Below are 57,602 nucleotides of genomic sequence, written 5' to 3'. Positions count from 1 at the left end.
CTGCTTCCTGCAGACCAAGATGAAGAACTCTCAGCTCCTTCTCCATCACCATGTCTGCCTGCACGCTGCCACGCTTCTCATCATGATGATAATGGACTAAACCTCTGAACTGTAAGCCAGCCCCAATTAACTGTTTTCCTTTATAAGGCAACCATAGTCATGGCTGTCTCTTCACAGCAACAGAAACCCTAAGACACCTTCCAAGCCAGTGATGGGATAGTAGGATATACTTACTTGACATAAAAAACATACAAACAAGGCATTCTCCATACTGAATTAGAAGTTTATTGGGCTCCTAATTCCCATGTCTGGAACATGAACATGGATTTACATGCATTGTCTCATGTTGTAGCTCTCACATGCATGTCATCTTCGGTCAGCTGGACTTCTGCTCTATCGTCAGTAATTGATAGTGAGCTCAATGTGAGTGAATATGACAAATACAGAATGATGCATAAGCCGTAACAATAAATCCTTCCCAGTATCATTTACTTTGTTCCCCCAAAAACCCATATTACAACTCTCTCTTGTAAAAAATAAATTTCAGAACAAGGCATTTAATTTTAACCTCACTGAGAAAAATAAAGATAATTCTATCATCTCGAAATTCAGCAATGAATGTCCAACTATGGCTAAAAGGTACACCCTGAGAATTAAATGATTTATTTGAACAAACCCATTCAGGTTTATAAAGCTGTGTTAACCTAATGTCAGGAAGGGACACAAGAGACCGGTGCAAATGCCCCTACTCATTTTGTGGTACAGTTCTCCAGGGATGCAGTATTGTAAACATCCTCATTGTCTTCAATGCTAGAAGCATCGGTGGAATCAGGATCACTGACCACGATACCAATGGAAGACAGACTGGTAATGAAGGCATGGACTTGCTGTGCATAGACATCCCTAATGTTAAAGTAAGGTAGCTCAGGGCACTTCTCCGGTGGGTCCTCACTGCACGGGTCCACATCCATGTCCTTCTGCTTCTGGTAGTACTTGGAAAACTTGTTGAATATGATGGTGATGGGAAGGGCTACCACCAAGATGCCACAGATAATACATGTGCTTGCAATGATCTTCCCGGCTAAGGTGACCGGATGGGTGTCTCCATAGCCCACGGTGGTCATACTGATAGTGGCCCACCACCAGCAGATGGGGATGCTGGTGAGACTGGATGTAAGTTCATCTTTCTCCACAGAGTAAATAAGCACGGAGAAGATCGAGATACCCACTGAAAGGAAGAGAAGCAGTAACCCCACTTCATGGTAACTGTGCCTCAGCGTGGCCCCCAGAGACCGAAGCCCTACAGAGTGCCGGGCAAGCTTCAGAATTCGGAATATCCTCATGAGCCGAAGGATTTGGACCACCTTGCCCATATTCTCAATGTCCTCGCTCTCTTCTTCCTTGGTGTCCACAGCCAGCGTGGCATAGAAGGGAATGATGGAGACGAAGTCGATGATGTTCAGAGGGTTTTTCCAGAACTTCTTTTGAGAAGGGGCAGCCACCAGCCGGATGGCCAGCTCGCCAGTGAACCATGCAATGCACGCGATCTCCACTCCTTCCAGCACAGGGTCATCCACTTCTCCGTCCTCGTTCTGGAATTCCGACATGCTGTGCACACACATGGCCACGATGGAGGCCAGCACCACGCTCAGGGAGGAGATGGCAATGAGCTTGGCCGACAGGCAGTAAGCTGGGTTTTCCATCCGAATCCAGATTTTCTTTCGCAGCTGACCAAACCTCAGATCGTCAAACTTCTCCAGCTCTTTCTCAAACAGAGAGGATTCTTCAAAGGAGGAGTCCGTGCTGACATCATTGCTCTTCTGGTCCCAGTCCCTCTCGTGACTCTCCTCCTTGCGCTCCTGGTATCGGCTGCTGCAGCAGGAGTCGATGAAGAGCTCGTTGATACCCCAGTACTCGATCTCCTGGCAGAAGGAGAACACACACAGCTCCTCCATGACGTGCAGCTTCCCCGTGTAGTAAAAGTTCAAAACGTATCTGAACAGGGAGGGGTTCCGGTCGAAATAGTACTCTTTATCCGCCACGCTATAGTCATCACACAGCTCTAGAATGGCCTCTTCAGAATGGCAGGTCAGCAGCTTCCCCAGTCTGGTGTGAGGGAACCGTAGGAGCGTGCTCTGGTCCACAGACTGCTTAAAGCCCCCTACGTTCAAGTTGACAAGTTCCTCGTCTTGTCCAGGGCGATGGAAAAACTCACCAAACACCATGATGGATAGAGGAGGCAGAGTGCTGGCCGGGAAGGGAGATGCCCAAGATCACATTGCACCTAGAAGGAGCACAAGACAATATTAGCCTGTGCCCAGTCCTGCCTCATCAGGACTTATTTTTAATCTGCCCTTTCCAGAACGATGGGCTGCACCGAAGGCAAAACAGGAAATGCATTGACAAGAAGACAAGCACATTTCAGGGGTGTCTGGAGGGGGTTCAAAAGCTTGAGCTTAAAAATCTAGTTTTGCAAAAGAAAACCTACAATATCATTTGATGAAACCTAATTCCTATTTCTCTATTAAGCACTCAAATTTCATCTTCTGCCTCTCTCTCTCTCTCTCTCTCTCTCTCTCTCTCTCTCTCTCTCTCTCTCTCTCTCTCTCACACACACACACACACACACACACACACACACACACACACACACACACACACACACACAGAGAGAGAGAGAGGGGGGGGGGGCTAAAAAGCAATGCAATTCTGACCACTTACTTGCACAATATAAACACATCTACAGTCTCAACCACGATGCTCTCGACAAGTCAGCTGCTGTAGGGCTTGTAGCCTACATCTGTCCATCCCAAATTCAGCCACCCACCCAGGGAGAAAGTGCTCTCCTCTTCTCCACATTTGATCCATGAGAGACAGAGAACAGCTTTTATGGCGACCGTGGGTTTCACTTTATGCTCCAGGGATGTGCTCTTTTAGAAGAGCCCATTATTTATGTTTGGGGACCGACACTCAAGAGGATATAATTATCTCCCCGTAATTAAGCACCTTATATCTTGCAGATATCATTACACTTCCCAGGATGGGGTTTCAGGACTATCCACATGGAAAGAAACTGGATGGGGAAGACCCTTTCAAGTTAAACATGCTGGTTCTTGACACGAATAGTCTTCTCTCACAGTCTCCAACACAGAATCATCGAGAATTATTGTTCCATCAATGATCTACATTGTTTGGGTGCATGATCTGCTTTTAGTTCTAACACTAACCAGGGTATATTAGATCTATTCATCAGAGAGAAAATATGGCGGGGGGGCTGAGGGAGTAAAGTTCTGTTTTTAACTTTATGAATATGTATATGTGCCACATGTGTACAGGTGCCCTTGGAAGCCAGAATAAGGCATGGATGCCCTGGAGCTAGAATGAATACTGTGAACTGAACCCAGATCCTCAGCAAGAGCAGCACAGCTGACTGAACAGAATGGCAGAGGGAGCTCTCAGCAGAGGGTTTCAGAGGTGGGCAGCAGGAGGGCTGTGAAGGGGCCAGTACACCAGTCTGAAGAAACTGGATTGTATTCTGTCAGCAAGACTATAATGAACTGGGCTCCCATTTCAACAGGACACTGTCATCTACAAAGCTCATGCTCAAGAACCATGCAACTGAGTTAAAAGGGAAAAAAATCTATCTCAGTGTTGGTATTGGACCCATTCACAGCTGATTTGAGCTGCGTGCAGCCAGCAGACGGCAGGTTGGACATGCGTACAAGTAAAGAGCCTTTGTAAGTGTATTTGTGACCATGACTTAGACCCAGTCAGACTCAGCCTTCCATGCTTCGTCCATGACACTCTACAAGGCCTTTACCATGCTCCTTGGCCACGAGAACCATAAGTAAAAACAGTTTTCTTTAAAACTTGAAAAGCAATAATAAAGTATCAATTCCACTGAGGGAAGACTGGAAGACCTCTCCAGGGGAAGATGGAACACAAGAGAAAGGGGCACACAGCACTGGGGTGAAGCAGGGACTCAAAATGGATGTGTTGGGAAGGGAACCCTCATAGAGAGAAAGTGTCAAGTTCAGGACTTTACAAAGAACAATTGACAGGACATGGCACTTGGTTCAAGAGAAGAGAGAAATACATAGACAGGGTAAAGGAGAATATAATTTCTAACCTGCTTACAGTTGTGAACAGGAACACCATGAAAGGATACAAAGTCAGGAAGGGAATCTCTCTTAGGGCCAGCAAAAGCTACCAGCAAGAGAAAAGATTACTGCTCTGAGAGACAGAGATACACCACAGGTCATGTCACAACCTTAAAACAGAGCCTCTGCCATCCACTCCAGGAGAAAGTCTACAGTCATAAAAAAAAAAAAAAAATACTCGGGTGTTTGCCTCCAAGACATCAACGCTTCATCGAGCCAAAGACCAGAGCTTGGCTAATGTATCTTCAGTAAATTTGCTGACCTCTTCCAAAAATTCAATTTGCCTCCCTCTGCTTTCTGTTTTTAATTAGGCCTCTTCTTTGAAAGGCCTAAGTCCGAGCTGTTGCCTTGGTCCAAATATTTATGCAACATCAGGTCTCTGATGGCCAGCGCAGGCTAATGGCACATAGGGTTGGAAAAATGCTCCTAGGAGCTAGTTCAGCTAAGCTGCCACTAAGACTTTAATGGAAGCTGTGTCTTCTGGGGGATTGTTTTTCATCTTGGCTGTCCTGGAACCCCACAGTGACAGAACGGTTCTTGACACTACAGGCATATAAGGGTCTCATAATCAGGGCCTGTAATCCACCTCCCCAATCTCTCCCTAGTGACCTTTCTAAAGTACACGATTCACCCACCGTGTCCACATTCCCACCACGTCCTTCTGCTTCGTCCTTCCTGCATTTTCTCTAGTCCACACTGGTGAAGGAAAGGTCCATCATAAAGTCCATCCGTCTGCTCCACAGAGTCTCATCATAAAAGCAACACACATCATAAAACCAAAGATCTCATTAGGGGGCTTTCGGGGGGGGGGGGGAAGAGATGGAAGAAAGCATTGCTGGATGAGACCCAACACTGCAGCCCTAAAGGCAAGTTTGCATGTGCAGAGTTGGGACTGCATTCCTTGACGGCAATCGGACCCACAGCAGCCCACTTGGAGCAGGGGAGACGAGGTTTCTACCTCTACAAAATGCATTAAGAGTCCCTCTATGCAGACCATCTTTTTTCCAATTATGGTATATCCTTATATGTTTGTTTGTTTGTTTTCTCATCGTGGGAATTGACAGATATAGAAACAAACAATCTGAGACAAGGAACGGAGGCAGAGGTCTAAACTGGGAGCTTGGTACTCTGCATGCTTCAGCATTCCAGCTCACACGCTCAAGATCACATGGATAAAGCATGCTACTGTACATCATCACTTCCAAGGATGCTGTATTCAGGCCAGCATTTTTTTTTCCTTTTTTTTTTTTTAATTAACTTTTTTCCTTTATTTTACATACCAACCACAGTTTCCCCTCCCCCCCACCTCCCATTCCTTCCCACGACTGCCTTCGACCCACCTCTCCATCCACCCACTCCTCCTCCATCTCCATTCAGAAAGGGGGCAGGCCTCCCATGGGCTTGAACATAGCATGGCACGTCAAGTTCAGGTATGACCGAGCTCCTCCCCCTGTATTAAGGCTGGGCAAGATAATCCAGCATGGGGAACAGGTTCCCAACAGTCAGCCAAGTGCCAGGGACAGGTCCTGGTCTCACTGCTAGGAGCCTTCCAAACAGACCAAGCTACACATCTGTCACACACATGCAGAGGGCCTAGGTTGGTCTCATGTAGGCTCCCTAATTGTTAGTCCAGAGTCCATGCACTTCTGAGCTCAGGTTCTGTGGGTTCCGCAGTCATGACCTTGACCCCCCCCCCCCCCCCCCCCCCCCCCCCCCGGCTCATACAATCCCTCTTCCCTTTCTTCAGGAGGACTCCCAGAGCTTGGCCCAGTGCTTGACTGTGGATCTCTGCATCTGCTTCCATCAGTTACTGGATAAATGTTCCGTGATGACAATTAGGATAGTCACCAATCTGATTATAATGGAAGGCCAGTTCAGGCACCCTCTCCACCACTGCTAGGGGTCTTAGCTGGGGTCATCCTTGTGGATTCCTGGGAGTTTCCCTGGCATCAGTTTTCTCCCTAGCCCTCCATCTACCCCCAAACCATCTCCTTCACCCAGCCCACCGAACCCTCAAGTTCCCATCCCTGCACTCCACCCCCACCCCCAGTTTACCTAGGAGATCTCTTCTATTTCCCCTTCCCAGGGAAATCCATGCATCCCTCTTGGGCCATCTTTGTTATCTCAGGCTAGCCTGTATTAAAATCCATTCATTTGTTCCTTTCAGGAACATTTAGTGAGTCAAAGGTACACATCTGTACTACGTGATATAGCCGTGTTTATATACACAGGCAGTTACATACACTTGGCTCTCCATGTCTATGCAGGTCCACACTGGAGGATTCTAGCAACTACAAACCAGTGGATGCAAATACTTACTGCTGTGACTGACAATGTAATTTAATCCTTGGGTCCCACATGATGGAGAGAATCAGCTCCCACAAAGTTGTCTTCTGACCTCCACCCACAAACGATGGCATGTTTGTGTACATACACTAAATAAATAAGCCTCTGTAATTCAGGGAAAAAAATGCATGTATTGCAACGATATACACAACGAAAGATGATTTAACTTTAAGATCAATATAAATTACATGAATACAAAAATGAATTCAAATCTATCGACTTGAACACATTTGCATTTTCTTTAATATTGGCACAGTAAAATGTCAAGAAACACGTTCGATCATGTGAGAGTTGTACTTCATGCCCCACTAGCAACATCTGTTTTCTTAACAGATGACATGACCATGTCATTGAGAGGCTGGATTTCAAGACTGAGGAGACGGTAATGCACCTGGCTCAAAGGCATGAGTCCTCAAGTTCAGATCCCAGCACCCACACAAAAGCCACGTGGGTGTGGCAGCCCATCTGTAACCCCAGCTGCATGGAAAGTAGACATGGGGGATTCCCCAGAGCAAGCTGCCTAGCCGGACTGTGTGAAACCGTGGTCTGAGGGGTCAGCAGGAGATCCTGACTCAACATACAAAGGTGAAACTCCACAGTGGAAGACACTTGGCATCATCCTTGGGCTTCCATGCACACACAAGTACACATGCACCTGCCTATATGTACCACACACGTGAACATGTATACACACATGCATACACACCCACACACACATAAAAAATACGTATGAAAGAAAGAAAAGAGGGAGGGAGGGAAAGACGGAAGAAGGAACAAAGGAATGAAGGAATACAGGAAGGAAGGAAGCAAGCAGGCAGCTGGCTTTTTGGTTTGGTTTGGTTTGGTTTTTGAGACAAGGTCTCACTATGTGGCCTTGGCTGACTTGAACTTGCTCTGTAGACCAAGCTGGCCTTGAACTCATAGAGATTCACCTGCCTCTACCTCTTGAGTGCTCAGATTAAAGGCCTGGCCCAGAAGGTAAATTTTATCGTTGCAGAGTAGTCATATCTTATAACTAAGAAAGCGTGAATGTTGACGTATGGTTGGGGAAAAAAACATAGACTAAGGAACTTGAAAAATGCATGGACTGAACATGTGCACAGCTTTCTCTTGTCATTGTTCTCTGAACAATAGGGCATAACAACTACTGGCACAGCAACTGCACTGTACGAGGTGCCACCCAGGTGCCACCCATTACCTCAAGACCATCCAAAGCCTGCAGGAGAGCATGCCTGGGCTTTATGTGAATGTTACACCATTGTTGAGCACCTGAGGGTTTGGGTATCTGTAGGGGTCCTAGAAACCAAGGGATGACTGTCATTATACAGCACGTATGTGCACGTGTAGCTTTATAGTGAATCATACATCTACTAAATCCAAATGCAGATCAACTAACCTATGAGTCATAAATGGGTAAGTTTTTCTGACTCAAAAAAATCCTGGTTATGAGAAAATAATTTTGTATGGGGAAACCATAGCAACATAAAAATGAATTATAGAGAAGACTGCCACATATATCACACGGAAGAGATTTAGTGCACTTAGTACATGAAGAGGGTTAATTTTAAGAAGAAAATGAACTAGGGCATTGTGGGAAATGGACAAGAGATGGGAACAGACAGCTCATAAGAGAAAACCACAAAGGGGAACAAAGTCAGGGGAAAAAAGGTTCAACCTTCCTCAAAAGCACGTGTGAAAACCACACTGTCGTGTTACGTCTAATGCACCAAATTGGAGCAAGAGCCAGAAGAACGTCTCCATGGAGTGCTGGCCAGTCTGTGGAGAAGCAGGCCTCTCCACGTGGTGCTGGGAATACAAAATGAAGGGAAGCCCTCAGGGAGGGGAACTTGGCAATGTTTGATGGACTGGCGTGGGCTTTTACCCTCTGACCTAGTCATCTCTCTTCTAGAACTCTTTTCCCAAAGTTAGACAAGCAAAGCACTCTTGTGTGTAGCTGGAAACATTCCAAATGTCCATCAATAGAGGAGTGAATGGAAATAAATTATGGTCTACTTGTACGCGCGCGCACACACACACACACACACACACACACACACACACACACACAGAGTAATGGAATGGTTTCCAGAATGTTTGTCTTAGGTGAGAGGGGAAAAAGCAAAGCATAAAAAAGTATCAGTAATATGCAGGAGTTTTTCTAAGAAAGAAAGTGAAACTGGGCCTAAGAGATGGCTCAGCCAGGGAAGCCACCTGTCACCACCTGTCACCAAGTCTTACAACCTGACTTTGATCCCTGGGACACACATTGTAGAAACAAAGATACGGCTCCCTCAAGTTGTCCTCTGACCACACACACACACATTGTGCACATACAATTAAACAAATAAATGGCCAGACAGTCGACAGACAAACGATAGATATTTTAATAAAGAAATCAAGGGAAATTATGAATGTAATTATATACATACATGCATGTGTATATTTACATATGTGTGCCTATAAAAAGGAAACAGTAGTAATATAAGCAAAAGAAAACCATAAAATATCCATAGGGCACAATATCAGAAAGTGAACTCAGGACCATGTTAATGTTTGCCTAATTATGGGACAAAATTAAATTAAAACAGACATTTCTTAAAAACCATTACTCTATATCAAGTTGGTAGCTCAACCTCACATGGATGAATTATGTCAACAAACTGACTATACATCCTACCAGTGTATAGCCTAGGACCAAAATTAAATATTAAATATTAAAATATTTTTAGTAATCACAGTTATGTACTTATTCTTTTTTAAAATATTTTATGTTATATATATATATGTGTGTGTATGTGTGTGTGTGTGTGTGTGTGTGTGTGTGTGTGTGTGTTGCTTCCATGTACATCTGTGTGCCCAGTGCATGCCTGGTGCTTCCAGAAACCAGAAGGTTCTTGGAACTGGAGTTTTGTGGGTGCTGGGAATTGAACCCAGGTCCTCTGGAAGAGTAGCTAAAGCTCTTAACCACTGAACCATCTCTCCAGCCCTATATACTTATTCTTAAATGTTTGTATACACATAGGATCAAGCACAGGGAGTATTATGTTAATGTCCCTAAGCACCCCAAGATTTTAGGTACAAAATAAAAATAAACATGAATATAAGAATCAAAGAAATTCAATAAAAGCTCTCTGATGCTGAGTTTGAATTGGAAATGACAGCATAAACATACAATTTACTTTTTGCACATTTATTGCACATTTCCTATCTCTGTCTACCAAAAAACAAACAAACAAACAAAACAAGAAAACATCCTGAAACAGATGATCATATTACAGATGCTACTTGGCCACTCATCTCTCTCTTTAAAAGTGAGGTACTGGCCGGGCGGTGGTGGCGCACGCCTTTAATCCCAGCACTCGGGAGGCAGAGCCAGGCGGATCTCTGTGAGTTCGAGGCCAGCCTGGGCTACCAAGTGAGTTCCAGGAAAGGCGCAAAGCTACACAGAGAAACCCTGTCTCAAAAAACCAAAAAAAAAACCAAACAAACAAAAGTGAGGTACTGGTTCCCACCTCTGCTAGGAGTCCTAAAAGCTAGGAGTTCTCAGCTAAGTCAGTCTCCACTTGGGAATCACCGTCATCCAAAAGAGAGCTGCTTCCCAAGGTCAGAAACACAGCCAGTGACTTGTCTGTAAGAGGCTTATAATAACCCAGCATCTTATTATATAAAGGTGGTCCACGCAGCTCCAGAGCTCTGTGACAGCCAAGTGTGGTCTGTGTTTAAATCCCATCAAAGCTCAACACTTCGCTTTACTGAAACCTCCTCTCCTCGCTCTTCACAGGCACCGACCCCAAGGACACCCAGCACGTTCTTGTACATATCTGCCTCTGTCTATTTTAGAGAGCCCATCTAGAAAACAACTTAGAAGTATCCTAATTTAGTGAGACAGAAACAAGTAAATACAATTTCTCCCTAAACGAGCAAGGGTTCCTTGGATGAACAGCCAATTCCCAGTCTGGGAACAGAAATGCACAAGAGGAGCCTGGAATTTCCTTCTCTACCAGAACCCAAGGGAGAGTCAAAAACATTCAAAGAAAACTAAGAAGACTTCCACCTGCTGAAGAGAATAAGCATGTGTCTCACGGGAAAAACGCAGAGATCTGCAACAGATTGTAACATATCAAATGCGATTAAAAAAATTCTTAAGGTCGTGGCAATAATTTCCCTGCCAATGCATGTGTGCATGTTCCGTATGTACACAGTTGCATGGGTACACAAGAGTGTGAAAGCCAGAAGGCGACCTTACTGTCATTACTCAGTACCATCCACCTTGTCTTCTGAGACAGGGTCTGGCACTTGTGCCTAGAACTCGCAGACACAGTCAGGCTGGCTGGCCAGAGCCCCAAGGATCTGTCTGTGTCTATGTTCCCAATTCTGGGATTACAAACACACACCACCACGTCTGACCTTTTAAAACAGGTTCTCGAGATTGAAGTTGGCTCCTCCTACTTGTACAATATGCCCATCATTGATCACCTCCTCAGCCCCCACAGTAATCATTTTTCAAAAGGAAAGCAGGTCTTAGGTCACTTTTGGAGACTACTCAAGCACCAACTCATAATCCTGTGAAAGCAAAGAGGAAAAATCTAATACTTTATCCTGCTTTCCTGTGAGAATTATACTTTAGAAAAAAATAATACAAGAGTTAATGAGGAAAATTTTTCTTTATAAAAATATCCCAATAATTTGAAAACGCAGCAGTGGAAAGAATCAAACGGCCTAATAGAAAGTAATTATTTACATTTAAAAACAAGTTGAGATGTTAAAAGTTGAAAATAATAACTGAAAAGGTTTTGGTGTGACTATACTGAATGTCACAAAAAATAAAATGTAAGATAGAAATTGTTACCAGAGTCAAAGAACATTTCCAGTAATAAAAAAAAAAATTCCAATCTATTGAAAAAAGACACAAGCACTACAAACATACTTAGCGATAGAGCCAAAAAATTTACATGTTTCAAAAATAATGACAGAACTAGAGGGGGAAATCATTGGAATTTCTATATCCCACTTTCGATAACATATGGAACAATTACACAAATATCCACAGGGAAATAAAGAAGATTCAAACATCATGATAAACCACAAGATCTAGCAGAGACAGAGCACTCCAGCTAGCAAGAGCTCTCTCGAATGGACATAGAACACTCTCTAGTACAGACAAAAGCTAAGTCGTCGAACAGCCTGGATAGATGCTGAAGTGCGCTAGCCATCTCTTGTCACTTTGACAAATGACTTGAAGTAATCAACTTAAAAAGAGAACAGGTTTGCCTGGCTCACTGTTCCAGACATTTCAGTCCATCATCACCCGGCCCTAATGTCTTGGGCCTATGGAGAGATAGAGAGCACAGCATTGTGGGATTACATGGGTCAACCTCAAGCAACCAGGAAGCAAAGCCAGTAAAAATGGAGGGCAGGTAATATCATATCCTCATCAATGACACATCCCCAGTGAACTAAATTCCTACTACTATATCACTTCTTAACAATTACATCACCTCTCAGTGGTGCCATAACCAAGGACCCAGCCTCTGTCGAACATACCCCGTCCTTTGGAGACATTGGAGATTTAAATTACAGCCAAAAAAAAAAAAGCAAACAAACAACACAACAAAATAAAAATGATTTAAGTTGTAAAGTACACCAACCACAATGGAATAAAATATACATCAACAACAAAAGAAAATCTGGGAGTAATTTTTCAGTGTGGAAACTAAACAACCCTTCTCAAGGACCCAGAGTCAAAGGGGAAATTTTTTTAATGCAATAAACAAAGACAAAAATTCAACAAACTTTACAGGGTTCTATAAAACAGTAACTAGGAAAAACATATAGATTTATACACCTATTTTTAAAGAAAGAAGGTCTTAAATTAAGAATTCTCTCCCTTAAAACCAGGAAAAGAGGAAGGTCAGGACCAAATTTAACTTAAGTAAGAAAAAGATGATCACACTTAAAATGAATGAAACAGAAAATAAGAATATGAACACAGAAAATTCAGAAGGCCGAAAACTGGACATTTTTTTAAAAAAATCAATAAAACTGATCAATCTTTAGCCACATTAACCAAGAAGGAATGGAAGAAAATCCCAATTAGCAAAATCAGCAGCGGAAGAGGGTATGTCAGTACTGACCTCACAGAAGTGGGAAGAACTGTAAGAGCATTCTGTGAACAAATTTGTACGCCCACATTAGATAACCTATAACCTAGATAAAGCAGTTAAATTGCTAGAAATACACAACTTACAGAATATAACTCAAGATGAGAAAGAGAATCTAAATGAACTTGCAAGATACTTAATTTGCAGGGAAAAGTCAAGCATCCACAGCTAGTCCCATCACTCCTTAGCACAGATCCTTCACAGATCACAAATCTTTCCAAAACCATGAAGAGGAAGATGCCCCTCCCAATTCTATGAAACCAGCATTCCTTTCATACCAAACCTACAAATAGACACAAGAAGGAAAGTCAAGACCATTGTCCCTACGAATACAGATGCACCCATAATGAGCAAATCACTATCAAACCAACTCCACTAACATGTCTTAGTTAGGGTTATACTGTTGTGATGAAACACTATGACCCAAAGCAACTTGCAGCAGAAAGGGTTAATTTCACTCACAGGTCTTATAACAGTTCATGTCAAATGCAGTATGAGGGCAGGAACTTGGAGGCAGGAACTGATGATGCAGAGGCCATGAAGGGATGCTGCTTACTGCCTTGCTCGTTGTGGCTTGCTCAGCCTGCTTTCTTATAGAACCCAGGATCACCAGCCCGGGATGGCACCACCCACAATAGGCTGAGCCCTCCCATGTCAATCACTAATGCCTTACAGGCTTGCTTACAGCCCAATCTTATGGAGGTATTTTCTCCACTGAGGCTCCTTTCTCTCTGATGACTCTAGCTTATGTCAAGTTAACATAAAACTAGCCAACACAACATATAAAAAGGATTCTATACTTTGACTATTCAGGCTTACCTCAAGAACGGAGGACTGGTTTATATACATAAATCAGTCAGGACAGTAAATCATACTGCCATGTATATAGGCCACTGTCCATAGACATGCCATGATACATTGCATCACCATACATGAAATATCCCCCACCAAATAAACATATACAAACAGAAAGTGCATTGGTGGTCACTTGGGGCTGAAAGGAGGGAAGAGAACTGGCATTGCTAATGGGTATAGATTTCTTTTAGGAGTGATAAGAATATTTTAGAATAAGAGAGCTATACAACCTTTTGAATATAGTAAAAACAGAACTATACTTTTTAAAGAGCAAATTTTGTTATATGAAATATATTTCAGTAAAACTGCTTTTAATAAGTTTCACCTAATGAATGAAGAATTGATAGGTCTTATTGGTCAGTACCTTATAATGAAAGACCTAGGAATTCTGTTGGTCCAATAATCTTATCTTTATCCTTAGACCCAAAGGTAAGTGTGGCTGCTACCCCTCATCAAGGGAGCCTCTCTTTACAGCAACTGGAGACCATCACAGGAAACCACTGCTAGAGACAATGAAAAGATGCACATCATGGGGATCCCAGTCCTAATACACCACACTCCTACATCTATGGCTGGGGGAACGTTGTGGAAGATGGGGTGGAAAGACTGTAAGAGCCAGAACACCAGGAGGGCTGCTGTGGAAAAGCCTCTCCTAGAAATGGCTGCATAAGAAGGACTGGAACAATGGCAATATCAGTGGACTTGTTAACATGGACAAGGGGAATTTTATGGGATCCTTTCCCTAGACAAAGAACTACAGGCAACTAATGTCTGCTGGGAAGAGGAGAATTAACTTCTCCCAGGGATGAGCCCTTTGTTGGTTGTCCAATGCAGAGTGGTCAGCCTTGAAACTGTATACACACCAACAATAAAAATGGACTCAGCAGGTTGTGTGTGTGTGTGCATCTGAGCTTATACACACACGCGCGTGCACGCGCGCGCACACACACACATATGTATATGTATATAATAATAATCAAAGAGAAAGAAGTTATCAACTCAAGGGTGGCAGGGGGAACATGGGAGGGATACAAGGGAGGATAGTTGGGAAGGGCTAGAGGGTGGAAAAGAAGGCGCAAAATGATTTAATGATATAACTCTATTTCTATTGAAACTTTTTAAAGACCCAGACAGTGATCATTAACGACTGCCAGATAATAAATCAAAGAGATATTTCCTAACATAGATCAGAGTTACATCGTCTGTCCCCTTAGCAATGCCCAATGTAACAAGAGACACAAGGTAAAACATCTCCTGATGGATGTCTATAAACAGTCCCACAGACCTAAATTTCATTGAACCTGGTCTAGATTTAACTCCCAATTAAAATAAAATAAGAGATTTCAGAATAACACATTCAGTGACATGCTAGTAGCAAAATTGAGACTCTAGGAACCCACACACACACAAAAATATGACATAGATCATTAAGAGAAGCAAAAAACAGAATCAGTCTACACATTTTGTATGGATCTTGGTTCTAACAAATCAAATGCATATATGCATATTGTTGCATTATAGATTTATCTGCATTGTATTTGCATATGTATTATATCTGCAGTACACATGTATGTAAACAGGCACGTCAAGTAGCAATTAGATGTGTGATATTATAAAAGACAGCTAACTCTCCAATGCCCTAATGGTATTCCAAATATACACTACCATACTTATAGATAATCTCATACAGCATTTGGGATTGATTTCTAAAAACGGATATGGAAGACAATAACGTTATAACCATCCCCACCACCAGAAAACAAAAACTCCACAATGGAATCAGACCTAGAAAAACAATTAGCTTACCATACTCTTTCATAACTTGTACCCATTACCGTAATATTCAGCCTTTCTTGTTTTCTTTCCTTCATGTTTCCTCGTACCCACTTGTGTACTTGTTTACGTATATACATACACTAGTACCTAGAGTCTGCACATGAAAATCACTTCTCCACCTGAGCCGTCTTGCATGGACCGACACTCATACAGACGTCTGTAACAGTAGAGTTCTGACACGTCAGGGAAGGAGTTCTAGAGAATTTGAATGTACTGGGTCAAGCTCATAGTTCCCTCCTCCCGGACTCTTGCTCTGTTCCACTTCAACAGCCCTTTGTGTCCACTTTATATCAGCATTTGTCACACGGTAGTGTCGAGCTTTCTGTACTTGATCCTTACTCTGCACAAATAAGGAATGTCTAGCCCATCTGTAGCATTCATCTGTCCTCTCTACACTATAGCTCTTTTGTTAATGACCTGTCCTTGTCTGGTAAAAGACACTCATTTTTATTTGAAAGAATTAGCAAATGCTATTGCTGTTCTCGGAAAAAGAAAAAAAAAGTGATAGCAGATCTAGACCAGGCATGGCAAAATTCAGTGCCTCCGATGGCCAAATGGTGAAGTCAGGCAAGTAAAGGGGCAGGGTTGGAGAGATGGCTCAGCTGTTTAGAGCACTGACTGTTCTTCCAGAGGTCCTGAGTTCAATTCCCAGCAACCACATGGTGGCTCACAACCATCTGTAATGAGATACGGTGCCCTCTTCTGGCCTGCAGGAATATATGCAGACAGAACACTGTATATATAATAAATCTTTAAAAAAATAATAATAAAGGGACAGTTGGGGGACTGAAAGGACTTCTCCACAGTTAAACAGGGAGAGACTCCACAGCACTTCAGTACTTTGGGGGATAAAGGATAGACTTATCAGTGTTCGCGGAGAAACAACACTCTGATTTATATGTAGGAGATCTGAGCTGAAGCACTGGGCTTTAAACATTATACGGCTCCAGAGAAATGCGCTTCTGGGCACACTGTGCCCTGAGCCAGACAGCTGACAATTCCAGTTCTGTGGCATCCATGTTAAGCTGGACATAAAAGGACTCCTACTGCAAGAGCAGCGGTGAACTTTCTTCAAGTCTGAACTGCAAATGTTTAAAAAAAAAAAAAAGAAAGAAAGAAAGAAAAGAAAAAAGAAAAGCGGAGAGAAGGGGGAAGGAATGTGTATAACCCACTAACTTGCACTTTTTTTTTTTTTTTCTGATGTAAGACACTGAGGCAGGGCCTCATCCAGGCCACACTGACGTCTGACTCACTAAACACCCAGGGATAACTGAACTTCTCACCTTCTTGCCTCTGTTCTCAAGTGCTGGGAGCACAGGAGTGTGCCGCCATGCCCGATTTTTATGCTGTGCTGGGGATCAAACCCAGGGCTTCCATGAATGCTAGGCAAGCACCTTAAGCTACCTCCAAAACTTTTTAAAGCTGGCTTGTGGTATGACCACAAGCTGATCTAACCTTCCCAGGCCTATACCCTGCTTGTTTCAACTGCCCATCAGATTTTACCCTGAGAAGAACGCCCCCATCTGTTGATGTCCTCTTTTTCACTATAATGTAAAATACTTTCCTCTTCCTCTGATGACAACAACTGTCAAAGAGACTGATACAGAAAGACAACTCACCCTCGTGGTGGCGATGTCACACACTCTGCCCTCATCCTGCACAGTGGAACGTCCATCATCATCCAAGAAGCTTCTCCCGTCTTCCCTGGCTGGAGTATGGGGTGCACACAGGCATTTAGCGACTCAAAGGAGAAGAATGTGGTCCTCTGGTCACACAAGCCAAAGCAGATGCTGGGAAGTCAAGCCCACCTGCAGAGGAAAGCACCAGGAAGCTGTCACTCCAAGGTGGAAACAAAACCAAGACATTTCATCACCAACTCAGTGCTCCCGGCACGTTTTCCTGATGAGACACAAACCTTCAAGCCCCATGGAACTTTGGTGGAGGAACTGGCCTTTTCCCACGATGGAACCATCGCTCCCCCTGAACTCATAGATAAAACTAAGGACTCCTAGAACTTGACTACAGCGGAACATCTGGAGCATCACATCTGTCACAGGCCGTGAAACATCCTAGATAAACTGGGCACTGGAGTTTGGGTCTCACTCACTTCCCACACAGCTGCTTATAAGAGAGTTATTCTCCTAGCCGATCCATTGAGGATATGCTATAAAGTTCGAAATGAATATACTTCAATCCATTTCGGAGGCAAATTTATAGGGGTTACTGCTCTAATAGAATTAATTCCACGGCTACAGTTTGAAATCAATAGATTTCAAGGGCTGGCCAAATTCAATTCCTCTTTATTTGTACATTGCTATATGTCACAGATCAGAGATGATTTTGGATCCTAATGCAGAGTTCCCCACAAACATGAGAATGTTCCTGCATGGACTAGGGGGTTAGGTTTATGTCAAAACAAACAAAAGATAACACTGTGCGCTCTCTCTCTCTCTCTCTCTCTCTCTCTCTCTCTCTCTCTCTCTCTCTCTCTCTCAAGTTAAAAAAAGCAAAAAAAAAAAAAATCCCAACCAAGTAAGTCTTGCCTCATGTTGACATATTCCTATAGGTCCATGCTGGCATTCAAACATCTATCCCTCTATTTTTACTTATTTTTTCATGTTTTCCAATCAACACCAGCCAAAAGGAGGAGGGGGTAGTGATGGAGAAGAAGAAAATATTGATGTTGAACAGAAGACAGGCAGGAAGTGTCTGTGGCTACACCAGTCATTAAGCGAACACTCAGTGTGGTTGAAGATCTTCTAAGGCCCTGGGACCTCACATAGCACACAGCAGCTACTCCAACACCCCAAGAGCTCACAAGCCCTAACCCAAGCAAACATGTGAAAACAAACATGTCTGAACAATGTCCTGGGGTCAGTGCAGGCAGAGCCAGGGAGGAACATGGTGTACAAGTTGGCCCCAACAGGGACAGAGCACATCCTGACACTCTGTGGGGGTAAATTTCCACTCCTAACAGACGGTCATGAGAATGATCCAGAAGGGACATGAGGTTCCATGCAAGCTCAACATCTCAGGTGAGTGGAACTCTTGATAGAAAAGCAGAGAAGTCTCTTTATAAGGATGAAGAACAGGATTTCAGACATTAAAGGCTCCTGTGTCCTCCTCCGGCCCCTCAGTCTCCGATTCTTCCTCTCCCTCCTCCTCTTCAGTGCCTCCCAGCAGTACCTTAGACATTCGCCTCCCGAGCACAGGCAGAAATGCTACAGTGCCTCTAATCTTTCCTCTCAGATACCTTTCAAACTGCAACATCCTTTAAGAGAAAGTTAACCGGGAGATAATTAAGCCCGAACAGCTTTGGTATCGCTATGCTCATTACTGAAGGAAGAAAATAAAGAGTACTGAGTACTGAAGTTCATTGCTTTGGCTCAGCACAGAAGGGTCAGGGCTGACCCAGGGACATAGACATGGTGAGGATACACGCAAGTGTGTCCTCTAAACACAAAACTGTACTCAGGGAGGCCTGCAGTCGCTGTGTCATGAATAAATGACAACCCAAACAGCCACTTCCTCCCTGCCACCTAAACTCAAAATTCCTGAGCCTTACTAGATTTTTCCATCACCTTGACCACTGTCGAATGGTGGGAACTAGGAAGATGGCCCAGTGGGTAAAGTCGCTTCCGTCAAAAGCCTGAGGACCTGAGTTTGATCTCTAGAGACCACATAAAAATGCAGGATGTGGCATCACATCTTTGTAGTCCCAGCAGGCTGAGATGGGAAGATCCCTGGGGACCAATGGCCCGCCAGCCAATAAGAGACTCTGCCTCAAAAGAAGTAGACTGCATTGGTCAGATGATACCCCAAGTGGTCTTCCTGCCTACACACACATACACACACACACACACACACACACACACACACACACACACACACACACACGTGTGCACGCATTAACCCTTTGATTTCCAAAACAAGTATAATACCAGTCAATAGTAGTTACGAATTTATACCAATCCATACCACTGCAAGATCATTTGTGTTCTAAATAAACCCAACAAAAAAATGATAACTAGCATTTTCTGGATCCCCCACACCATGCTAGGTACATTTGTATGACTTTTACAAACATCTCCGCAACCTTCAACCACGGAGTATGCCAGGTATTATTCTCAATTCAGAGGTGGGATACCCAGACCCAAAGATGCTATCTGCCCACAGTTCCACACCCAAGAAGTTGCAGGACCAAGGCTCATCTCACTTACTGCGAAAATGAAAGTTATCTAGTTTTATCATCAGGGAAGGTTGAGGAAGGACTGGGGGACGTGAGACAAACATCACCCAAAGCATCAGACTTAGGAGAAGGAAGTGTGGACATCCAAAGTGTTCTCCTCTTCCTGTTTCACAGCCCCATCCGATGTTCGTTTCTACATGTGCCTACCAAGGTCGTCAGGGTTGATCGGTTCAAACAGAGGGATCGTCAGTAGTAGTGTAGCACCGAACAGGTTTCTGACTTTGTGATTCAGCTTAATCCTGGCAGAAACTCACCACACTCCCTCAAGGCCTTCGTCTCTCTGCAGAATTCCTCTTTTTGCAATAACTGAATTATCTTCGCCAGTTCCTCCAGCCTGGCTATCTTTCCTGGTGAGTTCACCATGGCGTTCAAAAAACGTACACAATGACAGCCTCCATCATTGAGGGAAAAGGTGAAGAGTAAGTGAGGTAGCAGATGCTTCCATCATCCAGACACCTGACGTTCAATCTTGGAACCGAGGCCGGGGGAAAGGAAATGGATTGCTAACAGTGCACAGGAATGGCTACGGCTTCCCTGACCCTTGCAATCAATATGGGGTGATCTTTAAAACTGTAAAATTGTACCGGGTAAATCAAAGAAGCTCCTCCTAATGGCATTACAGTCCTGGCCTGTGTCCTCTGTACCCGCACACAATTCTGTATGTCCCCATCACTGTCACACCACGTTCTTCTGAAGTGTTATCTAGACGGAGGACACTGCCACTTAGGTACAGGGTCCCACTAGCCATCTTCGTATTAATTATCGCTGTCATACAGTGGTGCTTCACAAGTTTTTGTTCAAACCGATTTCCCTCTCCCAAGCCAACAAAATTAAAGAGTAAATGAGAGGGGGGAAAAATCGATATAGGTAATGAAGGGCAGCTGGTCAGGGGCAGAGGAGGAAACTGGGAAGGACCAAGCGGCTGCCAAGACCTATCCCAGCACAGGAAACGCAAATGAAATCATCTTATCCCGGGCAGTCAGCCCATCTTAAGTCAGCATCTTAAGGCCAGATCAAAGGTCAAAGGTCAAGCCCTCAGAGGTTTTTTTTTTTTTTTTTTTTGGTTTTTCGAGACAGGGTTTCTCTGTGTAGCTTTGCGCCTTTCCTGGAACTCGCTTTGGAGACCAGGCTGGCCTCGAACTCACAGAGATCCACCTGGCTCTGCCTCCCGAGTGCTGGGATTAAAGGCTTGCGCCACCACCGCCCGGCATGGTTCCGTATTCTTAAACACTCCCAAAACCTCCCTTGCACTGACTCCAGGCTCCAAGGAGGCACTTCCTCGTAACTAGAGAGCCAGGCACCTTGCCAACAAGTAACACATCTCTACCCTTGTGATTTATCAATGCATAGAACTTAGTAAAGTGGAAAGAGGCTTATTTACAGATTCCTGCGAGTTTTGATGTAAGTCTGTGTCTTAGGGTTTCTGTTGCTGTGATTAAATATCATGACTGTGAGCAATTCAGAGAGGAGAGGGTTTATTTGGCTTACACTTCCACATCATAATCTATCACTACAGGAAGTCAGGACAGGAACTCAAACAGAGCAGGAACCTGGAGACAGGAGCTGATGCAGAGGCCATGGAGGGGTGCTGCTTACTGGCTTGCTCCTCATGGCTTGTTCAGACTGCTTTCTTTCTTTTTTTTTGTTTTGTTTTTTTGTTTGTTTGTTTGTTTTGTTTTGTTTTTTGAGACAGGGTTTCTCTGTAGTTTTGGTGCTTGTCCTGGATCTCGCTCTGTAGACTAGGCTGGCCTTGAACTCACATCCGCCTGACTCTGCCTCCCGAGTGCTGGGATTAAAGGTATGCACCACCACCGTCTGGCTTTCAGCCTGCTTTCTTAAAGAACCCAGGACCACCTGCTCAGAGATGGCACCACCCACAGAGGACTGGGCCCTCCCCCATCAATCACTAATTAAGAAAATGCCCCGCAGCTGGATCTTATGGAGGCATTTTCATTTTTCCTCGTTTCAGAGGACTCTAGCTTATGCCAAGTTAATATAAAACTAGCCAGCAAAGTTTGATCCGTTTTTTGATACCAGGAAATGAGTTTCTGAAGTTACACAGCTGACCTCAATCTGTGATGAGAACCTGGGAAATGGTACCTACTCCTGGTCCCGACAACTTCCCTGGAGATATCTTGATCTTACAAACTTCCACAGTAGACGTCTCCACCTTGGAACTGCTGCGCTACAGGGCAGGGTGATTGCTTCTTTGGGAGTGCCCCACAGATTTTGGGGTATTTAGTGGTATCAATAGGCCCCAGCAACTATGTACCAAGGTTATGACAATCAGAGATCTCTCCAGAGCTGGCAAGATATTTATAGTAGCAAAAGGCATTTGTCATCAAGGCCAAAGACCTGAGTTCAATTCCTGGCGACCACACAAGAAGGAGAGAACCAATTCCCACAAGTTGTCCTCTGACCACAAGCACACCATGGCATATGCATGTACACACACACACACACACACACACACACACACACACACACACACACACAAATAAATAAATAAATTAGTTTTTAAAAACCCAATAAGAGATTCTTTTAAATGTCTTCAGCCCCTGTCAAGTGTTCGGGTTAGGAAGCAAAATTATCTCTAGTTGAGACCAGAGTTCTGCAAATGAAATACAGGTTCAGACCCCTGTTTGCAGCTGAGCATGCAGTGATGCTTCCCTGAGGACATGATCCAAGGATTGTCCTCCAATACTTATTCCTTTAGAATCAGTCACATCATTTCATACCATGATGTCAGTCAACAAAAACCTTAAAAATAAGGAAAGATAAGAGCAACATTAGGGGCTGGGAAGATGGCCTTAGTAGGTAAAGTACTTGCCACACAAGCATGAGGGCCTAGGTTTGGACCCCAAACATGCACATAAAAGCCAGTCATGAATGACATATACCTATAATCCCAGCCATGGGGAGGCAGAGACAGGCAGATCCCTGGAGATCACAGGCCAGCCAGCCTAGCCAAATAGGTGAGTTCCAGGTTCCGTGAGAGACCCAATCTCAAAAAACTAAGGTGATAACACAACCAGGATCTGAACTGATGTCCATGGCTCCTGCTACTACTGAGGGCTGTGTGGATACCCGGGTCTGGTCAGTCACCTGAGACCATGTTGGTGTCACAGGGTCATGCTGCTGCTGATGGAGCCATACTGATCTGGGTGGCCAGCACTGCCACTAGAGCCATGGTGACATCCTGGCCTGAGCTGCAGCCAAGGGCTCTGTGTGTGCCTGTGGTCCTGCGCAGCTGCATCTGTGTCGATCTCCATTGCCCATGTTACTACGGAGGACCATAGGAACCATGCATGTTGAAATCTGAGGGTCCTGCTGACCTGGCATTGCCCTTCAATGGCCCTGGAAACTAAGCCCTGCCCCTCACTGGCCATTGCAGCTGAAGAGCTGGCCCCACCCCTCACCACAGGAGCAGGAGAGCTGGCTATGATGGATGCCACACTTGTAGAAGAGCTAGCTCCGCCTCTCACTTGGGAAGGGGGTGCAGTCCCAGCAGCCTGGAATGACCCAATTAGCTATCACCCAGACCCACATCCAGGACTTTGACCTTCGGGAGCACATGAAGGGACTGGCCCTGTGGAACCACAGCTACAGGATCTCCACAACTCGGGGCAACAGCAGGCTGTCTGAGAGGAGTTCTGTGAGGATCCATTATTGATGGTGTACCAGAAGCCAGAGGCCTTGAACCTGATCAACAATACATTACACAATTAACATTTGCAAGTAAAGCTGAGTGAACAGCAGGGTATACTGCATGACACACCACAACTCCCAGTGCCGCTAAGACAGTGAAGAGGTGTAGGAAAGGTAGTTAAGATGGAGTAAAGTGTGTTTGTCTGGTTGGTTGGTTTTGCTTTTAATTAAATTTTTTATTTTCTTTGTGGGGGATGCTATGGGGGTAAAGGGAGGATATGGAGGGACTGGGAAAATGAGGAGGATTGGAGTGCATGATGTGAAATTCCCCAATAAAGAAATGATGTTTAAAAAAATAATAAGGTGGTGAATGGTTAAGAATAACATCTAACATTGGCTTCCACCCTCTGTCACGTATTCATACAAATGCTCGTGCACCCACACTCAAGCATATATGTATACATGTGCATACACACATACACACACACACACACACACACACACACACACACACACGAATGCACATACACATAGCAAACATACACATGCACAAAGCAAATCTAACCTTTTCTTAACTATCAAAGTATGTGTCACGTGACTTGAGTATAAGGATAGAGGTTCTTCCCTATGATAATCTGTCTTGTGTTTCCTAAGACGACATACCATGCACATATATTCGTGTGGCTTCATGTTTATAATCTGCTTTCTGCAATAATACTGCTCCTACTGAATACACCCACGCCTGGCCAAAGCTCTCACCCTGTAGAAACTCAATGAATATCTTGGAGGAGAAAAAAATGCAAATGCATGTCAGTTTTGTGGCCTTGCCACTACCCATCAATCTCACATACCAATTTTTAATAAAACCTGAGGGTAACAAAATTATAGGAATAATAATGGAAGATGAAATTCCATCCTGCCTGTGTCTTGCTTAACTAATGAGAATTTTCATCCAGTGTTTTGCTCCAATAATATTAAAATATCACAATCAGGCTTCCATAATTGGATTTACTGTGCTAGGAGAATTGTACTGATATTTAAATCCTATAATCCAAAGCCATCAGAAGAATACACCTTCCAGTCGATGCTGACGGTGGATTACCATTAATAACCCTGAACTACATACTTCCTGCAAATTATCAAATTTCAACAAGTACTTTAATACAAAAAAAAAATCCTTGAATTCACATGATTTTTTTTTAAAACTTCAATCAGCCCCAGAAGGAAAATGAAAGCTTCTCAGGTTCTAATATATGCAAGGATTAAAAATAAATTTATAGACGTTCTGGTTTTCAGTGAGTAGCCTGGTTAGTGCTTCCTAAAGTGAAGTCTCTAAATTGTACTTGAGAGAGCAGTCAAAGTTCTGTTTCTCTCTCGAGTACCTGGAAAGAGTAGATATGAGAGCATCTCCATCAGTCCCCAAGGCCTGGAGCATGTGTAACTAAACACCGCCTTCCCCTCCTCGGGTTCTGTTTCCAGACAACCTCCCCTGTGGGATAGAAGAGCAGCAGGCACACAGCTGAGTCACCTTCCCAAGACAACCTGTGACAGAAAAGCAGAGACAAGCAGGCCAGAAGCTGCCTGGGGAGGTATGCCCACATAGATAAGAGCATCACACAGTCACTGACCCCAGTCAGTCACCGCTGAGTATTAACAGGGCTCTCAAGTCACTCGGAGTGATCCACGTGACTGCCACCCTTCCACCAGCCCCAGGAAGGAACTCTCCTAGCTTGATGTAATCAACCTTGCCCAGGGTGACTGAAAAAAAAAAAAAAAAAAAGGTTCCCACTGCAGGCAGGAAGGTAAAATGGCCCATTTTGGGGGGCTGAGATCTTGGACAGCCTTATCTCTCTCCCTTTCCGTGATATGAATGACAAGCGACTGCGCTGAAGCTCTGATGAACAGAGGAAGGAAAAGCCAACGGCTTCTCGGGATGCAGAGGAACGGTTTCACACAAAGGTGATAGCAGTGTGTAAACCGGTCCTAGGAAAACCTTTCCTGAGGGCATCGTAGCCACAAGGCCCACCGTTCACATTTCCACAGTATCCTAAGGAAATAAATTATAAAAAGTCTTAAAGACGCATGCAAGAAGATGTCCAATGCATCATTAATTATTCACAAGTTTGTACCAAGAGCCACCAAACGGGGAGACCCTATACATCCTAGAGGTAGCCACAGAGTGGCGCTCTCTGCACCAGTGAAACTCACCGGGAGAAGCAGAGCAGCAGCCTCTGGGATCAGGTGGGCCCTGCTCGCTGGCCTTCCATTCTGGGCTCATTTACTCTCTATCACGTTCCTATCTTGGTTTTGAGTTTCAGCTTCTTAGTTTCCTAAAACAGGATCTCAATATCTAACCCTGGCTGGTCTTCAGCCCACTCTGAATTCCAGTCTGGCCTTGAACTTATAATGTTCCTACCTCAACCTCCCAAATACTGGCATTATAGGCATATGCGCACCAAGACACGCGGCCTCTGAACAGTGGGATTTCTGCATTCGTTTTACAGGTGGGGAAACTGGTGAACCAAGAAACAACTGAGTCAGTGACTACTTAAGGAAGAAAAAGGAGGAGGGGTGGTGGTGGCGGCGGCGGCGGCGGCGGCGGCGGCGGCGGCGGCGGGGGCGGCGGGGGCGGCGCACGCCTTTAATCCCAGAACTCAGGAGGCAGATGGATCTCTGTGAGTTCAAGGCCAGCCTGGTCTACAGAGCGAGATCCAGGACAGGCATCAAAACTAGACTGAGAAACCCTGTCTCAAAAAACAAAAAAGAAAAAAAGGTCTCATAAAGGTTGAGGCTGGCCTTTAAACTCACTGTCTAGCTTCCAACTTCGGATCCTCCTGACCTGCACTAGAGTGTCGATGTTCCAGACATGCACCACCATACCCCGGCTTATCACACACTGAGCACTGAACCCAGGGCCGGCGCTTGCTAGGAAGTCACTCTACCAATAGAGCTAAAAAACCAGCCCAAGAGTCAACAACTACTCCATCATGTCTCCGCGATTTGAACTCAAGCAATGCTCTAAAGTCATTCTCCTAACCACTAATACAATAGGCCTGGTCTGAAACGTCAGGCGATGATGCACTGCATGGCATGGTCCTGCTTGTAAAATATGCCTGAGTTGATAATAGAGTGAAAAAAAAAGATCTGTAATAACATACACCAACATGACGTGTGCATTTTTTCTGTGTGATAGAATTACGCGTGACTCTCGCTTTCGACTCTGCATTTGTCAATGTTGTGTAAATTTCTTGAAGTGTGTTAAGTCTTAGAAAATACTTAGGAGACAGTTATATCAACATGGAAAGATAAAAGTGCACAAGCAGCCTGGGTCGGCAGTTGAGCAGGAAGGGAAAGAGACCCAGACATGAGAGGGATTTACAGCAGGAAGGGAACTTACAGGCTCGCCTGTGGTGGAATCATCAGCTGGGGGTGTCCCTGTGTCCTGAGGCAAAATCTCGAGCTGCCTTAATTCACTGAAAGCTGCTTGACCCCAGGGGCTACCTGGGAAGACAGAGAGCAAAAGGCAATGTGAAGAGCTTGCCCTGGGAGCTCATAGGAGAAAATTACGAAGAAAACAGGTAAATAGGAACTGCCGTAGAAGGTAGGTGCCTGTCAGTTCAGAGGGGGTGAGAGCGTTGGAGCCAAACCTTGAGGGGTACAGCAGATGTGATCACAGGACACAGGATAGAAGGCAGTTCCAAATAGAGGAGGAAGCTTATGCCAAATAAGGGCAGAGGAAATCCTGCGGTGGGTATGAAGAGCAGGAAAGCATGGGGTTGAACCACAGCAGAGCCATGAACTCGAGACACTGACACAGTTTTTCTTCTTAAAATGTTCAAAGATCTCCACCCCTGTGTGGGTCACCCCTTTCTTGAGCTAGGGTGACCCAGCGAGAAGGAACTGGGTTACCTGTAGCATACAGACTCCCTTGAAACAAGGAGTCCACAATGCAGACCTCCAGAAATTTTTATAAGAAACTTGTTCCATAAGAAACAAGTCAGGCCGGGCGGTGGTGGCGCACGCCTTTAATCCCAGCACTCGGGAGGCAGAGCCAGGCGGATCTCTGTGAGTTCGAGGCCAGCCTGAGCTACCAAGTGAGTTCCAGGAAAGGCGCAAAGCTACACAGAGAAACCCTGTCTCGAAAAACCAAAAAAAATAAAAATAAAAAAAAAAGAAACAAGTCAGGGGGCGGTGGTGGCGCACGCCTTTAATCCCAGCACTCGGGAGGCAGAGGCAGGCAGGATCTCTGTGAGTTCGAGGCCAGCCTGGTCTACAGCGCGAGATCCAGGAAAGGCGCAAAGCTACACAGAGAAACCCTGTCTCGAAAAACCCAAAAAAAAAAAAAAAGAAACAAGTCAGGCCGGGCGGTGGTGGCGCACGCCTTTAATCCCAGCACTCGGGAGGCAGAGCCAGGCGGATCTCTGTGAGTTCGAGGCCAGCCTGGTCTACAGAGCGAGTTCCAGGAAAAGGCGCAAAGCTACACAGAGAAACCCTGTCTCGAAAAACCAAAAAAAAAAAAAAAAAAAAAAGAAACAAGTCAGAAATGGCAAAAAAAAAAAATCTCCAGGCATAAGTGCTGTTCCTTAGATGTCTAGAACGGAAAGTGCCCTTGGGCACCTCAGTCCACAGGAATTCCTGGGAGCTGAGATGGCCAATAGCGAATTCTAGGAGAGTCATCAAAAATGCATGCAGGAACAAAAACATGAACTAGTTTCAGTAATCCATTCCTCTTTTCATAGTCTCCTCTCTCCACAAAAGGCAGCACATGGGCCTGCAGAGGAATCTTCGAAGGGGTGTACCCTGACTTTTACTAACACCAACTGAAACTGAGCGATTCCTTCCATTAAAACAGGGTTGGGGTAGCATCAACAATATGGCGCCTGCAAAGATAGATGTTTCGGACTCCACGAAATACCTCTTAGGCTCATAATTACTTTGAATTCACAGTCATTACATACCGACTCCTACGTCTTCTATAATGATTTCATAAAGAAGCACATATGTGACTTAATCATAAATTGGTTTTAGTATTTTGATAATAAACGCATTTCAGTAGGGCCACGAGTCCTTTACGCCCTGTGGATTTTCTGTTTCGCGTTTTAAAACACTGTTCCGGAAAATGGTCCATGGCTTCTCTGGTGGCCACAAGGGCCCATGGCACAAAAAAAGGGTTTGTGAACTCCTTGACTCTGATGAGTAAGTCACATCTTCCTGCTCTTGTGTCAACCTCCATTGGCTCCCATCTTAGAATTAAAGCCAAAGTTCCCTCTGCTGTTCTCTTTGTTTGCTTAGCTCCTCCAGCTTTTACCCACAAGCCTCTTCCTGATCATCCTTATTCACACCAGTGAGGTGTTTGCCTGCCTCGGGGCCTTTGCACTAGCTGGTCTCTTCCCAGAATGCTCTAGTCACAGTTGCAGTCTAGGCTTGCTTCCTTACTTCCTTCAGGTCGATAGTTCAATGATGTGACCTTGGTGAGACTTCTTCAGCTCATCCTATCTAAAATCTCACTACCTAGCGCTGGAGAAATGGCCAAGGGTTAAGGGCACCGGCTGCTCTTCCAGAGGACCCGGTTTCATTCCTAGCACCCACAGGGCAGCTCACAACTATCTGTAACTCCAGCTCCAGGGGTTCCAATGCCCTCTTCTGGTGTCCTTGGGCACCAGGCACATACCTGATAGACAGACGCACATGCACGCAAGACACCCATACACACATATACACACACACACAAAAAAAAAAATTAAGTGAAAAAAAATAGATAAATAAATAAAAATAAAATAAAGCATCAGTATCTCCTCAAACTCCCATTTCTCTCCCTGGCTTATTTTTAATCATTAACATTTGTCAGTCCTTAAAATATACTTAGAAATCAGGCTGGCTCGATGGCTCCACAGGTAAAGGTGCCTGCTGCCAAACATAAAAACCTGAATTCCATCCCTGGAGCCCATGTTGTGGAAAAAAGAACCAATTCCCACAAGTTGTCCTCTGGTCTCCACACACAAGCCATGGCACACATGTGCGGGTGTGTGTCAAATGCATGCATACACACACTAAATAACTAAAAATGTAATGAAACAAAAATTATAATATATATACATACACTTAGAAACACGTGTTTCCTATTTCTTTATCTTGCTTATTAGAGTTCTTAGTCTCCTGTATGCACCACAGTACAAGTGCCTACACCCTGGCCTGACACATAATAGGTTCTTAAAATTTTTTTTTTTTTTTTTTTTTTTTTTGGTTTTTCGAGACAGGGTTTCTCTGTGTAGCTTTGCGCCTTTCCTGGAACTCACTTGGTAATCCAGGCTGGCCTCGAACTCACAGAGATCCGCCTGGCTCTGCCTCCCGAGTGCTGGGATTAAAGGCGTGCGCCACCACCGCCCGGCGGTTCTTAAAATTTACTTGCTGAATCAATGGACAAAAATTATTGGTTAACTGGCACTTTTCACACAGGTTGGCCATAAGCTGCTGCCATTCCAAGTTAAAATTTTAAAGTTCTCTTGCCCATTGCGTTAAATGAGAGAAAAAAAAAGAAGAAAAAAACCACCACCAATGTGCTTTTGAAATTATGGCCACAACTTGAAGTAGAAAAAAAACAAACAAAAAACAAAACAACTTACTTATATCAGGTACTGCAATGGGAAACACATTTTCCCTTCATCAAAGACAAGTCAATTGTAATACTACACACACGCACATACACACATACACATACACACACACATACACACACACACACACGCACGCACGCACGCACACGTCATTGAATCAAGTGTGTTACAAAACAAATACAAACAAGTAAATGAAAAATCAATAATAGGGAATAAAACCAATGAAAACACACTGGGCATTTTGTAGCCAGGGAGAAACTGGTTGATAAAATCATCACACAGACTCTACCTGGCACGTGATAAATGGAAATAAGCAGTGTTTAGATTCGTGACGCTGGTAATAAATCACCACACGGTCACGGCTTCACATAACCTGGAGATGATGAAAATGAAAGACAGTATTTTGAAGCGCACCACAGTGAACCAGCGATGCCATGGGCAGATCGGACACAGCAGAGCTGGCATCACAGGAACACAAAAGCACCACGTCCCGTCCTGTCTCCGGAAGGGTTTTGTTTTAATAGCAACCACCTGTCCTCTTCCACTGAAACCTCGCTAAGCCTGGACTCTTCCTTAGAAAACGTAGTCAAGGGCTGGAGGTGTGGCTCAGCGGTGGAGTGCTGGCCGAGCATTCACCAGGGTCTGGACTCAGTCCTTTGGACTACCACACCCCAAAAAAAATTGTTACTCAAGGACAAATAAAGTCCTAAGTGACACCAATCACATAGCTCCTGATGAAGATGTTCTCAAGTCCTTCAGATATGAAACACATGCATACACTAAAGCCTCCCTGAATGCCTCATGGCAGCACAGCTATGTAGCTGTGTGTCTCCATGTGTGTGTATATATGTGGTCCAAGGTCAACAACCTTGGGTATCTTCTTCAATGACTGTCTATCTTATGTTTTGTGACAGGGTCCCTTATTAAACAAGGAACTCAACAATTCAGCTAGGCCTGCTGGCTAGTGAGTCCCCAAATCTGCCTGTCTCCTTCACCTCCCCAATGCTGGGATTACAAGCGTGCACCACCAATGCCCACCTTTTTTAATGCACGGGTCGTGGAGTTGGAACTCACGTTCTCATGCCTGCTCAGCAAACATTTGACCAACTAAACCACGCCCTTAGCTCTGCAGCACAGCTCTCTGAAGTTACTGTCTCTCTTCTTCTCCTGCCCCTCCACACATGTTTTTGCTGAGGGCATCTCCAAGCAGCCAAACTCTAAACATGCTTCCCAGTCTGCAATGGTTTACAGGACAGTGGCATTGGTCACTCGGGAACTCCCTAGGCCCTGCCATTCCCTACCGCTGACACCGTTCTTAACTGTTCCTCCCACGTCTCTAATGACATTTCTAAGTCCCTAGGGAATCCTCTGCTCAAAAAATCCTCCTTTTAGATCTAAGGCCGCCAATGAAATACCTTCAGAGACCAAGCAGTGTGCCCAGGATAAGAGGAGGAGGCTCCCTGGGCACTATGAGAAGCAGGCGTGTGCTAGCCCGTCCAAAAGGCTGAGTTCACTCCAGCTCACCACTGTCTCTCACCCATGGGTCTCAGGAGGCCACATCATCCAATTTGTCAGGAACACTCGCAGACCTTATTTTTACAAATTTTTTAAACATTGGAAACTCTTGATGTTCATGCTTTAAGATCGTGAGCCAAACCAAAAATATCCGTGGCCTTGAGACAACCTCCAGACCACCACATTGTCTTCTCTATACCCTAGTCATGCCCAATGACCCTGTTCTTCTCCCTGGCCAGTTTTATCTAACCCGCATCTAAAGACAAAGTGTAGATTTGTAACCTCTATGTTTCTCTCTCTCTCTCTCTCTCTCTCTCTCTCTCTCTCTCTCTCTCTCTCTCTCTCTCTCTCTCTCTCTCTCTCTGTGTGTGTGTGTGTGTGTGTGTGTGTGTGTGTGTGTGTGTGTGTGTGTGTGTGTGTGTAGATGTAACCAACCTTCTTATTAAATAAGAAACACAGAACCAATGCAAAGAAGAAAGCCAAGAGGTCAGAGCTAAGAGCTAAAACCTTACCCTTCCTCCTGCGGTGGTCCTACCTCTCCGAACCCGAGCTACCCCTGTGTTAAAGTCTTTATATAGAGTTCCTGTTCTGCCTTCTCATTGGTTGTAAACCCAACCACATGACCGCCTCCTCACGGCTTGTCTGTATAGGCCTCCAGGTTCTCCATGATTGGTATTGATTAAAGGCATGTGTATCTAATAATGGCTGTATCCCTGAACACACAGACACTTACCCAGCTCTGCCTACCAAGTGCTGGGATTACAAGAGTACGCCACCACTGCCCTGCTTTCCTATGGCTTGCTAATAGCTCTGACCCCCAGGCAACTTTATTTATTAACATACAAATAACATTTTAATACAAATAAAATATCACCATATTTCCCCTTTTCTATTTTAATAAAAAGAAAAAAAAGAAAAAGCTTATAACTAACATAAGAAAAACTATATACAAAAGTACAATAACTATATACAATATAAGTTCATTTGTATTTGATAAATTCAGAGAAAATAATTCCATTATCTGTGTCTTTCTACCAGTTGGCCACAGTACCCTCTGACTGTGCCCTCTGCCCTCTGCCCTCTGCCCATCTTCATTCCTCGCCCCCAGATTGAAACCAGGGTTGGATTTTGTTAGACCCATAAACAGTAGGCCCTTCAACCTTCAGGTTAAACACTAGATCCAGAATATTTCAGGGAAAATGCAACTTCTCCACTCAGTGGATAAGTGGTATTGGGAAAGCTGGTTAAGCTGTCTCGGACTCAGTTTCCCGATTCTTTAAATATAGGTACTCAACACCAACCATATCTCATGTGAAGCAGTTAGGAAGATGAAAGAGGGGGGTGATAACTGTAGAGTCCTCTGTGCTTATGACATAATAAATGATCAACACAACGCTAGACATTTTCATCATTCCTCATCCATCATCCTTGCCTGCCACAACCCAACTCATACCCCAGGACTAATGAAGAATTGCTTGAAATTCGCCAGAACTTTCCTGGCTTCTAATGACTCCAGATCTCCACACTTGCTTTGTCTGTTCAGAGTGCCCTCCAAGACTCAGCTCTATCCTGTTCTCCCTGACCTCAGGTTCGTCCACCTACCCCCTACCATGCCTGCTTCACCCCTACAGCTACCAGCCCCTGCCTCCTTCTGGTCAGAGTATTTAATTCACTCTCTGTAACAGAATAATCTGTTTACTGTTGCCACCCTGCATTGGAAGCTCCGCAAAGGCGAGGGGGTCTCATTTTCCTCAATCTTTGTGTCCTTAATGCCCAACAAGAAATAAGGAGTGTATGAATAAATTAATGGCCCATTTGAATTCCCAGATCATGCTGGAGAGGCAGGCATACTCACTGTTCACCACTGATGGGTAAGGAAACTGAGGTTCAAAATGATTGAGTCCAGGGGCTAGAGAATGCTTCACTCTGTGTGAAGCATTTACCATATAAACATTAGGATCTGAATCTAGTTCACAGAACCCATGTAAAAATGCCAGGCATGGTGGTAGTGGTGTGGTTTGTACTTGTAATCCCATCACTGGGAGGTGGAAACAAGTGGAAGAGGTGGGGGGTGGGGGGCTTACAGTCATACAGTTGGTGAATCCCAGGCCAATAAGAGACTCTGTCAAAAACCAGCCGGGCGGTGGTGGCGCACGCCTTTAATCCCAGCACTCGGGAGGCAGAGCCAGGCGGATCTCTGTGAGTTCAAGGCCAGCCTGGGCTACCAAATGAGTTCCAGGAAAGGCGCAAAGCTACACAGAGAAACCCTGTCTCGAAAAACCAAAAAAAAAAAAAAAAAAGAGACTCTGTCAAAAACCAAGGTAGACAGTGCCTGAGGAATGACACTCAAGGATGACCTCTAACTTCTACACATGTGCACATGCACCCACATACATCTGTGCACCCATGCAAATGTTCATGCACACATACATACACACACGGAGCAGAAGAGTGAGTGGGCCCAGAGCCCACTCAAGCCTTCTACTCAGGGAAATGAGTAGAAGGAGACATCATTCTGCCTGTCTTGTTGATGATTTACTTGTCTGTCCTTATACACCAGGCTCTTGTCCCTCAAACAAACAAACTTTATTCCCCTAAATGAGCACAGGAATAATATACAGAACTTTTTATCACCACACACTGTGTGAGAAGCTACAGAATATCTACAAAGTACCAAGGGTCACCAAAGAGAACTAGTGCAGATAGCCTTCTAACAGGGCCTTTCCCTGAACAGTTTTTCTTAAAGGCCTATGTGTACATTGCTTACTTTTTGCCAAACACTGCATGAATTGCTTTACAGATGCTGCATTTGTGCAAGATAAATGTTATTATTGTTATCCCCATTCTTTGAATGAGGAAACCAGGACTACAGAGGTTAAAAAGCATCCTCAACCAGAAGAGGCAGGGATTTGATTTCAAAGCCACGGGAGCAAGGCACTGTAACCAGTCTGCTGCCATGTGAACATCACTCTGCTGCTTCCTAGCAGTGTGACTTGAGCTTTTCATAGATAGACAAACAGACAGAGTCTTAGTTAGGGTTTCTATGGCTGAAATGGAACACCAAGACTAAAAAGCAAATTGGGAGTAAAAGGTTTCCTTAGCTTACACTTCCATAGCCCTGTTCATCACTGAAGGAAGTCAGGACAGGAACTCAAAACTCTGGACACAAGAGCTGATACAGAAGCCACGGAGTGTTACTGCTTACTGGCTTGCTTTCCCTGGCTTGCTCAGCCTGCTTTCTTGTAGAACACCAGCCCAAGGACGGCACCACCCACAATGGGTTGGGCTCTCCCCCATCGATCACTAATTCAGAAAATGCCTTACAGCTAGATCTCACCGACACATTTCCTCAACTCAGGCTCCTTTTTCTTTAATGATTCTAGCTTGTGCCAAATTACCATAAGACTAGTCAGCACATATGGATAGATAGCAGATAGATAGATGATAGATAGATAGTTGATGGATAGATAGATAGATGATAGATAGATAGATGATGGATAGATAGATAGATAGATGATAGATGGATGGATGGATAGGCAGACAGAGAGACAGACAGATAGATCCAACCCCAGTTACTTCTCTCATTTTGCTGCAATGAATTTCCTGTACAAAGCTATTTAAGGAAAGAAAGGTTGATTTGCCTCACAGTTTGAAGAGCAGTCCATCATGATGGAGAAGGCACAGGGGTGAGTGTGAAAGGCAGCAAGCTGAGTCCACAGGCAGGAAGCAGAGGGTGATGAATACTAGTGCTCAGCTCCCTTTCTCCTTGCTTTTTCCAGTTCAGGACCCCAGCCCACTGAACGGTGCCACTCAGAGTTAAGATGGGTCTTGTCACCTCAATTAACCTCATCTAGGTCATCCCTCATAGGCTTTTCTCCTAGATCAGCATCACAGATAGTAGATACATAGGTACACAGATAATTAACAGATCAATAATAAAAACATTCTAATACAGATACACAGATACCTGATGGGTGATAGACAACAGTGACTATAATAGTACCTACCATCAAGCATGTCTCAACAGGCTAAAATGAACATCATACTGATATCAACGTCTGGTGTGCTGTAAGTTCCACATCAATGTTTATCATTTTTATCACTGAGTACTGTAAGAACCCTAAGAGTCGTCTGAATAAGAACTGGAGTTCTAACAACATAAGAGTTTCCCCCATGTATCTGATGCAAATCCTTTTGGCTCTGGGCACACACAAGAGAACTCCCTGTGGACTAGGCCTAGGGAATAGCAGGGTTGGTCCTTAGGGACCTTGTTTTCTCAGTACATTCCAGGCATCCCTGGCTCCATTTCTGCAAATAATCATCTCGAGTTTCATCCCGCTCCCTTTTAACTCAGTGGGAAAGAATAAAGTGAACCTTTAGAACGGTGTGATATAGGCCTTGGGCATCTCTTACATCCTTTGGGGATCCTTGGACAGATACAATAGGAACTGGTTGTGAAGAACCAACACAAACATGATTTTCTGTTTTTCTAATGGTTCTGGGATGCTCCTAGAATCAAAGAAGAAGGTACAGTGCCCCGCCTGAAATAAGCAGAAGCCAGGGCCCTCCTGAAAAAGCTGGAAGTCACTTAGTTGATGGAGCACATAACTAGCTAAGCCCATTCCACCTGCCCACCCAATGGCTTCACTGTAGGAAAGAACTGGAAGACACTCCATTGATAGAGCATGTAACTAGGTAAGCCCACACCACCTGCCCACACTACAGCACAAACAAGAAACTGGCAGCAGGAACTTCCAGGGACATCCCAAGCTTCATCATCCACCCAGATAACATCAAAATGAGGACAAATAACTACCCCCAAGAAAATGTGTCAAAAGGAAGCAGATATGCAGCAAAAAATTCCACTCAACCCTCTGCAAGAATCTTCCATTCCCTTCCTTAGAGGAAAAGCTGTATAAGGAGGAGGAGGGTGTGTGTGTGTGTGTGTGTGTGTGTGTGTGTGTGTATGTGTGTGTGTGTCTGTGATTTTGTTATTTCAGACATCAAAGAACAGAGGCCCCTCTCCAATGCCTCTCAAATCACACCAGTAGGTAAGTGAATGATGTCATCATGTTCTCACTAATGCCCATACCCTCTTGGCCTGCGGCCAGAGGGACTTCCTTATACATAAGTCAAGATGTAGCCATAACCTTTGTACACCTTCAGGGAAGAGCATGAACTCACTGAACATTAAGCAAGAACTGCTTCCTACTTAGTTGGTCTCAGCATCCACCAGTCTACTTCAAGGCCACCCCCTGTTGCAGCCTTAGTAGACCACTTACCATCCCCAGTGACACAAGTATTCTCCCATTGGTTCCAAATTGTTGAACCAATTCCCTCTAAGGGAATGTTCTTTGTAGGTAAAGTTCTGTCTTCAGGAAATCAGCTGAAGGGGCTGGGGTGATGACTCAGCAGTTAAAAAAAAAACCACTGGCTGCTTTTCCAGAGGACTTGGGTCTGATTCCCAGCACCCACAAGGTGACTCACAAGCATGTATAATCGCAGTTCCAGGGGATCTGACACTCTCCTCTGGCACACAAGTGTACACAGACATACATACACACAAAATAGACATCACATTTTAAAATGTGATGAAATGCCACCTCTTCCATGTATCTCCTGCTCCCTTCCCCCAACACACACAGATCCAGTGCTAAACAGGTACCCCTACAAATCTGCGTCTGTGGAACCCCATTTCCCAGCAACATCCCTGACATTTCATGATATCAATGTCTGATTCACAACAGACAAGTGGGAGAAGTCTGGTGGAAATATGACTCAATGAATGTTGTACTTTAAAAGAAAAAAAAAAAAAAAAAGGCGACGGAGGCGGGAGGGATGGCCCAGTCTGCAACGCGCCGCTCTCACAAGCGTAAGGACCGGCGCTCAGATCCTCACACACACATAAAGGGCTGAGCATAGCAGCGAGCACCTGTAATTACCACCCTGGGGAGGCAACGGTGAGAGAATCCCTGCAACTCAGAAGCCAGCTAGTCCTAGCAGAAACCAGTGAGCTCCAGGTTCGTGAGAGACCCTGCCTCAAAAGACAAGGTGGAGAGTAATGGAGGAAGACACTGTCTTCAATCTCTAGGTCCACATACATACATAACTAACACAAACACACACACACACACAAAATATAACAAAATTAAGATTTAAAAATGAGCTTCCCTGATCAAAATGGAGAGGAGTAGACAAGGCTACTAAGTAAGTGTCTCCTCACCAAAACACCTTTCCTGGGACTCCAGTGAGTGAGTTAGGAAGCCATAATTAAGTTCGGTTCGCTTTCTGCTGCTATTAAAACACCTGAGATGAAGTAATTTATAAAGAATGGAGGTTCTTTAGCTCAGGGTCCTTGAGGCTGGGAAGTCCAAGAGCATGGTGCAACATCTGACGAAGCCTTCTGTCTGCAGGACAGCCCGGCAGGAGCTGCACGGAGTGAGCCACAGGAAGTGTGCAAGGTCGTGTATCTCTCTCCCTCCTTGCAAACACATCAATGCCGTCACATGGGTTCCATCCGCATGACTTCCTCTAATCCTAATGACCTTCCAAAGATGCCCCACACCCCCAAATACCCTCCACATGGGAATTTCAGTCAGCTCCTCCGCACTCTTGATAGCGTCACAGTTACAACTGCAAGTTGTGAATTTTGAGGGTCATATGCAAGCCATCACGTAAGCTGTTGTTTCTCTGTACCCAGTCTGAGCCCCTGACATGTTATGGCATTTCCAGAGAGTTTCAGAAAGAAAGAAAAAATGTTTATGGCTGCTAGACGAAAACAGAGTGTGTTTGCCAAACCATAAATCCTCAGTATATTTACAATGAAATTCTCAGAGGGCCAAGTGTCTTTTGCTGTAGCAAGTTGCCACGGTGACTACTCCGTGCAGTGAAAAACAAGTTTTACTTAACTTCTTAAGAGATATAATAAAGTTAATACAATGGCTTGTGTAAGTATCCACACCATGACTGAAAAAGAAAAGGGGAGGAAATGAGTTCACGCTTCAAAACATCCACATCCAGGTAGGTGCTGCAAGCCATCCTGAAAAGATGTTTTTGATGCTCTGCCCAGTCAGCTACGACGAACTCTACACTTTATGAATATGAAAACAATTATAAAATAATGAGATCCCAGGCAATGTAAGTTGTAAAAAAATTCTTTTAATTTCGCTTATTAAAATTAATACTCATACTTCCTCTTTGCTAACTCATTTCCGATATGCAGCTACCTCTCTCTGGGTTTCTCCGAACAAGATATAAGGGAGCTAGAAGGCAAAACCAACCTGAAGAGTGCTGTGTTCACCAGCCAGCCAGGACATTGGTGGCTCAAGGGCTAAGCTTCAGAAGCCAGCTTTACCCAGTACACCTGGTCAGGTGCCCACTTCCCTCCTGTGCCACCATATTGCAAGAAAATCTTCACCACACAGGAAACTGAATGCGTACTGAACAAACAAAACCCAGTGCCCCAGAGTAAAATGGGGCGGCTTTCTTAACCTGATTTGCACAAAGGTTCACATCTGTGTGCCTTAAAATAAGTAGGGAAATTCACAACCCATCTACACTCGCCCATTCAAGAAGTTCCTAAAGAAATTCCTGAAGACAGAGTGGAAAAGGAATGTTCATGAGGTAAATTTGGATAACAGTGCAATACTCTCTAAGGTCGTCTATTTGTGTCAAATCAGCTAAACAGCTCACACCCATGAGCACTGTTTAAAAATCTCTGTTGGGGGGGCGTCTGCAGCATGAGTACATCCCTCTTATGGTGGTTCCAGTGAGAACTGTCCCCCATCAGCTCAGGTATATGAACACTTGTAAATGATTGGTGGCACTCTTTGGAGAAGCTGTACAGCCTTGCTTAAAAAAAAAAAAAGTACATTACTGAAAGTGGGCTTTAAGATTGCATAGTCTCACCCACTTCTAATTCACTCTCTTTGCAACACATTTATGGTTGAAAGTGTGATCTGTTAGCTTCACACTCCATCTACCTACATCTATGGTTCCCCCACTCTTACGGACTCCCCCTCTGGAACCATAAGCCAAATAAACTCTTCCTTCAGTAAGTTGCTCTTGGTCATGGTGTTATATCACAGCAGAAAAAAAGTAACTGATGCTTTGTCTTACAAGAAAACGTTATTTCCTCCTTTCTATACCCCAGAGTACCCAAGTCCCAAAACGGATGATCATATGCTAAACAGCCTAAAGCGGGGCCCCATGATCTAATCCCTGCATGAAAATGGATTCTGAGCTGTTCCCACTGAGGGACAGGTAAAGGCTAAATATGTGCTCCAGGGCTCTTAACTCTGTTGATAAAAATGACTGATTAAAAAGCAAGGGCCCCATTAACATTTAGGGCCATATAGTGAAACTGTGCATACCATGCTTTTCATTTTTACCATCCCATATGAAAGGTTCTAGCTGATGAGGCAACATATGACACACCTTCCAGAACGTTAAGTCTAGAAGAGCTGGGAAAAACTCAGTGCTCGTCACCAAAAAGACACAGCACGCTGACAATCACTCTCAAATCAGCATAAGATGTCCATGTGTCTGCTTAAAGGGCAAAGTTCTCAAAGCATAGAAAGGAAGTTCCATGGGGCTACTACTTTCCCACCTCAAGACACTCCTTCCCAACAAAGAAAAATAATGTCATCTAGTCCAGCAACCATCCTTAGAGTATTAAAGATTGTTTACCTTTGTATTTGCTGTACATACTCCACAAGTTTCAGAAGGTGGTGACAAAGGATAATTTGATTTGAGGAGATGGTGAAAGGATATGGGGGGATATTGGTGGCTTTTTATGTTTTGGCAAAGACAGGGGTAAGCTAATAGACATGGATGGATGGATGGATGGATAAATGGATGGATGATGGAGGGCTGGATGAATGGATGATGGATGGATATGGAGATAGATAACTGACAGATGATAAAAATAAATACATTATTGATTGATAGAGATAGAAGATCGATAAGAGATTATAGATAGAGCCATTAATACATAGAGATAGGTAGATTGGTATATATGTGCTAGATATATGTCAGATAGATAGATGGATGGATGGATGGATGCTAGGTAGATGCCAGAAAGATGATACATGACAGCTAGACAGACAGACAGATAGATATGAGACAGAAGATAGATGAGAAATTGACACTATCATACGTGACATATTCCTTTATACTTTTGTCCCAGAAGAAATAGATTTTAAAAAACAAAGAGGCTCAACCCCAGAACACAATCTCATAGCTGTTGATTAGTCAGGTAAAATCTAATCACTAAGGTGATCAGAAGCAACTGTTGTTCATATACACAGGCTAGCAGCATGTCCCTACTACAAACTCATTCACATCTTCCCCCTGCCCACTGAATAAGCCATGACACCTTGACCTTGGCTTAAAAGCCACAGTATGATCCAGCTGCCCGACTCTCCAGGCTTCTTCCAAACATTCTCCTACAGCCTTCTCCCAAGTCTTAGCCCTCAATCCTCAACATGGGATTCTCTTGCCCAACCCTTCCTAAATGAATTCCTATTCATCCCTAAGAGTGAAATGTCTTCTCTTCAGTGGTCTCATGAAGTCCCTACACTTACAAAACTGGCATCATAAAAACCCACGAGACAACCACTGCCTGCTGTGTGTTATTTATTGACCTCAGAGACCAGAATGTGGAAACATCCTTGCCAAAACCCAGGCAGTTTCACAATCCGATACACAAACCACAGCCTTTAACCACAAAGTCTGCCATCTCTTTGGCCAGTTATAACCTTTACCGCAAATAAATCATAGGGAATACTTTTATGTTTACCTTGGCACGTGAATCAGAGTTTAAGAAAGCCCGACTTCTCCATAGCAGAAGAAAAGTAAAAAAAAGATGCAAGTGTATCCAAGCTCCCAGCTCCAGTCGGCTGGCTACTTAATCACAGCACTAGGGAGACAGAGATGGGTATATCTCCGAGTTTAAAGCCAGCCTGGTTTACATATCAGTTTCCAGGACAGCCAGGGCTACATAGAGAGACCCTGTTGAAGAAACAGAAGAAGAAAGATGAGGAGCAGGAGGAAGAGCAAGAGGAGAAAGAGGAAGGAGGAGGAAGAAGCTGATCAGGAGGAAGAGATCTTAACACAGCAAATGGATTAAATGATTCTTTGTATCTATTTCAGTTCTATGGCCCTAGCTCATTCTTACTACCTATAACTTTAAGGGATCACTGGGAGCTCTTACTTTAAGGAACGGCAGGATAATGGCGACATTCATGATTGACCTTCAGGTCAGCATACTTTGCTAACCCTGATATGATGGTTAGTTTAGTCTTATATGCCAACTTGACTGGGTTACTGGGTACCCAGCTATTTAGTCAAACAGTATTTCCAGTGTTTCCATGGGGATTTTGAATAAGATTAACATTCAAACTGGTAACAAATTGCCATTCATTGTGTGTTGGCCTCATCAAATTACCTTAATATCTGTCTCTCCCTATGCAGGTGCACACACACACACACACACACACACATACACACACACACACACACACACACCTGCCTTCTCTCTTCCATATCTGTCACCTTTACTACAGTATACCCAGCTCCTAGCACAGTATACATTACCAGGCAGGTACTCAAATTCTTGTAGATCAGATATCTGACCACATACATTAATCATTAGTTTTAATGAGCATCTAGGAGGTGCTCTGCTGACAGTAAACAGGACATTTCATTCATTTGGAAGGTCCCCAAGCTCACTGAAGCCAACTGCTATAAACACTGATTGCTTAATTGTAGCACTGTTGGCTAAAAGCAAGCAGACCATAAGCCTTTATCATTCAACACTTGTGCAATTAAAGACAATATTTACACAGTATCTCCTCCAAGAAAACCGTGGTCTAAGGCTATGCAGGATTCCAAAGAAAGTGAGACAACCCTCATCCCAAACAAAGAAGAAAAACACTACAATCAAGACTAGTAACTATTTTTAAGTTATTAAAGATTACTTTTATAACACGCTCATCCTGAGAAGTTTCAAAAGATGGTGAAGCTGGTGGAATATTCGCCTAGCATACACAAAATCTGGCTTTGATTCCCCAGCTCTTCATAAATGGGGCATAACGGGGCATGCCTCTCATCCTACACTCAGGAGGTGGAGGCAGGAAGTTCAAGAGTTTAAAATTATGGTCAACTACATAATAAGTCTGAGGTCAACCTGGGATCCTTAAGAACCTGTCTTCAAAATGAAAGGAAAGAAAATGGAAAAGAAAAAAAAGTTGGCTTCAGAATAAAATTCAAATTCAGCCACCTCTAAGAACTCTCCATTGGGGATGAGAAAGAAGTGAGGTGGAAAGATACTGGGTTTGGAATGCAGAGAGGCCGGGCTATGTCCACTGTTAAGGCTTGTCCCCACCATCCCACCATCTCTATCCTGCTGTGACTTATCACAATCGAGATACCGTGAGGACTTTGATGAGACAAGCCTGAGGAAGTTCATCTGAACCCTAGGCTAGGGAATGTGGCTGTCACTGTGACTCTAACCAGGTATTACAGTTAGCATCATGAGTTGCTCTACTTGTGGGCATATTTACCTTGAGTCTCCAGATCCACAGATATCACACCTCAGATGCCACCTGCCCTCAGTGCCCGAGGCTCTGAATTTAATGAATTCGACTCAGGGATGAAGTAGTCTATGATTTTTCTCAATTTCTCATATGTTATCTGGAAACATATGAGAATGGCCTAGCTGGTGATTTTTAGGTCAGCTTCCCTTCCGTCCAAGTCAGCCAGTCAGAAGTCCATTGAGAAGCTGACTCAGACAGATAGGAGCTTTTAAATTCTAAGCTTCAAGGTGCCTCTTAAGGTTGAGACACAGAACGCGAAGTCACTTGATAACTACCGGACTCCTCTACCAGTCACTTCGCCAAACTCAGTCTGAGATCCCACTACAGAGGAGACACAGCCTGGAAGCCTGGGGACTAGATACAGGGTGCTGAGCCTCACCGGTGGCTCCTCAGGCAGACTGCTGTGGACAGACCTCGGCTTTTCATTTTCCTAGCTGGGTGGCTTGTCTCGTCCTTCTCATGTAAAACAGGGCTATGATTAAAGCCTACCTCCTGTGGTCGTCCTCAGAATGAAAGGAGTTAATACATGTGAAAAGCCTTTAGCCTTTAGTGCTTAGTACAAGGTAGCAATATTCGCAATCTAAATCTTTGGAGCTAAATAGAAAGGATGTGGGCAAGTGACCTCTGTCAAGGAGCGGCCAAAGAAGCATTTACCGGGGTCGGTAGTCTGTTCTCTTTGATTGATGTCTCCTTATACATATTTCACACAGAGGCCTGGGGATGTAGCCCAGTTGGTAGAGTGCTTGCCCAGCATAAAGAAACCCTGGGTAGACCCCCAGCACCACATAAACCAGGCATGGTAGCAAGCTTCTGAAATTCCAGTCCTCAGAGCTCAGTCATAAATTCAAGGTCATCTTTGACTATATAATGAGTTTGAGACTAGCCTGGACTACATGAGACCCTGCCTCAAAATTTTAAAAGGCGGGGTGCCTGAGAAGCAGGACCAATAATACAGCCCATCTTCCTCTCTGCCTGAACCTACCCTAGACAGCTATCCTTCTCTCCTAGTGAAAACTCAGGCCACCATCTGGCTGACCTCCATCAGACTCAGGAAGCACCTAGAGAACTCCCCTGCCCTGCAAGCTCCCCCATCAAGACTGCAGGGAAATAAAGAATGCAAGCCTTGCATCTTCACAGGAGACAATCCCCAGTCGAGCACCTAGCAGAGGATCCAGCCAGTATCTGTAGGCAGCCAATAAAGGTTAGCTATTTAAAATGTTATCTATTTTAAAAGGAAGAGGAGGAAAGCCCTACGGTACCTGCTTTCCCCCCAGACGAACACACACATTCCAACGCCACATGCCACGAGAGAGCAGACGGGAATCTGTGGAAGAACAGAGAGATGCCACGCCATTTCTGTAAAGGGCTACGGTGCAGGGAAGACATCATCAGACAGAAGGACAGGAATCTCCTTCTCTCCCCTTCCCAAGAAGAAAAGGGGGAGGGGAGAGAAGACCCTTCGGTGGGGCTTTGTTGGTAAACCTAACTGTGATACTCTTATATTATACTCTATCAATTTGTCACAGTCTAAAATCACCTAGGAGACGGGCCTCTGAGAATGTCTGTGAAAGGTCATCCAGTTATATTCACGGATGTGGGATGACCTGTCCACAGTGGGCAGCGCCATTCCTTGGGCTTGGGGTCCTGGGCTGAATGAAAAACCAAAAAGCTAGCCGAACGCTGCTATACATGTACTGATCCATCTCTCTTTGCTCTTGACTGTGACTACAATGTGACCAGTTCTCTCAGTCTCAGGCTGCTGCGACTTCTCTGTCACGATGGACTAGAACTATAAGCCACAGACGCGTTCAAGTTGTTTTTGTGGGAGTAATTTATCGCAGTATCAGAAAAGAGCTAAGATAACCAATTCTGCACCTAGGTTTTTTAGTATTTTAACATTGCTGAGCATATCCAAGACAGCTTTGGACTTCCCAACTCGCTCTCCTAGGCAAACCACACATCTAGGCTGCCTTCCCTCATGGCTGTGTTTAGCAGTGTGGGCTCCCACCCAAAATCCCATTAGCTTCCTTAGCATGTTCGCAGTAGGCTTTCGACTCAGAGATCTTATCGCCTCAATATAACTTTGTCCTGCTCCTCCCAACACTGACAACGTGTTGTCTAGTCCTGAAACCACAAACCGTGTAAGAGGAGAAGGAAGGCAATACTGTGAGGAAGGAGAGAAGCAAGACTAACTCTGGCATCCATCCCTGTGGCTGGCCATGCGCACACTGAATGAATAGGCCTCCTCAAAGAGCTCAGGGCCCAGGGAAACAGTTCAAGTACACAGTCAGCAGACATTCTTGCAAACCAGGACCTTTAGCGGGAGGCAGTGTGCAGGGGGGAATGTTTGCTTCCTGTTTACCTGGGCAGGTATTTGCAAGGACTCTAGAGGAGTACCACACAGCCCCCAAAGCGGCGGTTATGCAAATGGGATATGCAAACACATGCAAAGCGTGCCAAGGTTTCTATCTCATTTCCCTCTTCACCTGTCTCGCTCCCTTCAACAAAGTGAAAGAGAAAACTCAACAGCTAGGAAGAACCACAGATCCACTCTCCCAGTAGGACCAGAAGGAACACCCCCCCCCCCCCTCACCCCCGCGTCCCTCTCCTTAAGCACCAGGACTCCTCAAGTCACTCTCATGGGTGGAGGGAGTTCTTGGCGGAATTCTGTCCTTGCCAAAGCCCTCTCAAATTAACCTATCACCTTGGTCTCTCCAGACGAGACAGGTGTAAGGAAGGAGAAACCGAGGACGCAAAGGGTGCTCCTCTCCCAAATCGGACAGGAAGGGACGGGGTGGGGAAGAGAGGGGCACAAGGGGACATAAGCTCTGCAATGCGAAAGGCGCCCCAGCCAGGCTCGCCGCGGCCCCTGCCGGCGGGTCTGGCTAGTTCCAGGCACCTCTTGAGGAGGTGATAGGAGTCACCAGCAAGGATGAAAGAAATTAAGAGTTCCTGACCCTGCCGGCCCACCTCGCGCCACTACCGCAGACTCAATTGCGGAAACTCTGGAGACAACTCCACATGGGCCCAGTGACCCCCAAGCCGCCCCACCTAGAGCGCACTGACTGTCTCCCGGCGCAGCGCAGCACCAGGGCAAGAGCCCTGGGTACGCTTTTGCCTGCAACTGTCGTGGGGCGCCTTGCAACACTGCAGGGCAGAGGGGAGGGGGAGAAAAGGCAGAGAAGGCGGAGCAGGAGGCCCGGGAAACACTAACATTTGCCAGGAAAGCGCCTCCTCCCGAGAAAGGAAAGGAAGGGCTTCCCGGCTTAGGAAACGCCCCGGGGATGCCCCCTACGCGAGGTGCCGCCTTTCCCTGGCTCACCCATTCTCTAACCTCCAGTCGGTTCTCCACTTCACCTCTTACCCCAAAAGCTGGTCCTAGCTCCCTTCCGCGGGCGTCCAAAGAGACCCACACTCGGTTTGGGCAGTCTGCAGCTTGCGCAACAGGCAGAGCCCGGGCTCCAGCGACGGCGGGCTCCCAGCTCCGGGACTGGAGGATGGGGAGGAAGCCGCAAGCCAGGCGCCCAGCAGGATGCAAAGTCCCTAGTCAACACAGACCTGTGAGGTCGTGCACCCGCGACCTGAGCCACCAGGGACTGGAACAGCAAAAGGTGGGGGGAAGGTCCAATAAAGTTGAGGGGTCGCATGGAGAAGTGTCAGGGGCGCACGGGGAGGTGGGAACCCGAGCAGGTACCTGCAGGAGTCTGGAGTCCTGGCGCGTCTGGCTGGCCGGGCTCTGCAACGTCGCCTGCCCGCGCTGCAGGGATCCGGCCTCGCCGCGCGGCCCCGCGCCCGCCGCCGCGGCGGCAGGAGAGCGGGTCAACCCGCGCGGGTCGCTGAGTCCACGGATCCCGCCCGGCCGGAGCTGGGTGCCTAGAGAGGCGGGCGGGACCGGGCGGGGCCAGTGTCTCAGTCAACGCCCCGCTGCTCTGCGCTCCTCCCGCCGCCTGGCGTCCGGCTCTCCTCCAGGGTTCCCCCGGCCCAGGGCGCGGCGCGGCGCTCGCGGGCGGACAGATGTGGACTGGTGGGGTCCCACCACCCGCCCCATGCACCGATGGTGAGACCCAGACACATCAGTGCGGGACTTGCATCGCGATTCAGGCCCAAGTGCAGAGTCACCTCGGGAGTGTCCCGCCCTGCCCCAGAGGGAGGTCAAGGTCACGTCCCACGCCTCCCACCTTGCGCGCGCCTGGGAAAGATCCGCAGTCCAGCCAAAGAAAAATGACCTCTCCCGTGGCCCGAGCAAAATGCCTCTCGAAAGTCGTGGCCAGAGCAACACTTTGCAAAATTGCCGGGATTTTCTTGGGCTGTCACGAGGCCCCAACTTGTTTTACAACAAAGTGTGAAGGAGGAAACGACCCCGTTTCTGCCACTGTTTGCCACCACCCGCTCTCCCTGAAGACTCACACACAGTGTGGAACAAGATGATTTGTTCCTTTCCTCGACTTACCAAGTCAGAAGAGATGGCTGGACACATGCCCTAAGCATATGCACATCATATGGAGAAAGGAAAGAAGGGAACTGAGTGGAAAAGGGAGAATGGGAGACGGAGTCACCGGGAGATGGCTCCGGTCGGGGTTGAAATAACAACCAAGGACCTCAGCAAGGGCAGCGTGTGGTCCAGAAGACATGCCTGGCCTCCCCGCACTGGCACTGAGCGAAAACACAACCAACAGCCCGGAAGAGAAATGGGACGCGTGGGGACCCACCCCCGCGCTCCCCCTCCCGCCCCCAAACTGCAGATTTTTTTAAGTTGTGCAGACATGCAGCCGTTCCTCAGAGCCAGCTGCTCAGAGTTGTAGGCGCCCAGTGTTCTCAGGGTTCCCACCAGACATTACAAGCTCTGCTGGCTGCTCCCAGCCCAGTGCCCCTAACCCAGGCTTGGTGACAATCGCCTCAGACAGGCGCCTAGCAAAACCAGGCATCTTTACAGTGGAAATGAAGGATTCACCCAAAAGAAGAAAGATGCTTTTCTGACCTCATGTGGTGTTTGTGGGTTTTCTGTTAGTTCCCTGTTCATCAAAACCCACATTGAGAGTCAGAGGGTTTCCTGACTAGGAAAGAGAACTAGGTCTCCAGGAGGGGAAGCCTACATCTTATTTTTTTATTACATTGTATTTATCTTTATGCATATGCGTGGGTGCATTCTCACCTTAGCATGTGAAAGGGGGACTCAGGGGACAACTTTCAGGGACTGGTCCCTGCTTCCCGTGGATGGAACTCAGATGGTCAGGCTTGGTGACAAGTGTCTTTACCCACTGATCCATCTCACTAGCCTCTAATGCCTGTATCTTCAAAAGAGGTCTGGCCCAGAGGAGGGGGTCCTAAGCAGCCAGCCGAAGACACTGAGGATCTTGGAGACTCTGGCTCAGAGAAGGCAAAATGAGGATGCTGGCCACAATAGAGCCTATTTGGACCTCTGTCCCTAAGATCTTCGTTATTTGGTCCCCTCAAGCCTGCCCCTCTGGAGTCACAGAAAACCCAAGGCATTTGTCTACTCGGCTCTTTGCATGTATCTGTGGAAGGTAATTTTCATAAACATTCATCATCTTTAATCTAAGATCTAAATTATTCTAAATGTTTACAGTGTATCAGCATCATAGAATCAACGCTCCTGGATCTCCCCCAGCAGTTAGCTACTTGAGCATTTTGAAAGCGGGAAGTTTATCCCCCAAGTCCAGCCTTGCTTGCCTCAGAAGGACCAGGGCAAATCATCAGTCTGTGGCCTGCAGAAGGCATCTGTAGGGCAGAGTAGGCAGTGAGTCCTTCTCCTGAGGTCTGGGTGGCACCCATGCATAGAAGAGGGGGTACAATCAGACATGGTCAGGGAAGGTCTCTTCAGGAGCCAGGCATACAAATGGTGAGCATGCTAGAGCAGGGTGTGTGGAGCCACTGGTCTGAGTCAGTGGGTCTGCCACTGAATCCCACGGGGAGCCACGTGGTCCTTCAGTTCTCATTTGTCACCTATACGGGAAATCCCTTCCTCACCTGCTGCCCAAGTAAAGTACATGAAGCAGGAAAGAGGAAGGCGAATTTGCTTCAGAAAGTTCCTCTCTTTCTCTCTCTCTCTCTCTCTCTCTCTCTCTCTCTCTCTCTCTCTCTCTCTCTCTCTCCCTCTCTCCATACCATGAACTCATACACTCATATCCTTCCTCCACTCACTGAAACGTGTCCTTAATTTTTCATCCTCAAAGTCCAAGTGGCAGAAAACCAACTTGACCCCACCCCTGAAGGTAAGACAGTACCAGCTCATCTCTTGAATGGAGACAGGTCTATCGGTGAGAATGAAGACGTTCTCATCTCAGGCATCAGGATAGGGAGTGAGTGCATGTTGATAACAATGGCCAACATTTGTTGAGTTGGTCCCTCTGACTGATCCCCGCTCTTGACCCAGCAGCATGAATGTCACTATAGCCAACGTGAGTGCATAAAACACCTCCCCCAAACCACCAGGCTATTGGGGTCTGCCCAATTGTCCAGTCCTTCCCTCCACAGACAGCTGGTTGGACTCCACTAACAATTAAGATCCTCTAGGAGGTTGCTTCTCCCTCATGGGTTATGACTCTCATCTCCACCAGAACTCAGCACCCTGTGCTTCCCTGTTGCACAACCCCTAACATGCTGGCTTTTAACTGTTTATCTGCCACTAGGGAAGGAGCTCCTTGGTAACCACATTTCAGGGACCTTCTGTAGGCTCTTCCTGTGTGTGCAGTGAATGACTGAAGGCTCTGTCACGGGGCCCGCAAGTCCCATCTGCTCCTCATGGGTACTTAAATCTTTTGTTTCTATGCTGCCTTTTGCCAGGTAGAAAGAAAACATGAGCCATCACAACCCTCCTTTTGCTTCGTTGCTGGGAAGCTCGGAACTAAATTTATATAAATTAAATTTAGCTCTTAATTAGCTGAAGTGTTCTTGCTCCAGATTATTTCAATGATGTTCAAGCCTCTTTCACAAAACAATGGTACACTTACCTGTTGCCTTATGATGTAGTATTTTGTTGTTGTTGTTGTTTTAACAGACCTTAAAGTTTTATGTTCTTAAAGGTCCAAAGATTCAAATTCCAATCCTCCTCTGCCTCTGACAAGCTCGGCAGTATTTCTTCGCTGGCTAGCTGTTTGGGTTTGGACCATATGATATTCATGGTCGTTGCCAGCTCTAAAAGCTTTATACTTCTATAGATAAAAGGAGACAGTTTATAAATTGTTAATGAAAGAACCCTGTGACAGAATATGGCTCATGTCTCTAAGCACAAAGGAATGTACCCCTCAGGTACCTGGAGACACCCTTCCAGGGCCCCAGAGAGCCAGCCAAGGTGAGTCCTACAGAGTATAGTGCCCTGGCAGAAGGCCTTGGTTAATATACTACACTGTGTTCTCAGGGAGTATCCTTTACTCACTTGGCCAAAACGAAGACTTTGACAAGTTAGGCCATGAAATGCCCTAAGGGAATGGCCTTTCAGATGGCTACCACTTGACTTCTCCCCACCTCTCCAGCTTTTCACATCTTTCTGTCTGCATTACTCAGTCCCTCACCAGACTTCCTGCTTCAGACATCCTGACCTCTGAGTCTTGGCCTTGCCTTTGCCCTGATCCTTAATGCTTCCCTTCTGCACTTAAAAAAAAAAAAAATACATACTTCCCCTGCAAAGTCAAGGCCGGTCTCACTCATCCAAAGTGGCTTTCTCTCACTCACTCTTGGGGTGCAGATGAGAACTGTCCCCCACAGTTTTGAATGTTGAATGTCGTTGTTCATGACCCTGCTGAGAGTTAAAGAATCTTATGGGATGGGTTCTAGGTCTTGGGGTAGGAAGGTGCCCCCAGTCCTTTCCTTCCTCTTTCCCTGTTTCCTGCTCCCATGTACACTCCAACCACCACGTTGTTCTACCTTGCCACAAGCCCGGAAGCAATGTGGCCCAGAACACTGAAATGTAAGCTAAAATCATCAGTCCCCTTAAAGTCATTTGTGCCAAAGTTTTGTTTTGTTTTTTTCCACAGAAATTACAAAAGTAAGTGCTACTGAAAAATTAGTTCCAGGAGCAAGGTCACGGCTGTCACTAAACCATGTAAATGATTTGGGGGAAGGGATCATTTGGAAGAGTTTGGAGATAGGGGTTTAAAAATGTTCGAGACCGTTGTAAACATAGCTTACCGTGACCTCCTGTGGAGGTTTGAGAATATCGGGATGTGGATAAAATGTGGATGGAGGGATGGGGCTCTCCTGGAGCAGCTTTTGTAAACATCCACAATGCCACCGTCGTCAGGTCATAGAGGTATCCATCCATAATTCAAGGATCCGTTAGGAGGCCAAACAATGTAGGGCAACGTCAGAGTCCCCAAAGGTAATCTGTTGAAAGGACAGTGTATAAGCTGCAATTGAGAGGCCAGGATGTTGGAGATGCTGAGCACACGGAACAACTGTCAAGGAAAGTCAGAGGCAAGAATGGAGTGGGCCAAACATAAAGATCTTGTGGGCTATAGCCATCAAGGCCATAGAGGGGGCTTTCTAGAAAATCCTCAGGGGCTCCCATCGTGACGCCATATACCCTGGATGCTAGACATGGAGCTGCAGGATTTAGTGTTTGCCATGCTGGCTTTTGTTCTTACTTGGGTCTCACCCCTTGGTATTTTTATTCCTCTGTTTTGCAATGAGCATGTCTACTTTGTGCTTGTGTATCTGGGAATGAAAGCTTTCTCTTTTACTCTACATGGAGTCACAGCTAAAGGGTTTCTGTGGGTCTCAGTAAACACTTCGGACTTGGCCTTTTGAATAAATGCTGGACCTCTAGGAGGTGCACTAGATATATTTTGCCTGATGAAAAGTAAATAATCCTTTGGGGGCCAGAGGTGGAATGTTACAGTTTGAATATGAGATGTCTCCTAGGGGCCATGTTTTTACCAGGTGGTCTCCAGCTTAGGGTGCTATTTTGGGAAGTGGTGGAAACCTCAAAAACGGTTCCTAGATGGATAAAGAAAGTCACTGTGAGCATTGCATTGAAGGTTATATCTGATCCCTGGTAACCTTCTTTGCTCTGTGTATCCTATTCTCCAATAGATGAACAACCTGCTCCTTTATGTGCTTCAGCCACCATGATATTCCTCCTCACTATGGGCCCAGAATCAAAGACGCCAAAGGCTGAAGCCTTTGAAACCATGACTGCCTTAGTTAGGGTTGCTGCTGCTGTGAATAGACACTATGACCACGGAAACTTTTATAAAGGAAAACATGCATTGGGGGTGGCTTACATTTTCAGAGTCCATTGTCATCATGGTACAACATGGTGGGATACAGGCAGACATGTGCTGGAGAAGTAGCCAAGTGTCCTACATCTTGATTTGCAGGCAACCGGAAGTGGTCTCCAGTACAGGGCGTGGTTTGAGCATGAATAAGACCTCAAAGTCCACATCCACAGTGACATTTCCTCCAACAAAGCCATATTTACTCCAGCAAAGCCACACCTCCCAATAGTGCCACTCCCTTTGGGGGCCATTTTCTGTCAAACCACCACAATGAGCTAAAATCAATCTTCCCAGGGCTGGATAAATGACTCAGCAATAAAGAGCACTTAGTGCTCTTGCAGAGGACCCGAATTTGTTTGTTTGGTTTTCCAGCACCTTCTGATGAACACACAACCATCTATAACTCCAGTTCCAGAAGATTCAACACCCATGCATCACACATAAACTAACATAGGCACAAACACACACACACACACACACACACACACACACACACACACACACATAAATAAAGATAAACATTTTTAAGGACAAATCTTTCCCCTCCTGTATCATTTATGTTAGCATTCTGTCCCATCAATGAGAAAACTAACTGATGTCCTCATGGAACAAATGTCGTTTTCTCTAATGCTCCCCATTATACTTCATGCAAAACTCATTAAAATTACCCTCTTGTATTACTATGCAATTCATTGGGATTGAGTCCCTTGTGTTGAATTATGAACTCCTTGAGAGCAGGGACTATGTGATGTCGTTCATGTCAGCACCTTCAGAATCCATTACAGATCCTCAGCAGACTACAAGTGAAGCAGATGCAAATGATGGATGGTTGGATAGATGGACCTTCCTGAACCTGCATAGAAAGATTCAGAAAATTGCATATACGTTAAGGCTGTTAACTGGGTGTTTTTGTGGGACTCCTAACAGTGGGGAGTGGGGGTGTCTCTGACTCTTTTGCCTGCTCTTGGGACTCTTTTCTTCCTACTGAGTTGCCTCACCCAGCCTGAATATGAAGGTTTGTGCCTAGTCTTAGTGTATTTTGTTATGCCATGTTCAGTTGATATCCCTGAGCTACCTGCTCTTTTCTGAAGGGAAACGGAAAGGGAGTGGATCTGGAGGCGAGGAGAGAGGAGTACTTGGAAGAGTGGAGGGAGGGGAAACTGCGGTCTGGATGTATTATATGAGAAAAGAATAAATTTTAAAAAGAAAAAAAAATGATGCAAAAAATCAAGCCAGGGGCATCAAGGACCACTAATGTTAACTTCATAATTTTTGCCCCCCCAGTGAGTTCTGCACCTTTAATAGCCTTCATTTGTGGGCTGGGGCTTAAGGTCAAGCTCCTACTTCCAACTAGAAGTGTGAAGGGTATCTCTAGGGCAGAGAATGCTACATACATCCAATAGGGCTTTCTGCTTTTTCAGTGTCTATATCCACAGTCAGCGCCTAAGTGACTGATTCTTCCCTCTTATCTGGAAAGATTCCAGTTTTAAACTGAAAGTCCAGCATCCCAGGAACACCACCGTCAGTCCAGGGCAAACCGGGACAGTTGGCCATCGTCCTAGGTATCTTTCTGTAGAAGATAAAATTTTTATATCCTGGCATTTCCGTGAGCTGCAGGAAAGCGTATAACTGAAGCCTTCGCAGTGGGACATCAGTGGAAATGGTGCGTTCAGTTTCTTGAACATATCCTCAGAGGAAGTGGGGGAAGTACCTCCCCCTTTTTACCTTCAGCCTCTCTGAAATGCAGAAAAGACAGCTGGACACAGACTTGCTCTCTAGACTCACAAGTAAAAGCCATGTAATAAGCGAGGCAGAGCAAGAACACAGGCAGGAACTGGGTCACCTGAGGCCTGAACTTTCTTTCGTTGATCAAGGGGAATCAACTGGCATCTTATTTAAATTACTGCTATTTGAAGTTTTACATTACTCGTGGCTGAATTCCGTATGCTCCTGTATGTGTACATGTTCATGTGTGTGCAGGTGTATGTGCATGTGTGCTCATGTTTATGTGGAGGTCAGAGGTCAACATCATGTGTCTTCTTATATTGCTCTCTCCCTCTTTTTTTTTTAGGCAGATTCTATCATTGAGCCTAAAACTCACTGATTCAGCTAGACTAGTTGACCTGCAAGCTTCAGGGGTCCTCCTGTCTCTGGACTGGTTTTTGGTTTTTGGGGTTTTTTTTTGTTTTTTGGTTTTGTTGTTGTTGTTTTGTTTTTTTTGTTGTTGTTGTTTGTTTTTGTTTTTTGAGACAGGGTTTCTCTGTGTAGTTTTTTGGTACCTGTCCTGGATCCCACTCTGTAGACCAGGCTGGCCTCGAACTCCCGAGTGCTAGGATTAAAGGCATGCATTAAGTGTTGGCATTTGAACTCGGGTTCTCATGCTCACATGACAAACACTGTACCTACTGAGCCATCCCACTGCCTGAGAATACATAGATCTTAATTGATCAAAGTGGTAATCTGTCCTTCATGTGACTCTTCTCTTGGGTTCCATTCAACATGCTGGGATGTTTCAATTCTATCCCTAGAGCTCTGTGTACAATTACTCAGTCTCATTATTATCATGTGCTTCCTCCACACATAGCGTCTATTCTCTAGGGATGGATATAGAAAATTCCCTAAATTCTCCACCACAAGCAACCCTGGAACAGCCTTGGACACATTACCTTGTAGACCTATGGAGAATTTGGGGGGAATGCATATCAAGAAAGAAGATTGTTGGTCACAGGGTAAGAGTGAGGCTGATGTGGATGGTAAACCTGGTTAATCAATAGCCATGTCCTTCAACTTCTCAAGGATCCTCCGGGGTTTTCTACCATGCAGACACCACGAGGTTCATAGATACACCAGCTAATGCTGAAGGTACTCTACTTAATATCTTGATTTTCACCCATGGGTATACACCTTCTTAGTGTGACCCTCTCGGGCTTTAGTTTGACCTACAACAACAGCCCAAGGTGAAAACCTCCCTGAAGACTTCAGTCTGGTTGCCTGCCTTATTTTTAAGAAATTCTCAGAAACATAGAGCCCCACTGGTGTTTCTATCTATATTATTAAGTTGTAATTTGTTCCATCTTGCCCTGCTGTAGAAGCCAACAGGCTGATAGCCCTCTTCTGGTTGTGGTCAATCAACACTAGAGACAGGTGTCCTGGCATGTGAAGAACTCTGAGATAAGCACCTTGGGGTTCAGCTTAGTTCTGTCGCCGTCTAGTTTTGTGGCTTTGAGGATCTCTCTCTCTCTCTCTCTCTCTCTCTCTCTCTCTCTCTCTCTCTCTCTCTCTCTCTCTCTCTCCATCACTAGCCTCATCTACAGACATTCTTCCATGGAGTAAAAATGGCATTCAAATCAGATAACAATGCTTTGCTGAGAAATTTAGAGCCACGAAAATGTCTTTTGACATCAAACTCCACACCACACCCATGTTGCCTTGGTACTTTCATTGTCCCCTTCCTTCTGATATAAAATGAAGATGGCGGCGTTGTACTATAACATCTGACATTCTACATGCTGCACTGACGTCTTTGAGCTCTCCAGGGACCCAGAGGCTTAGCTGTAGGTCCTTTGCTAGTTCTCCTGAAAGCTGGGGCAACTGTACTTCACTTTGTCCTAAACCTAACAGGTTTGACCTCCCTGTCAGACAACAGAACTACTTGACCAGTCCATCACATCTTCGCCAAAGATGAGAGAAAGTAGCCTACTTACTCATCACTATAAAGCCTGTTTCCCAAGTCCCTGTTGGGTCCAGTCTGCTCCTGAATACCACCCTGTGCAGACTCCTGCAACATGTAGCATCCTCCTCTCCAGGACTGTGAGAATATGTGACTAGCAGATTGCCATCAGCATCATATGTCCAAAGTCCAGTGTTCTGTGCTCATCTCCACTTCATACTGTTAAGGCAAAGGAGCATTAACTGGTGGAGTGGGTGGGAAGTAATCAGAACACACACTTCAATAGTTAGTCTTGGTTGTCAACTTGACTGAATTAAGAGATGTTTAGAACGGCCCAAATGCACCTGCATGCATCTATCAGGTGTTTCTAGAATGGATTAGCATGTGAGACAGTGACTGGAGGAGAAGGGATGTAGACAGCACCCTCCAAAGGTTGGGAGCCCAGATGAAAGGAAATTGGAGAAGGAAGAAGCTGCCATGCACGTGGCAACCTCCCTTTACTTCCTAAAAGTGTGATGATACCCCTGCTAACGTCCTCCTCAGACATTGACTTTCAAACGTCTGCTTCTTTAGCCTTTCAAGGGTGAACTCAACACCAGTGATGCCTCAGAGAACTCCTAGGTCTTCACCACTAGATTGGGACTTTAGAGGTGATCAGCTTCTTGGATTGGAGCATCTGCCATGCACTCTGCCTCTCTGGCAGGTAGGTAGTTCCTGTTGACTATCTAGCTGCCTGACACCAGCTCTGTTCCTCTTGAGATCTCTCATACAGATGCCTGTCTCTGACGTATTGTGAAGTTAAAGGGGGTGATAAGGATGGAGAACTGAGCCCTAGCTGAAGCTCTTGCAAACCAAAGGAAACATAAATAACTGGGTCACAGGCAGAACGTGGGTGTTAGCCAGAGGGTGACGGTGTGCTGGACTCTAGCTGGGGATCTTCCAGAAGCTTTTTTAATAGGAAAAAAAACCACTTCCAGTGTTGGTGCACACCTATTAATAACAGCACCCAGAAAGTGGAGGTGGGAAGATCAGGAGTTCAAGGTCATCCTCGGCTATATAGTGAGCATGAAGCCAGCCTGAACTAGATAAGATCCTGTCACAAACAAACAAAATAGCTGAATAACTTTCTTGCCGTGTTAAAAATATGATTTCTCTTTTTCTTGGCACAATGAGAAATGTTGTTGCTCATCACTGAAACGGCAACAGTTCAGATAGACTACATTGTTGCACTCCCAGAACCTGAAAGATGTCAATATAATATAAGGACTGCTTCCCATCCCTACAGTCCTCACAACCTGAGGAAGATGCTGGGTCTCTGGAAGTCAGGGCAGCTTCAGAAGATAAATGGTCAGGTGCTGGGTGATGAGGAACTGACCGCCTTTTGGTACTAGCATTAATCTTCACTGTAAGTCACCTTATTTCTTTTTGCTCCCCTTGACTTGTAAAATGTGAGTTTGGAATTTACTAAGATACCACATACCAAGCTGAAGATGGGAGCTCAAGACTCAGGAAGGAAGAGCCCTTCCTATAAAGAGCTCAGGGTTCAATGGGCGGATAACCACATGCCACCACACTGAGCCACGGGGCTCAGATGGCCTTCAGGGCTACAGTGTTGAGAGATAAGAACACTGTGTAATATGACAGGGAGTGCACACGCCACTCAATTTCCATTCTTCTCAGCTGTCTTGGTAAGAGAACACCGCTGATTATGGGTA

The 57,602-nt window shown here is 45.3% G+C and overlaps 1 protein-coding gene across 7 annotated transcripts; it reads right to left on the bottom strand.

The window, feature by feature from the left end:
* Positions 1 to 262: 262 nt before the first annotated feature.
* Positions 263 to 47,595, bottom strand: Kcns3 (potassium voltage-gated channel modifier subfamily S member 3). Of its 7 annotated transcripts, none has more exons than XM_052745906.1 (4): positions 47,432 to 47,595; positions 26,653 to 26,756; positions 16,978 to 17,166; positions 263 to 2,284 (listed from the first exon to the last, which is right to left on the bottom strand). In XM_052745906.1, the coding sequence occupies exon 4, from the start codon at positions 2,223 to 2,225 to the stop codon at positions 750 to 752; it is 1,476 nt and encodes a 491-aa protein (XP_052601866.1). In that variant the 5' UTR covers positions 2,226 to 2,284; positions 16,978 to 17,166; positions 26,653 to 26,756; positions 47,432 to 47,595; the 3' UTR covers positions 263 to 749. The 7 variants fall into 7 exon arrangements, with proteins under 7 accessions (XP_052601866.1, XP_052601864.1, XP_052601862.1 ...); XM_052745904.1 differs by lacking the exon at positions 47,432 to 47,595 and adding an exon at positions 46,676 to 47,403; XM_052745902.1 differs by lacking the exon at positions 26,653 to 26,756 and having other exon boundaries at positions 47,432 to 47,573.
* Positions 47,596 to 57,602: the final 10,007 nt, after the last annotated feature.

Source organism: Peromyscus californicus, unplaced genomic scaffold (genome assembly GCF_007827085.1).
Source record: "Peromyscus californicus insignis strain IS unplaced genomic scaffold, ASM782708v3 Scaffold_1__1_contigs__length_55948999, whole genome shotgun sequence".
Classification (NCBI taxonomy): Eukaryota; Metazoa; Chordata; class Mammalia; order Rodentia; family Cricetidae; genus Peromyscus; species Peromyscus californicus.
The sequence above is the reverse complement of the archived record's forward strand: the minus strand, read 5'-3'. Positions and strand labels throughout refer to the sequence as shown.

Excerpts from the sequence above, each read along its gene's own strand:
- Kcns3 (XM_052745906.1), bottom strand. The coding sequence starts at position 2,225 with ATGGTGTTTGGTGAGTTTTTCCATCGCCCTGGACAAGACGAGGAACTT.